Source organism: Manihot esculenta, chromosome 10 (assembly GCF_001659605.2).
Source record: "Manihot esculenta cultivar AM560-2 chromosome 10, M.esculenta_v8, whole genome shotgun sequence".
Lineage (NCBI taxonomy): Eukaryota > Viridiplantae > Streptophyta > Magnoliopsida > Malpighiales > Euphorbiaceae > Manihot > Manihot esculenta.
In genome coordinates this window covers 30,522,027-30,594,115 of record NC_035170.2, presented here as the reverse complement: position 1 = coordinate 30,594,115, position 72,089 = coordinate 30,522,027, and the positions used below count along the sequence as shown (strand labels likewise).

Here is a 72,089-nt window from a genome sequence, read left to right as displayed (position 1 = left end):
CGTCTCTGTCTGGGAGTTTCGGCCGCCGAAGGTGCCGCCGAACATGCATGAGTTTCGCCTCTGTCTGGGAGTTTCGGCCGCCGAAGGTGCCGCCGAACCTGCCTGACTTTCGGCTCTGGAGGGACTTTCGGCCGCCGAACCTGCCGCCGAAAGTGCCCTGTCCAGCCTTCTTTTACATGTTTTGCATGATTGTTTCATGATGTTTCAGGGGGTTTTTGGGGAGTAGTTTAGAGTTATGTTCATGTTTGGTTGGTCCCTCATTTGAGTCCACCTGTGTAGGTTCGGACCCGAGGAACCGAGGACCCCAGCAGTGAGTTCAGCTGCTTCTGAGTCAGTAGAGCTTCAGCTAGAGGTGAGTAGAATAACTCTTATGCTTTTAAATAATAAACCCGTTTTAGCATGATTCACGCATCATGAATGCCATGAGATATTTTAGGTTGTTTGCATTAGAAATCACGAATATGTTGCATTGCATAATATGTTGATGATGTGGATGAATGTTGAATGATCCTTTAGTCCTCGTATGTTATGATATGATGATGATACGGTACGAAAGACCAGTGAGGCCCATTCTACGCCCCTGGCACTATGTAAGAGAAAGACCAGTGAGGCCCATTCTACGCCCCTGGCATTATGGAATGTTATGTCATGCTATGTTATGATTATGTAAGAGAAAGACCAGTGAGGCCCATTCTACGCCCCTGGCACAGTTGGAACATGTAGAGGACTATTGGTGACAAATTCATCCTTGATGTGATTAGCTGTGATGTGATGCATTTCATGTTATCATATGTTTCAAATGTTTTATTATTCTGCTCACTGGGCTCTAGTAGCTCACCCCTTTTCCCTAATCCCCCAGGATTGCAGGTACGGGCTAGACAGAGAAGTCAAGAAGAGTAAAGTCTTGTAATTGTAATAGTTAGAAAGTGGACATGATAAATTGTAAGATGATGTAAAAGTTATGAATAGTTATGTCATGTATATGTTGATTATGAGATTGAGGTTTAGAAGTTGTGCTTGACCCTATGGATATTGTAATCCCTTTTGATACATGATCTTAATGTTTATTGATGACTATGTTTAGCCAACTCAACACATGTTATGCCACCCATTGGGGGCATTGATGAGATCCCACAGAGGGGTTAAGTTTATGATTATGGCTATGTTCAGTGCATGCACAGGTTGAGTTTGGTGTATGAGAAAATGAATGAAAGAAAAGTTTTAATTTTTATATATGTTGTTGATCATGTATGGGATTAAGCAGGTTCACAGGATGTATGTTTGGCTTGCTACGGGTCCCGGCGGCCTTAAGTCGACCCGGATCCTAGCGCCGGTAGCGGTCCGATTTTCGGGTCGTTACAGAATGGTATCAGAGCCCTAGGTTCATATGGTCGGACCTAGAGTGTCGGGCTCATAGATGTTATAGAAGGTCAAGCACAATAGGAAGGTCATGTCCACTAGGATAGGATGTGGAGTCCTGTCTTACATGATGATGTGAAATGCCATGATGATATGCATGTGCATTAATGATATGCTATGATGTGTGATGCGGGTTCATGTGTGCCCACATGAACCATATGATGCTAATGTTTATGTGATGTGTACTGTTTTTCAGAAAACAGGATGAGAGGAACTCGTCGATCAGCAAGATTGACTGGAGTACCACCTGAGGATGAGGGCACGAGCGCCCGTCCTCCAGCATTGCCTAGGGCAATGTCTAGTAGGTCTAACAGAGAAAGAGCAGTAAGAGACCCTAGAAGGTCTTTGGATCTGGGTAGAAGCAGATCAGTCAGAGGAACAGTTCAGGGAGGAGCGTCAGAGGACATGGGGGATGATATGGATGTAGAGCAGAGGAGGGATGGCAGTTTGGGAGTTAGCATGTCAGAAGAGGGAATGGGAGAATCCCAAGGAGGCACTCAGGCCTCGGGATTTGTTCAGCCACCTTACTACCCACCCTTCTCACAAGATCCCGGGTATTCGATGGGAGGTACATCGGATTACCCTAGCTTCACCCCTTATCCCACACAGATGCCATACCCACCCTACTACCCACCATATTCACAATACCCAATGTATCCACCCCCACCTTACTATCCAAATCCAGCAAACCCTACCTCAGAAAATGTTGCACCACCTCCTCCTCCAGCAGAACCAGCAGCCCCAGCTACTCAACCTCCTAGACCTAGCTCAGCCAGTGGGAGCAAGGTCAAGATGACAGACTACATGAAGTTGGGTGCTCCCCAGTATGAAAAAGGGGATGACCCATTTGTGTATCTTGAAAGGGTTAAGGTGATCACAGATGAGATTGGGGCTGATGATAGTAGAGCCATACAGATGGCTGGGTTCACACTTAAGTGCAAGAAGGCACGAGAGTGGTTCAAGAATTATGTGAACCCGAGAGTGGACAGCATGTCTTGGGAAGAGTTCGCAAACGAGTTTGCAGGATGGGCTTTCCCAGATAGTTCAAGGGAGCTGAAGATGATAGAGTTTGAGCAGTTGAGGCAGACTGATGAGATGAGTGTAGAGGAGTTCACAGACAGATTCTTGGAGCTGTTGCCTTTTGCAGGGCAAAATCTTGACTCGGATCAGAAAAGGTCAAGGAGGTATATCATGAAACTCCACTCCAGATATTCCTCCTTGATCCAGTCAGCAGATAGGGAGAGCTTCCATGCCATAGTGGATATGGCCCGGAAAATGGAGGCCAGTGCCATCGTTCAGGGGACAGTTAAGCAATCAGTGGCACAGCCTTCTGGTTCTAAGACCCCAGGCTCTTCTTCTTTTAGTGCAGCAGCTTCAGGCAGCAAGAGGTGGAGCAGTACCACCAAGAAGTCGAGGAAGAATAAGTTTTGGAACAAGGTCAAGTCCAGTCTGGGACTGGGGAGTGGCGCGAGTTCTGGTGCGGATAATGCAGTATGCAAGAAGTGTGGGAGACCGCACAAGGGAGTATGTCTGGTTGGGACGACAGCCTGCTTCAGATGTGGGCAGGAGGGACACATGGCTCGGGAGTGTCCTAGGGCAGCTTTTGGAGCACAGTCTCAGCAGACGGCTTCAGGTAGTGTAGCGCAGCCAGCAGCTCCAGCCACGACTCAGGCCAGTGGCAGAGGTAGAGGGAGAGGGTCAGCCTCTTCTTCAGCGGGTTTCAGAGGTGAAGGTCCATCAGCTCCAGCACGGATCTTCACAATGACTCAGCAGGAGGCAGATGCATCTAACACCGTGGTGGCAGGTAATTTAGTCATTGGTTGTTCAGATGTGTATGCCTTGATGGACCCTGGTGCATCTCATTCTTTTATTGCTCCGAGAGCCGTTCAGAGGTTGGGGTTGATGATCTCTGAGTTAGAGTGTCCTCTCTGGGTCAGTGGACCCAAGTGTGACCCATCAGTGGCAGAGTCAGTCTGCCAGTGCAGTCCAGTCTTTGTTGAGGGAAGATGCCTTTCCGCCGACCTTGTGGTTCTAGACTTGACAGATTTTGACGTCATTCTAGGGATGGACTGGTTATCTACCCATAGTGCTACCTTGGACTGCAGGGACAAGGTAGTCAGGTTCAGAGGTCAGGATGGGTCAGAGGTTGTCTTCAGGGGAGACAGGAGGGGTACACCTAGAGGTCTGATATCAGCTCTTCAGGCTCGTAGGTTGCTTAGGAAGGGATGTCAGGGGTATTTGGCTCATGTGAGAGAGCTTAGCAGTCAGGTTAGAGAGCCCGCCTCGGTGCCAGTGGTTAGAGAGTTTCTAGATGTCTTCCCAGACGAGCTGCCAGGTTTACCACCTGCTAGGGAGATAGAGTTCGAGATAGAATTGATGCCTGGAACCCGACCGATCTCTATCCCTCCCTACAGGATGGCTCCAGCTGAGTTGAAGGAATTGAAAGAACAGTTGCAAGAGCTGGTAGAAAAGGGCTTCATCCGACCGAGCACTTCACCTTGGGGTGCACCAGTTTTGTTTGTGAGAAAGAAGGATGGATCCCTTAGACTTTGTATCGACTACAGGCAGTTGAACAAAGTCACTACCAAGAATAAGTACCCATTGCCAAGGATCGACGATCTATTTGACCAGCTAGCTGGAGCAGGTTGTTTCTCCAAAATAGATCTGAGATCGGGGTACCATCAGTTGAGGATCAGAGAAGATGATGTGCCAAAGACAGCTTTCAGGACCAGATATGGGCATTTTGAGTTCCTTGTAATGCCGTTCGGGTTAACCAACGCCCCTGCAGCATTCATGGATCTCATGAACAGAGTGTTTAGCCAGTACCTGGATCACTTCGTTATTGTCTTCATAGATGATATCTTAGTGTATTCCAGGAATGCAGAGGAGCATGCCCATCATCTGCGGTTGGTTTTGCAGACCTTGAGGGAACATGGCTTGTATGCCAAGTTCTCTAAGTGTGAGTTCTGGCTGAGGAGCATTTCGTTCTTGGGGCATGTAGTGTCAGAAAATGGAATAGAGGTGGACCCCAAGAAGACAGAAACTGTGGCTAACTGGCCTAGACCCACTTCAGTGACAGAGATCAGAAGTTTCTTGGGTTTGGCAGGTTACTACAGGAGGTTCGTTCAGGACTTCTCGAAATAGCAGCTCCTCTGACCAGGTTGACCAGGAAGAATCAGAAGTTTGTGTGGACCGACCAGTGCGAAGAGAGTTTTGAAGAGCTTAAGAAGAGGTTGACTTCAGCACCAGTGTTAGCTCTGCCATCTAGTGATGAGGACTTTACAGTCTTTTGTGATGCGTCCCGTGTGGGACTGGGTTGTGTACTAATGCAGAATGAGAGGGTGATTGCTTATGCTTCCAGGCAGCTGAAGAAGCATGAGTTGAATTACCCCACACATGACCTTGAGATGGCAGCAGTAATCTTTGCACTCAAGATGTGGAGGCACTACCTCTATGGGGTAAAATGTGAGATCTTTACAGATCATAAGAGCCTGCAGCACATCCTGAGTCAAAGAGATTTGAACTTGAGACAGAGGAGATGGGTAGAGCTGCTGAGTGACTACGATTGCAAGATTCAGTATCATCCGGGTAAGGCGAATGTTGTGGCAGACGCCCTAAGCCGGAAGTCACTAGGCAGTTTATCCCACATATCGGCAGAGAGGAGGCCAGTGGTGAAGGAGTTTTACAAGCTCGTTGAGGAAGGTCTACAGTTGGAGTTGTCTGGTACAGGTGCTTTGGTAGCCCAGATGAGAGTGGCACCCGTGTTTCTGGAGCAGGTGGCTCAGAAACAGCATGAGGACCCAGAGTTAGTGAAGATTGCCAGGACTGTTCAGTCAGGCAAAGATAGTGAGTTCAGATTCGACAGCAAAGGGATCCTCCGCTATGGGAGCAGACTATGTGTACCAGATGACATAGGGCTAAAAGGAGACATTATGAGAGAGGCTCATAATGCAAGATACAGCGTTCACCCCGGAGCCACCAAGATGTATCAAGATTTGAAGAAAGTTTATTGGTGGCCAGCGATGAAGAAAGAAGTGGCACAGTTTGTGTCAGCCTGCGAAGTGTGTCAGAGGGTGAAGCTGGAACATCAGAAGCCGGCTGGAATGCTTAACCCGCTACCTATTCCAGAGTGGAAATGGGAGAATATAGCTATGGACTTCGTAGTGGGGTTACCGGCGACGTCCAACAGATTGGACTCCATATGGGTGATTGTGGACAGACTCACCAAATCTGCTCACTTCATCCCTGTCAGGAGTGGCTATTCTGTGGACAAGTTGGCGCAGGTGTATGTTGATGAGATCGTCAGGCTGCATGGGGTTCCTGTTTCAATAGTGTCTGATAGAGGGCCCCAGTTCACCTCCAGGTTTTGGCGGAGTCTGCAAAATGCCATGGGTACTAGGTTGGATTTCAGTACTGCCTTCCACCCCCAGACTGATGGACAGTCAGAAAGGACCATCCAGACTATCGAGGATATGCTTAGAATGTGTGTGCTGGACTTTGGCGGTTCTTGGAGGCAGCATCTACCTTTGGTGGAGTTTGCCTACAATAACAGCCATCATGCTAGCATCGGGATGGCTCCATATGAAGCTTTATATGGAAGGAAGTGCAGGTCACCTGTTTGCTGGGAAGAAGTTGGAGAAAAGGCCTTGGCAGGGCCTGAGCTAGTAGAGATTACCAGCAGGGTGGTACCCATAATCAGAGAAAGGATCAAGACTGCTGCAAGCAGACAGAAGAGTTATGCAGACATCCGCAGAAGACAGGTAGAGTTTCAGGAGGGGGATCTGGTATTGCTCAAGGTGTCTCCAATGAAAGGAGTGGTTCGCTTTGGGAAGAAAGGTAAACTAGCCCCACGATACATCGGACCCTTCGAAGTCTTGCAAAAGATTGGGAATGTGTCGTACAAGCTGGATTTACCTGCTTCAATGGAAAGAATCCATCCGGTTTTCCATGTTTCCATGTTGAGGAAGTTTGTGTCAGATCCGAGCAAGGTTCTTAGTGAGCCTGATGTGGAGATCCAAGAGGATCTCACCTATGTTGAGCAGCCAGTACGGATCATAGACACCCAGATCAGAAAGCTAAGAAACAAGGAAATCCCGATGGTGAAAGTCTTGTGGAACCACCACAATATGGAAGAGTGCACCTGGGAGACACGGGAGTCCATGCTCCAGCAATACCCTTATCTTTTCTAAGGTAAGTTCCTTGTGAGTTTTATGTGCTTTGTATGTATGTTATGTGTATGCCATGCTATGTGCTAGTTGAGGAACATTCGGGGACGAATGTTCTTAAGGGGGGGAGAATGTAATACCCGGCTAGACTCCGGTATCGGAATTCCTACCGTCCGGTGGAATCTCGGATGTCGGAGACCTCTAGAAGGGTAAAACCATGTTTTCATGAAATGTTTTAATGTTTTTGATGATATTAAGTAAAGAGGAAATGAGTTTTTGAATAAAAACACCCTTGGAGGAAAGCTCAGGTTCGGCCGCCGAAACTCAAAGTTCGGCCGCCGAACATGCATGCATTTCGGGTGTGCTTTAGGCCCCCGAAGGCATAAGTGAGGGAAGCCCAGGTTCGGCCGCCGAACCTCAAGTTCGGCCGCCGAACATGGCATGCATGCGGAGGCACGTTCGGCCCCCGAACGTGGCCTGGCCAGCCACTATAAAAGGGTCCCTTAGCCGAAAACGGGCGAGCTTTTTCCCCATTTTCGGCCAAGGTGAGCTCTCCGCCGTCCCTCACCAATCTTTGATGTTTTTCCTCTAGATCTTTCAAGATTTTCATCTGTTTTAACTTTGTTTTGAAGATTTGAGCTTTTGAGCAAAGTTTTGGAGCTTGGAGGTTCAAGAACCCACTCTCTCCCACCTCCGAGTTTTAGGTCGTCTCTCTCTCGATCTTCAAGAGGTAAGAGCCGATCTTAAGCTCATTGCATGTTTAAAGTTAGTTTTATGAAGATCTTTGGGGTAGAATGCATGTTTAGCTTATAGTTAGGTTTTTGAGTTTATGTTATGTTTTGAGCAATGTATGTTGGATTTGTGTTGCTTGATGTGTTGTAGTTGGGGTTTAAGGTAGTTTGAGACCCCTAGGAGCTTGTATGCATGTTTTGGTTGAGCTAAATGCATAATGGCATGAGTTTGAGGCATTTGTGCATGTTTGAACCAAGTTTCTGCCCTTCGGGAGAAACCAGGTTCGGCAGCCGAAAGGACTTTCGGCCGCCGAACCCTCTTGTGGAGGCAGCCTTCGGCTGCCGAAGCTTGCCCCCGAAAGGAGACTTTCGTCTCTGTCTGGGAGTTTCGGCCGCCGAAAGTGCCGCCGAACATGCATGAGTTTCGCCTCTGTCTGGGAGTTTCGGCCGCCGAAGGTGCCGCCGAACCTGCCTGACTTTCGGCTCTGGAGGGACTTTCGGCCGCCGAACCTGCCGCCGAAAGTGCCCTGTCCAGCCTTCTTTTACATGTTTTGCATGATTGTTTCATGATGTTTCAGGGGGTTTTTGGGGAGTAGTTTAGAGTTATGTTCATGTTTGGTTGGTCCCTCATTTGAGTCCACCTGTGTAGGTTCGGACCCGAGGAACCGAGGACCCCAGCAGTGAGTTCAGCTGCTTCTGAGTCAGTAGAGCTTCAGCTAGAGGTGAGTAGAATAACTCTTATGCTTTTAAATAATAAACCCGTTTTAGCATGATTCACGCATCATGAATGCCATGAGATATTTTAGGTTGTTTGCATTAGAAATCACGAATATGTTGCATTGCATAATATGTTGATGATGTGGATGAATGTTGAATGATCCTTTAGTCCTCGTATGTTATGATATGATGATGATACGGTACGAAAGACCAGTGAGGCCCATTCTACGCCCCTGGCACTATGTAAGAGAAAGACCAGTGAGGCCCATTCTACGCCCCTGGCATTATGGAATGTTATGTCATGCTATGTTATGATTATGTAAGAGAAAGACCAGTGAGGCCCATTCTACGCCCCTGGCACAGTTGGAACATGTAGAGGACTATTGGTGACAAATTCATCCTTGATGTGATTAGCTGTGATGTGATGCATTTCATGTTATCATATGTTTCAAATGTTTTATTATTCTGCTCACTGGGCTCTAGTAGCTCACCCCTTTTCCCTAATCCCCCAGGATTGCAGGTATGGGCTAGACAGAGAAGTCAAGAAGAGTAAAGTCTTGTAATTGTAATAGTTAGAAAGTGGACATGATAAATTGTAAGATGATGTAAAAGTTATGAATAGTTATGTCATGTATATGTTGATTATGAGATTGAGGTTTAGAAGTTGTGCTTGACCCTATGGTTTTGTAATCCCTTTTGATACATGATCTTAATGTTTATTGATGTCTATGTTTAGCCAACTCAACACATATTATGCCACCCATTGGGGGCATTGATGAGATCCCACAGAGGGGTTAAGTTTATGATTATGGCTATGTTCAGTGCATGCACTGGTTGAGTTTGGTGTATGAGAAAATGAATGAAAGAAAAGTTTTAATTTTTTTATATATGTTGTTGATCATGTATGGGATTAAGCAGGTTCACAGGATGTATGTTTGGCTTGCTACGGGTCCCGGCGGCCTTAAGTCGACCCGGATCGTAGCGCCGGTAGCGGTCCGATTTTCGGGTCGTTACATTTGGGCAGATCATCTGGTGCTGTTTCAGGTGATCTGGGCAGATCACTGTCTGTCCTGTTTGTCTGCTCCAGTGATTTGGTCAGTGATTTGGGCAAATCACCTGCAACCAGCTGTGAACAGTACTCCATCTGGTCTGTCTTGGTGCTGCTGCTATCTGTCTCTTCAAATCTGCACAAGTCAGCATTGAGTGTGTCCTCTAGATCTAAGTCAAAAATTTCTTAACTTAAATCATCAATTATATCAAGGCCATAAACAGGAGAAACATCATTGGGGAATTTCATGGCATCATAAACATTAAACTTGATAACTTCCCCTTCAAACTCCATGGTCAATGTGCCATCATGCACATCAATTTTTGTTCTGGCTGTGCTCAAGAATGGTCTCCCAAGCAGGATGTCAGAGGTGATTTTGCCCTTATCCTCCTCCATGTCAATCACATAAAAATTTGCTGGGAAGTCTAGTTGGTCAACTTGTACCAACACATCTTCTAGCACTCCCTTGGGATAGACGACGGATCGGTCAGCCAATTGGATCACAATGTTGGTGCCCTTGAGTGTGCCTGCATTCAACAAGTTAAAGATGGAAAGGGGCATGATATTGATTGAAGCCCCAAGGTCACACATGGCCTTCTTTATCCCAACGTTGCCTATTTTGCCTAAAACAACGAACATTCCTCTATCCTTGCATTTGGTTGGAAGTTTTCTTTGAATGACAGCTGAGACACACTCCCCCACACTTACCTTTTCACGTTCAGCAAGTTTCCTTCGGTTGGTGCATAGCTCTTTGAGAAACTTGGCATACCTTAGAATTTGCTTCACAGCATCTAATAGGGGAATGTTGATTTCTACCTTGCGGAGTGTCTCAAGTATTTCTTTCTCCTCTTTCTCCTTTTGGGACCTTGCAAATCTCTTTGGGAAGGGAGGAGGTACCTTAAAATTTTCCATTGGTCTGCTTAGAGCTAGACTCTGTCTGGATTATTGATTTGGGCAGATCGAATTCTGCCTTGTCTGGCGATTTGGGTAGATCACTGCTGGGCAGCTCAGTCTGCCTAGCGATTGGGTCAGTGATTTGGGCAGATCGACTGCCCTGATCACTTTCTGGTAGATTTTCTTCCATGGCCTGTTTTTGCAATTTTTCAGCTCTACTGTCTTTCAACTCTTTTCCACTCCTCAATGTGATGGTATTAGCATTCTGCCTCTGATTAGATTCTGCATGGTCTGTTTCCAAAATTTCAGCAGGTTCTGGTTCAGTTGGGGTACTTCCAGCAGTTGTTGGTTTATGGACAGCAGCAGGGGATGCAACAGGTACTTCGGCTGGTGCTGATTTGCGGGCAGCAGTGGTTGTGGTAGTTTGACAGCAGTTGCTGTCTCTGTTTTCAGTAACTTGGACAATAGCAAATTCTGTTTTTTGGACAATAGTAGAGGAAGCAGGCTATGCTGTTTCAGTGGTGTATGTTGCTGGTTCAGCAAGTGCAATAACTTCTGGTTCAGTTGTGTCAATTTCTGAGGTTGCTAGTGTCTGGACAACAACAAGGAATGCAATAGTGGTTGATTCAGCACTTGCTGATTTTTGGACAGCAGGTTCAGCAATTGCTGGTGTAATTGTGGAAGTTTCAGCAGGTGGACAGTAATTGTTGTCTCTATTTGCAGTAGTTTGGACAGCAGCAAAGTCTGGATTTTTGACAGTAGTTGCTGTCTCTTGGATGGCAGAAGCTTCAACAAGTGTTGTTTGGACAGCAGCTGGTTCAGTTTCAAGTGCAGTGGTGATTTGTGCAGCAGACTCAACAGCTCATTATGTTTCTTGGGAACTTTCGTCATCGTCCCATAGATCTTGAAGCTCTTCCTCTCTTCTTAATATGTGCGCGTTCACTGAGTTGACCGCTTGATCCACTTGCTGTTGGAGAATTTTCCCAGAAATTTCCAATTTCCTTATCATCTCTTCAAGTTCCATATTGGAGTTTTGAGGTGTTGCTTGGGCTTGATAGTTTTGGTAGTAGTTAGCCCTTGCATAGTCATAATTTGGGTGGTCCCTTCAACATGGATTGTAGGTATCAAGGTAAGGATCATGTCTTGGCTGGCTATTGAATCCTCCAAAGGCATGTACTTGCTGGTAATCCTCATAAAGTGTAGGACATCGATCAGTTGGGTGTCCTACATATGTGCAAATCTCACATGGTCTGATTCGCTGAAGTTGTTGAACTTGTTGAGCTTGACCTATACCATAATTTCTCACAATAGAGGTTAGTTCAGAAATTTGAGAAGAGAGAAAAGACATACTTACCGTAGCCATGCTTGTAAGGTCTTGGCAGTGCGTCCAATTTCTGGACCGTAAAGAAGAGCTTCTTTATGATTAGACCTGGTCATAAAGAGAAAATACGTTAGTTTAAATCAAATCCCCGGCAACGGCGCCAATTTTTAATAGCGGTTGTCGAAACCGTAAAAAATAAACCTATTATCAATCAACAAATAAATTTGCAGATAGTGGCAATAGGGTCGAACCACAGGGATTTGACACCAAATATATTCCTAATAATGACTAAGGCAAGTAAATAACAAAAATAAAAAGGGGGTTTTATTTTGAAGATGTACTAAAGCTAATTAACAATAGAAAGCAAATAATTTCAAGATGAGTAAATCAATAAGAGAAAAGCTTCTAGTTGAAGTATGGATCTATTTCAGATTGTTTAGAATTGATCATTGATTCTTTAACACTCCTATTTATTTCAATAAATTAGTTTAGGATGTGGAAGACGCTTCTCACAATCCAAATTTCTCCTTAGTTCTAGTTTGATTAAGAAACGTTCTAAGCAAGCACTAGTTAACAAGTTGCCAAGGAACGTCCTTGGGGCTTTTAGCATCGAACAACTGTTAACTGCATTAAGACTTAGAGAAACCTAATTCTAACCTTGCCAACCGCGTGGTCAAGTTTAGATTATGCAACTTGATTAAATGTGTGTTTAAATAATCTAAGCAATTACGGACCTAAATTATTCAAACAATTGTTACTCAAGCAATTAAAAGCAATAGGCCTAAATTGATTCTAAAAGCAAAGCAACAATTATAGAAAGATCAAATTGCATAAATATTGAAAATAAATAGAAGTTTAACAATGGAGATTTAAATCTCCCAATTCATCACAAATCTGAATTTTCCAACTTCAACTAGAAAGGAATTGTTTTAGCCACTCATGGTGGGCTAAAATACACAAAAGAAAGAAGAAAAGAAAGAAGGAGACAATCTGCTGTTGTAACGACCCGGAAACCGGTACCCCTCTGTAACGGTCCGAACCATCACTGGCACTAGGATCCAAATCGGCTTAAGGCCGCCGGGACCCGTAGTAAGCCGACTATACTCTCTGTGTACCTGATAAATCCCATACATGATATAAAACGACTTAACAATCCTGTAAAACTCTGTAGGCTTAACTACTGCTACTCAGATATGTCAATCTGAAAGGGCCCTCAGGGCTTATACCAGGGACTACCATCTGCTGTGGTTCAAGGGATTGAAACCCTTTTCATCTGTAACACAATCCACTGGTATCTCATCAAAGCCATACATTAGGCCTACTCACACATTTCTCATCAAGAAACGTAAAACAGGATTCATGTACAAAGGGATAGATCATACAGCACACTATAGCAATAACACTAGGGAAAGCACTAGTCTATCCAGTATATGACAGTACATATCAATACATTACAATTACTCTTTTAATTACATCATGTCCACTATTCTATTACAAACATACATTCATGCATATCCTTCCTCTTTACTCTTGCTGACTTTGACTTCTCACAGCTAATCTCAGAACCTGCAAAACTGGGGTTAAGGGAGTGGGATGAGCTACTACAGCCCAGTGAGGAGGAACAATAAAACAATTCATTCATTACATGCTCTCATGAAATGCATCACATCACAAACATATCATCTCACGGATGAACATGTCACCTATAGCCCTCTACTATATGTCATAATATGTCCTGCTATGCCAAGGAGACTAGGTCATCACCTGGACTTCTCTAACATGTCCCACTGTGCCAAGGAGACTAGGTCATCACCTGGACTTTTCTTACCTGATCTGACAGCCCGGCTGTCTAACTCATAGTACCAGGAGCGACCTGGACTATCCAGGGGCGACCTGGTATGGCTATCTCATGCCATATCTCATCTGATCTCATAGTATCTCAGCTAATATCAAGGGCTAGGGATCATTCAATGTTCATCCACACAAATATCATCGTATGCAATGCAGCATATTCGTGAGTTCTAATGCAACACAACCTAATATAAAACATGGCATCTTATGATGCATGGATCATGCTAAGATATGTCATTTCTCAAGTTAAAACATTAAGTTAGTTCCACTCACCTGTAGCCTCTGCTTGGCTAACTCTGGGCTAACTAGCTCTGGACCAACTCTAACTCTGAAGCAGCTACTACTGCTAAATACCTCGTTTTCTCGGGTCCAATCCTACAATGGAGGACTTAAATGAGGTACCAAACATACTCTATACAACTGATAAACATCTCTTATACACCTTCCCAAAACCCCTCTAAAACACCTCAAAACATGCATGCAAAACAAGCAAAGGAAGGCTGGACAGGGCACCTTCGGCAGCACCTTCGGCGGCCGAATGTCTCCTCCAGAGACGAAAGTCAGGCATGTTCGGCGGCCTAACTTGGACTTTCGGCGGCCGAACCTGAGTTCATCCAGAACTCAGTTTCGTGCACAAGGACGCCTGCCAGTCCCTCTATCACCTGCGCAACCCTCAATACATGCATTTAACCCCTCGAAAACATGCATAAACACTTTAACAAGCATAAAGGAGCTTAAAACAACTTAAACTCCAACAAAACAAGCTCACAAGGCACACATCAAACATAAAGGATTCATCAACCCTATATGCCCATCTCATGCAAACTCATGCCTAGTTCCCTTTTCCCTTTACAAAACTCATATAAAACATCATAAAAACCATGGATCAACACTTACCTCTTGAAGAACAAAGGCTAGTATGATTCAAACGCAAAGATATGGAGAAACCAAGCTTCACAAGCATCAAACTCCAAAACCTTGGTTAAAGCTCATAGCTTTTCAAAACAAGGGTAAAACTCATTAAAACCTTGAAAGAGTTGAAGAAAAAACCATGAAAACACTTCAGGGAGATCAAGAACTTACCTAGGCCAGAAGGAGAGAAGAAGTCTCCCCCTTTTTCTGCCACTCGGTGCCCTTATAGATGAGCAACCGCCTCAGGTTCGGCGGCCAAACCTGCATGCGAAACCATGCAACGTTCGGCGGCCAAACCTTGCCTTCGGGGGCCGAAACTAGGGGACTTTCGGCGGCCGAACTTTAACTTTCGGGGGCCGAACCTGCATTCTGCCTCCTTGGCCTTTTCTCTTTCAAACTCAATCATTTTCACTCTAAACCTTTAAAATACTTGAAAATATGTTAGAAAACCTTTCTCTTACCCTTCTAGAAACCTCTGACATCCTTGAATTCCACCAGACGGTAGAAATTCCGATGTCTGAATCTGCCGGGTATTACATTCTTCCCCCCTTTACGAACATTCGTCCTCGAATGTTCACACAATAAACACACATGTAAATAAGAAAGTAAGGAAAGCCTAACACCTTCCTCTGCAAAGAGATACAGAGATTACTGACGGAAACCCTCTCGGGTTCTCTATACTTCCTAACTCTGTTGACCCTTCACTGCTTAATCTGTGTTCACACTTTACACTGCTTGCTAACGTTTCTTTCTCTTTGACTCTTCTTCGCTGTCTTCATACTCTTCTGTCCTTGCCTCTAGCTTTACCTGTCTATCTATTTTAGATTCAAACAGACATGCCCCAAAACCGAACTCGTCTGATAGAACTTGGCCTCGATGCCGTGTTCTCGTAAATTCTACACTACGTCATAGATAATGGGCATGCTTCTCTTTGGACTATCTTTAGTGCTTTCGTTCTCTAGCTTTCGAGCTATCTGTTTCTATAGGATAAACTGATAAACGACTTCTGACTGAGGGCAGCTAACATCTTATCTGCCTCACTCAGTAATATCTGTCTTGTATACTCAGAGTCGCTGAGCAGATTATTGTACCCTTTACTTCTGGTATAGACTCTTTACTACAACTTTGATCTCAGCTCTATTCAATTGCTTTTCTCTACCTCTCAGCACATAGTGTCCGAATCTCAGATCTATCATCATCAATTCGACATAAGAACACCTGTCCTTGCATCAACTGCTCACAGTCGTTACAAAATCTCAAGGTTTCATCCTTCGTTTCTCACACCAACACTGGAACATTTCAGGGTGAGGTACTAGGTCGGATAGAACCTTTATCTACCAAGCTTTTCTATACTACTTTGACTATGCTCTCTCTGTAGGTGCCATCCTGTAGGGTAGAAGGAAAGAAATAGGTCCGCGTCCAGACACCATTTCTATTCCACACTCTGACTCCCTGACAGATGGTAAACCTGACAGCTTGTCTGGGTACAAACATCTAGAACTCATTCACAACGGGCATGGAGACTGATTCCTTGACCTGACTACTACACATGCGCACAAGAGCTAGAACCCTTTGACAACCTTTCCTGTGTAAACGATGAGCCTAATGGGCTGACATTAACTTCTAGGCACCCCTATACTGTCCCTCTAACGGACTGCCTCAGATCCATCTTAGCCTCTGAACTCTGAACTCTCCTACCTTGTCTCTGCAGACACAGGTAGTACTATGAGTAGTTAGCCAATCCGCCCTAGATTGACATCACCAGTCAACTCTAGAACCATAAGGTCAGCTGGATTGCATCTACTCACCACAAACTCTAAGCTGAACTGACTGACGCTGCCGCAGATGGATCATACTCGGGTCCACTAACCCAGAGAAAACACTCGAAGCCCAGAAGTCATCAAACCCCCCTCTATCTAAGGCTCTCAAGACAACAGGGAAAGAAACATCAGGGTCCACGGTAACCTACACATCTGAACACCCTCACGTGAACGTATCTGACGTCACCGTGTTCGATGTGTGAGCCTCCTAAGTCAGGATGAAGATCCAAGCGAAAGCTAACGAATCTTCCCTCAGGAATCTACTGAAGAAAAGACTGACTCTTTTCTCTGCCTCACCTACTACCTAATCCCAGATTAAACTGAAAGCTCCTCCTAAACTTACACGTATTCTTCCTCTTTTCTTTTTCTGTTCTCTTCTAGTTTACTTACTCTTCTCTTTTCCTTCATCTGCTCTCTTTCACTTCCTGTTATGCTGTTCTTACTCTCTTATATCTTATTTTGTTCTCTGACTTATTGATTATCCGTGAGGGCTGCACTCGGAGATGAGAGATCATTCTCCCTATACCTGGATAAAATCCAAGGCCAGAGCATCTCATAGCAACACTCTCAAGCAGCTTTCCAGGCTTACTAACTCTAGTTACTTACTCGTTTGGCTTTTTCTATCTCCCTCACTCTACTGGTGTCATCCTGCAGAGAAGACGAAGAATGGTTCTGGGTTTAGACATCAGTCCTATATCCCATTCTCGTCTCTTAGCAGGTGGTAAACCTGACGGCTTATTTGGAACAACATCTCAAACTTTTCTATGGCTGCGGGCACGCAACCTGGTTCCCCTCCTAATCTGACGAACTGCTATACTCTCTGACAGAAGCACGAAACCTCTGCAACCTCTCTTAACTAGTTTACGAGCTTAGAGGGCTGATATTACATTTCAGGCATCTCTACACTGTCCCCTCAACATACCACTTGTGAGCCACCCTGATCTCTAAGCCTGACGACTCTGTCTCTGCTATCTCAAGCAAGACTATGAGTAGCTAGCCCATCCACCCCTAGAATGATGTCAATCAATCACTCTAGAACCACTAGGTCAGTTGGAAGGCACCTACTCACAACTAACACTGAACTAGCACTGAACTCAACTGGCAGACTACCTCTGCCGCTGATGGATCACACTTGGGTGTAGTGACTCAAAGAGGACATTCTAATCCCAGAAGTTATCAAACCCCTACTCTCTATAGCTCTCGAAGCACTAAGGAAAATTAAATATCAGAGTCTCTAAGAGTAGACACATCAAAACATATGGAAGTGAAAAGTACCTGTTACCGCCCTGTCCGATGTGTCAGCCTCCTGCTGCGTCAAAGCGAAGATCCGTGCTGGTACTGACGGACCTTCACCTGGGGAACCTATGGAAGAAGGAGTGATCTCGCTCCCTCTGCCTCTGCCCAACGCCAAGGCTAAAGCTCCTGGCTGAGTCACTCTGTCTGAGGCTGTCTGCTGGGACTGTGTTATCAAAGTCGCGGTGGAACACTCACGTGCTATGTGCCCCTCCTGTCCGCACCTGAAACATGCTGTTGTCCCTACTAAACAGACTCCCTTGTGCATCCTACCGCACCTCGTACATCTAGAACTTTTCCAACCAGAACTCGAGCCATCGCCAAAACCCATACTAGACTTGAACCTAGTCCAGAACTCTTTTTTCTTTGACCCTTTCAAGCCTCGGACTTTCATTTTCCTCTTTGCAGCAACCTCACCCAAAGAAAAACTATCCATATTCTCTGGGTATCTATCTATACTCATGTTTTTTGTCTGCTTTAACTGCTCAACTTCACTCGCCTTATGCTCCCTTGACCTATCTAATGCCCATCCTGCAAACTCTGTAGCAAACTGCTCCCAGGATAAGCTTTCTACCCTCGGGTTTACATATTGGGTGAACCATTCCCTCGCTTTTTCACATTTCAATGTGACCCCTGCCATCTGAATGGCTCTACTCTCACTGGCTCCCAACTCATCAGTTATCATCTTAACCGTTCTAAGATACTCAACAGGGTCATCACCAGTCTCAAATCTGGGAACATCCAACCTCAAATAGTCTGTCATGTGCACCATATTTCCTCCAGGTGAATTAGGCCTAGGTATTTGGACAACTGGGGCTACTGGTTCTACTGGTGGTGGAGGAGGTGCAACATTTCCTGGATTAAGGTTAACTGACCCTGGATAACCAAAGAAAGGTGGAAACATAGCATACTGTGGATGTAACGGTGGATATGGCGGGTAAAAAGAAGGATAAGGCATAAAGGTAGGATATGGGTTATAACTAGGGAAACCCGCTGTACCACCCATCGGATACCCTGACCCCCACGGGTAGGGCGGATACTGAGGTGGAACGAATCTCGAGGCCTGAGTGCCTCCTTGGGACTCACCCACATCTCCTCCTAACCTACTCATGCCAAAGCTACCATCTCTGCTCTGCTCATCCTCCTCTACGACTCTCATAAACCCTGACATACCACTCTGAACAACTCCCCTTCTACTCTCATCAACAGACCTTCTAGGGTCCCTTGATGTACCTTCTCTGCTTAAACTATCTGACATTGCCCTTTGCAGAACAGGGAGATGAGCATCCATGCTCTCATTTTCTGGCGGAGCTCCTGTCAATCTAGCAGATCGACTAGTTCCTCTCATTCTGTTTCTGAAAAGCACAGCATCACACAAAACATCAAATGATCCATGTGAGAACACATGAATCCTCAACACATAGAGCTAACATATCAATAATGCACATGCATCTTATCATGGCATTTCACATCAGCATGCAAAACAGGACTACACATCTTATTCTAGTGGACATGATTTTACCTATTGTGCTTCCCTTCCTATACCAGACAACACCTCTTTCCGATGTGGGATATCTCTAATCCTTGAACAAAGTTGCTCAACACACCGTACTCTTGAGGCCCTAAGCTCTGATACCAATCTGTAACGACCCGGAAACCGGTACCCCTCTGTAACGGCCCGAACCATCACTGGCACTAGGATCCAGATCGGCTTAAGGCCGCCGGGACCCGTAGTAAGCCGACTATACTCTTTGTGTACCTGATAAATCCCATACATGATATAAAACGACTTAACAATCCTGTAAAACTCTGTAGGCTTAACTACTGCTACTCAGATATGTCAATCTGAAAGGGCCCTCAGGGCCTATACCAGGGACTACCATCTGCTGTGGTTCAAGGGATTGAAACCCTTTTCATCTGTAACACAATCCACTGGTATCTCATCAAAGCCATACATTAGGCCTACTCACACATTTCTCATCAAGAAACGTAAAACAGGATTCATGTACAAAGGGATAGATCATACAGCACACTATAGCAATAACACTAGGGAAAGCACTAGTCTATCCAGTATATGACAGTACATATCAATACATTACAATTACTCTTTTAATTACATCATGTCCACTATTCTATTACAAACATACATTCATGCATATCCTTCCTCTTTACTCTTGCTGACTTTGACTTCTCACAGCTAATCTCAGAACCTGCAAAACTGGGGTTAAGGGAGTGGGATGAGCTACTACAGCCCAGTGAGGAGGAACAATAAAACAATTCATTCATTACATGCTCTCATGAAATGCATCACATCACAAACATATCATCTCACGGATGAACATGTCACCTATAGCCCTCTACTATATGTCATAATATGTCCTGCTATGCCAAGGAGACTAGGTCATCACCTGGACTTCTCTAACATGTCCCACTGTGCCAAGGAGACTAGGTCATCACCTGGACTTTTCTTACCTGATCTGACAGCCCGGCTGTCTAACTCATAGTACCAGGAGCGACCTGGACTATCCAGGGGCGACCTGGTATGGCTATCTCATGCCATATCTCATCTGATCTCATAGTATCTCAGCTAATATCAAGGGCTAGGGATCATTCAATGTTCATCCACACAAATATCATCGTATGCAATGCAGCATATTCGTGAGTTCTAATGCAACACAACCTAATATAAAACATGGCATCTTATGATGCATGGATCATGCTAAGATATGTCATTTCTCAAGTTAAAACATTAAGTTAGTTCCACTCACCTGTAGCCTCTGCTTGGCTAACTCTGGGCTAACTAGCTCTGGACCAACTCTAACTCTGAAGCAGCTACTACTGCTAAATACCTCGTTTTCTCGGGTCCAATCCTACAATGGAGGACTTAAATGAGGTACCAAACATACTCTATACAACTGATAAACATCTCTTATACACCTTCCCAAAACCCCTCTAAAACACCTCAAAACATGCATGCAAAACAAGCAAAGGAAGGCTGGACAGGGCACCTTCGGCAGCACCTTCGGCGGCCGAATGTCTCCTCCAGAGACGAAAGTCAGGCATGTTCGGCGGCCTAACTTGGACTTTCGGCGGCCGAACCTGAGTTCATCCAGAACTCAGTTTCGTGCACAAGGACGCCTGCCAGTCCCTCTATCACCTGCGCAACCCTCAATACATGCATTTAACCCCTCGAAAACATGCATAAACACTTTAACAAGCATAAAGGAGCTTAAAACAACTTAAACTCCAACAAAACAAGCTCACAAGGCACACATCAAACATAAAGGATTCATCAACCCTATATGCCCATCTCATGCAAACTCATGCCTAGTTCCCTTTTCCCTTTACAAAACTCATATAAAACATCATAAAAACCATGGATCAACACTTACCTCTTGAAGAACAAAGGCTAGTATGATTCAAACGCAAAGATATGGAGAAACCAAGCTTCACAAGCATCAAACTCCAAAACCTTGGTTAAAGCTCATAGCTTTTCAAAACAAGGGTAAAACTCATTAAAACCTTGAAAGAGTTGAAGAAAAAACCATGAAAACACTTCAGGGAGATCAAGAACTTACCTAGGCCAGAAGGAGAGAAGAAGTCTCCCCCTTTTTCTGCCACTCGGTGCCCTTATAGATGAGCAACCGCCTCAGGTTCGGCGGCCAAACCTGCATGCGAAACCATGCAACGTTCGGCGGCCAAACATTGCCTTCGGGGGCCGAAACTAGGGGACTTTCGGCGGCCGAACTTTAACTTTCGAGGGCCGAACCTGCATTCTGCCTCCTTGGCCTTTTCTCTTTCAAACTCAATCATTTTCACTCTAAACCTTTAAAATACTTGAAAATATGTTAGAAAACCTTTCTCTTACCCTTCTAGAAACCTCTGACATCCTTGAATTCCACCAGACGGTAGAAATTCCGATGTCTGAATCTGCCGGGTATTACAGCTGTGCTTTCTGTAGAATTTCTGCTGTGTAGAGAAGATGCTGAGATGATGTCTTGCTGGTTTGGATGCTGCCCTTTTATAGCTGGAGAATCCCAATTCCAATTTGATTAGGGTTTTGAAATCTTAATTTGATTTAGTCTTCTTTGTAGTCTTTGATTCCTCTTTGGATTTTGTATTTGATTGAGAATGGAACTCTCTAAGTGAAGGGCGTGGCTCTTGGGACTGATCTTGTGGTGTTTGAAGTGGATTTGGACTTCTCCACCTTTGAATTTCTGTTTTTTGCACTTTTCCCGCTTCTGCTGTATTTTCTGCTGTCAACGTGATTGGGGCGGTGATTTAGGCAGATCGCTGCCCTAATCGCTTTCTGTGAGTTAGTCCAGTTTTTGGCTTTCTGTCTCTACGAGTGATTTGGGCGGTGATTTGGGCAAATCGTCATGCCCAAATCATTTCTGCGTGTTGCCTCCGGGTTTCTGTTCCTGCGGATGACTTGGCCAATTCATTGACCCAATCAGTCTCTTGTGAGATAGTTCAGGTTTCTGCTTTAGCTTGATCTGGGCAGTGATTTGGCCAAGTTACTGACCCAATCACTTTTCTGTCATTTTCTGCACTTTTTCTCCAGTTTTCCAATTTCTTCCTTTTTCTACAAAAACATAACAAAAACATAAATTAAGCTAGAAAAATGTGTAATTAAACAGTAATAAATATATTAAAAATGTGGCTAAATTATGCTTGATCAAGTGTATCAAATGAAAATATTATCTTATTGAATCAAACTATTGGTGGATGGACTTATTTCAAGTTTGTTTGGCATTAATATTAAATTTAATATTGAAAATTATTTTTTAAAATATATTTATTAAAAAAAATTAAAAATTAATCTAAAATTCAATTCCATACATTTTAATTATAAGAACACCAAAATAACTTTTTCATATTCCATTACAATTAAATGTCAATACTATTGTAATCCAAGGTTTACCAAGAAACTAAACCCTGAAACGGCAATGGTTCCTCCAATGCACGACAATTTTTCTTGCCAAAGATAATATTTCTTCAACGGTTCTGTCCACAAGCAAGAAGTATGCATGGCTCCAAGATCTTCTGATTGCCAAAACAAGAAAGGGTACTATAACCCCTGTTGCAAATCCCAATCCAATGCTCAAGTAAAGCCACTGGTCAATGAAGCCATTGTTACTGTCATCCTCATCAGCTCTCCTTCTTCCATTGTCCAACTCATTGCCTCTACAATTGACATCAAGTGGAGCTCCACATAGAGCAGGATTTCCAGCAAAAGATGGTGCATCAAAAGTTGTTATGTGCCCTTGGAAAGGGATTTCACCAGATAAATTATTGTTTGATAAGTTCAAGTACCCCAAATAGGATAATGAAGAAATGCTGGGAGGGATTGGACCTGAGAGCTTATTGCTTGAGAGATCAAGAGATAGCAACTGGTTCAATTCTGAAATGCTTTCAGGAATTTCACCAGTTAAATGGTTACCTGACAAGTTCAAAACAGCTAGACCTGCAAGTTTCATCAGTTCTTTAGGAATCTGTCCATGCAAATTGTTTCCAGAAAGATCTAGACTTGTCAGAATGGAGAGGATATTGTTAAATGTTTGATGCTGGTTTTTTATGTTGGCACTGTAGCTTTCTTCATAGTAGTGCCTGAAGCTCATTCCATAAAATAGATAATGATTTATCCGCTGAATCTGAACCATTGCTCTGAGATTGACAAAGCTTGATGGAATAGTTCCATTCAACTCATTTTCTGCCAGGTCAAGGATTTGCAGTGAGCTTAAATCTGAAAGCTCTGAGGGAATTTCTCCAGACAAGGCATTTGACCTCAAGATAAGTATTCTAAGATTCGGGAAAACACTGCCTGTCCATGGTGGAATATTTCCTGTCAACCTGTTGTCTCCAAGGTCCAGAGTTTCCAAACCAGACCAATTATGAAAAAATGATGGGATTTCTCCTGACAATTTGTTGCTGCTGAGGTGAAGTGTTTGAAGCATATTTAGCTGACTCAGGGATCCTGGAATCTTGCCAGAGAATAAGTTTTTTTGAAGATCTAGAACTTCCAGAGAAGAACAATTTCCTAAACTGGATGGAATGCTGCCTGTTAAATTGTTTCTTGAAAGATCAATGACTGCAGCTGACAACATCTCTCCTACAGAGATTGGAATCTCACCAGTGAGTTGGTTTCCTGAAAGAGACAAGAATCTTGTTGTTGCTAAGATTTCGCCTAACCTATTTGGGATAGGACCAGGAAATTGATTATTTGAAAGATCAAGTAAGGATATGGGGAAGCTAGGAAGAGGAATGTGCCCTTCAAAGAGGTTGGAGCTCAAATCCACAACATCAGCAGATAATTTTGATGGGTTTGGTAATTTACCTTGTAATTGGTTGAAGGAAGCATTCAAGTCTTTTAGATTAGCAGACATATCCCAAAACCAATCTGGCACAATTCCTGAAACACTGACATTTGAGAAATGTAGATAAATGATGTTGCTTTGGGATTTAAGCCACACAGGAAATGAGGAATTCAGAATGCATGAACTAATGTAAAGAGACTCCAACTGAAATGGAGGAACCCAAAAGGAAGTGACATTCAAAATGAAAAAGTTTCCAGACAAATCCAAGTCTTTCAATTTGCTTAGCTTTGAGAAATGTGATTCAGAAACTATTCCTGTCTGAGTGATTGTTTGAAACATCCAGTTTAGGGATGTAAACGGGTAGGTACCCGCAAAATTGAGAGTACCCAAATCCGAATCCGATTATATATACAATTCCCGAACCCGTCCCAAACCCGTTTAATATTTTAATTTTACTATCTGAACCCGTTCCGAACCCGTTTAACAATACCCGCACAATATACAAACCAGCAAACCAGCAGTAGGAGGAGAAATGTTCAATGACAAGAAACAACAACTCAACAAATAATTTTTTTAATTCAATTCAATAACAAAACCAAATAAACTATCTAACAGTTAAATGTTTAATGACAAGAACCAGCAATTCAGCAACCCAGCAAATAATGATTTATAATCAAATAATTAGATTAATTGTCCATAAATTTTAAAAATCAATAGTATTACATTAATCAAATAGCAAATAATTAGATTTTTTAACATATCCAAATAATCAGATTAATAGTTCATAAATTATAAAATTCTTTAAGAACATACACATAAAAGATCTTGAAACCTGAAGAGAGTTCTAGTCAAAGCAGATGTCGCCGATTGAGGAGAGAAGGGTTGTCTCTAGCGTCAGTGAAGTGCGGGGGAGAGAAGCCTAAATCGAAAAGAGTAAATTTCACCCGATTGGGGAGAGAGGAGGAGATATGGTCGACGCCGACCGGGCAGAGGGAAGAGTTGTCTTCAACTGGGAAGTCGGAGATGTCGCCGCTGGAGAGAGAGAAGGAGATATTGCTGATTGGGCTGCCGGCAGTCGTCAGTGAAGTGGGGGAGACGCGTGACTGAGAACTATGGGAAGGGAAGCGAGGGAGAGAGAGAGACGTAGACGAAGAGAGGAAAGAGTAAAATGAAAAAATAAATTAGGGATTAGGGTTAGTTTTGTTAGTATAGTTAATCGAGTTCGGGTAACGGGTATCCGATCACCTAATCCCGAACCTTACCCGAATCCGAGATGGCTAAAATTTTTCAAATCCGAATCCGCCCAAATCTGTTTTGTAAAAACCTAAATCCGTTCCCTAATAGGATTTGAGCAGATCGGATACCCGTGAAAACCCGCCCGACTGCCTTCCCTAATCCAGTTCATACAGCTCAGAAAGTTGCTGTAAACTATCAGGGAGAGTACCATTCAGTTCATTTTCAGCAAGCTTGAGCACAACTAGTTTTTTCAATTTGTCTAAAACAGGGATTGGACCTTGAAGTGAGTTGTACTCCAGATCAAGAACAACCAGATTTTTAAGGCTACCAAGCCAATATGGCAATCTTCACTAAACACATGTGGCAATCTTCCAACCTTCAAGCCGCTAAAGCTCAAATCAATGGATACCAGGCTGCTGATGTTGGCAAGCCAGACAGGGAACCTTGAGCTGAATGAGTTAAAGCTGAGGTATATGACTGCAAGTGAAGTAAAGTTAACAGAGACAGGAGATGAAATGGTTCCAGATAAGAGACAAGCATATAAGTGCAACCCAGTTAAATGGGGAAGCTTGTTCAATTGCCCAACCCAGTTTGCGATTGTTCAAGCATATAAGAGACAAGCATATATATTAAAAAAATTGAATAACCATTTAAATGAATTAAATAATTTTTTTTATTTTTTTAAATATTAAAAAATTAATTAAATATTATACATGATATGTATATATATATATATATATATATATATATATATAATTTAACAAGTACCATAATCAATAAATTAATTTAGAATTCTGTTATTACTGTTTAAATGAATTTTTATATTACTTAAATAGAAATTGAAGTGATTTTATGTTAGGGAGTTAAACTTATGCAATTTACTGCATATATTTCAATTATAAATTATATAATAATTAAATATTTTAGATTAATTTTTAATAATATTTAAAATATTTTTTTTAATTTTTAAATCACAAATCTAAATAAAGTTAAATTTATTTTAAGCATATAAATGATATGATTGAAATAAAATTGTGCTCCAGTTAATTATCTGGTTTAGCGCCATTAAATTGAAAAGAAGAGCGAGTATAATATAATGCTTTGAATTTAAATAGTAATTATGTAAGAATTCCATGTTTTGATTTCTTTATTTATTTGCCTTTACATTGAGGCCAAATTAAATTTTAGATATATTTTTTTTCATTCTTCATCTATTTTTAATAAAAAAGAATGGAATAACTATTTCGTTGATAAAAAAATAAAAATATTTTAATAATTTTTTAAAAATATAGACCGACTTATTAATAATTGCAATATTCAATAACTAAATAGTAAATTTCTAATCTGTTTTTAAAACTCCACAATTTAATTCTTATATTGTGATTTACTAAATTGAATGTCAAAATATAATATTTGTCTATCCTTAAATTATAATGAAATTAACATTTACATCTTTTAATTTTTTAAATATAAATTTTTTAAGGTATTGAATTGTCAATAAATATTAAAATTAAAGAGAATAAATTGTCAATAAAAATGAAATTTTAAAAATTAAACTATTATAATTTAATAGTAAATTTTAGTAGAAGGACTATTTTGTTAACATAATTAAATTCGAGTACTAAATTACTTTTCATTAAACGAGCAAGGACTAAGCTGCATATTTTGTCAAAACTCAGGGATGTTATTGTAAATTGCCTTTTATTAATGATTAACAGATAAAAATACAATATTAACTTATAATAATTTAATACCTTATTAAAAAAATAATATTAATATCTAAAAATTAAATAATGGCCTCCCTTTTAAAATATATGTACATAAAAGACGACCTCAAAAAGTTGACTTCATTGCTAAATAGTACATGTTGTCTTTCATACTCAACAGAGCTCGAGCATTCAATTGTTCTAACAAATCCTCAAGCACAGGTGGGATTGAGCTCCATCGAAGAGAGAAGAAATGGCTAATTCCATTACTGAACGTGTTAAGTATATGTGGGAACACTGGAATATCAGAGTTGTTGTTCAATTCAGCCTTGCATTGCAGATCCTTCTCATAGGGCTAGCTCCCTCCAGGAAGTGGACTTCAAATAAGATTGTGAATTTGTTAGTATGGTCAAGTTACTTGCTTGCAGATGCAACAGCAAACTTTGCAGTGGGACTCATCTTCAATGGCAAGAGCAGTCCTCCTGATGATGTATCCCCTGCTGAGAACAGTCAACTTTTGGCTTTCTGGGCTCCTTTTTTATTGCTGCATCTTGGTGGTCCTGACACCATCACTGCATTTGCTCTTGAGGACAACCAGTTGTGGCTTAGGCATCTGCTTGCGTTCATTGTTCAGGTTGCTACTACTGGTTATGTTTTCTTTCGAAATCTTCGCAAGAACAAGGTGATTATCCCAACAGCTCTCTTGTTTCTTGCTGGGACTATTAAATATTTAGAGCGGACTTATTCTTTGTATCTTGCTAGCAAGGATAAATTCAGAGCTTCTATGCTCAGAAAACCAGATCCTGGAATCAATTTTGCCAAGTTTGCAGAGGCAGTAGCTTCAAAGAAACCAGAGGAACGCCCAGAGGTGAAAACAGAGAACCCAGAGGAAATCCCAGAGGTGAAAACAGAGAACCAAAGAGAAGCTACTGATTTTTGCCTCCACAATAGAAAATTAGAGGATCTTGATGTGCTTCAGGAGGCTCATAAGTACTTCAAAATCTTCAAAGGACTCATTGTTGATATCATTTACAGCTTCCAGGAGCGCGATAAGAGTCGATACGTCTTCAATAGCATATCTGCAGAAGATGCTTTCAAAGTAATAGCAGCAGAGCTCAATTTTCTCTATGATGTTCTGTACACAAAGGTGGTCGTTGTGCATTCCATGTTGGGTATGATTTTACGCTTCATTTCTTGTAGTTCAGTCTTGGCAGCCCTTGCAACCTTTCATTTTTATGTGAAGAAGCATGGCTTTGATCCGTTTGATGTCAAGGTCACTTATGCCCTGCTGCTTGGCGCCATAGGACTCGATGGAGTATCCATCCTCATGGCCATTTTCTCTAACTGGACAATAGTGGCTGTTCTGGAGAGCTTGCCGAGTCCTGAAGATAGATCTCACTCGGTGTTGCGTCTCTTCAGCAAATTCCTCATTCACTGGGTGTTGCGTGTCTTCCGCAATTTCCTCATTCTAAAGAGACCAAAGATGTATGTTTGTGAACCAGACAAACATACAACTCTGCGTACATGCATTCCTTTTCGCAGCTGGTCTGAATCTGTCCCAGGCTACAACTTGATAAGATATTGTCTCAAACAACGTCCAAGGAAAATCCACAATGTGATGCACAGCATCCAGAGAGTCATCTGCTATCTGGGTATTGGTAAAATTGCTAGTCAATGCATAAACATTAGTTCTAGAAAGGTCATTCAGTTTTTGTGCATTGATAAAGTCATTCAATTTTTGTGCATTGATAAAGTTATCCAATGCCTGAATAGTTTGAAGAGAGGACTCATTGATCTTGTGGGTCTCAAAGATTTTCTGGATGAGTTAAAGTATGCGTCCAGCAAACCGCTGACTCCGGAGCTTTGGGCATTTATATTCGGTGAGCTGCAAATGAAATCTCGTTTGATTGAAGATCCGGAAACTGCAAGGAAAATATGTTCAGCCAGAGGTGAATGGGTTCTCCAAAGTCATGGTTTAGACAAAAACGGAAGTGACTTAATGGATTATGTTGTTGATGTCAGATACGATGAGAGTGTCTTGATGTGGCACATTGCTACTGAGCTCTTGTGTAATGATAAAAAGGGAATTGACAATTGCAGCAATGAAAGAGAATTCAGTAAGATTCTGTCAGATTACATGCTGTATCTTCTAATTATGCAGCCAACTATGATGGCAGCAGTGGCTGGAATCAGTAAGCTAAGGTTTGAAGATACATGTGCTGATGCTAAAAGATTTTTCAAAAAAAGAGGCATAAGATCAAATAATCTGAAGAAAGCATGCAGATTGATTCTTGAAGTGAACACAGAGTTTAAGCCTGCAGAATTGAAGAGAGATGGAAGCTTATCTGTATTGTTCACAGCAAGTATGCTGGCGAAAGAGCTGAGAAAATTGAGAGAGCAGAAATGGAAAATACTGAGCCAAGTGTGGGTGGAGATGCTGTCGTATGCTGCAAGTCATTGCAATGCAACTTCTCATGCCGTGCAATTAAGCAAGGGTGGAGAGCTTGTTACTTTTGTTTGGCTACTGATGTCTCAGTTTGGAGTGGGAAACCAATTCCAGAGTAATTACAGCTTATTATTGCAAGGGTGAAATTCATTGTCAGAAAGTTGTATTGGATTAAGGCACTAGAGTTTTATTTTTCTTCTTCCTCACTTGTCTTCTTTTCTTTTCTTTTCTTTTCTTTTCTTTTCTATGTTCCCAAGTCTTTGGCAATTTTCATATATTAAATCTAAAAGTTTGATTGGACTAGAAATGATTGACTCGTCCCTCAGACATTTAATTTCGGAAAATAACTTGAAAAATATTTTATGGAAATTTTTTTAAATAATTAATATTTTATTATTTAATTTTAATTTAAAAAATAAAATATATTACCAAATTTATATATAAATAACTTAATAAGATTTTTAAAATAAAAAAATGACTTTTTTTTAAAATATATTTTGTTAATTAATTTTTCTGAATGTTCGAGATGTTAAAAAATTAAAAAAATATTTACTGTGAAATAAATAAACCTAATATTTAGATTTTATTAGGATTTTTCTGTTAAGAAATATTAACTATATTTAATTTTTTATAATAAATTACTGCATAATTCTTTATTTACATTTTCATTCTTTAAATAATTATACTATGATTTTATTCTAAATCCAAGAGAAAAGAGATATATAGAGAAAGAAGAGAAATAAATAGAGCGAGATCATGTTCCTTATATCAAAAAAATAATATTATAAATAGGGAAATTTACTTTTTAGTCCCTGAGGTTTAACGTAATTAACACTTCTGTCCCTCTATTTTGGCCACCCAACACTTAAGTCTCTCACTTTCTTTTCCGTCCAAATTCGTAGTGCTTCTGTCCATTTAAACCGTTTGGTCAAAGAGTCAAAGGTGAGATGTGATAATTTTTTTCAAAAATACCCTTCTTTCAATGTGAAATTTCAGAAGAAGAAGAAGAAAGAAGAAGAAGAATATTATAATAAATATTATATTAAAAACAATATTCATAATATTATAATAAAAATAATATTATAATTATAATTAAAAATAATGATATATTATTTTTATTCTAAATTTTTATTATAATATTCATCATATATTAATAATAATGAAAAATAATAAATTGTATTTAATATATATTAATCATTATTTTATATAAAAATAAAATTATAAATATATAAAAAATTATAAATTTATGTAAGACATAATTATAAAAAGTTAATTGTGCATTTATCAATTTGTTATTATTCATATAAAAAAGACAGAAAATATATAGTATTAATTTATTAATAATATTAATTATAATTTTTTTACATTTTATTTATTACTAAAAATAAAAATAAGATATATATATTAAGATTTTTATTTTATTGTGATTAATATATTATATTAAAAAATTATAAAAAATTAAAAATTACATAATAAAAAATTAAAAGTCACAATATTTTTAAATTGATATAGTTATGTTAAGTGCCCTTCTTAAATTTATAATTTATATATTTGTATTTAAATGATGAATTTAATATTTTTATTTTTATTTTTAAATTATATTTTTATATTTAATAATATTATTAATTAATATATTCATAATAAATAAAATTTATAATATTTATTATTATAATTTATATATAACCTTTTAATTTTTTATCAGTATATGACTTTTAAATTTTTTATAATTTTTTAATATAACATATTAATTATAATAAAATAAAAATTTTAATAGTTATATTTTATTTTTATTTTTATTTTGAATAATAAATAAATTATACAAAAATTATAATCAATATTATTAATTAATTGATATTATATGTATTCCATCTGAATAGTAGCAAAAATATATAAGAGATTGTAAGTGCATAATTAATCTTATATAATCATATCATGCATAAATTTATATTTTTTATATATTTTTAATTATTTTTATCAATATAAAATAATAAAATTTATTATTTTATACATTTATAAAATTTATATATTAAATGCAATTTATTATTTTTATCATCATTATTAATATATGATTTTTTTAATTCCTACTTTAATATAATAAATATAATTTATTATACTGATTATTACTAACTTTTTGATTTTTTATTACTTTTTAATATAATACATTATTGATAATTATTATAAAAGTTTTATTATATTTTATTATTAGAAATTATTGTATTTTTTATTTTAATAATAAATATAGTATTAAATATATATTTATAAAAATTGAATAACTATTATATAAAAAATATTTAGATAATAAAAATAAATTACTGTAAAAAAATTTTCACTATTGATTTGATAATTTTTTGAAATCATATTTTATATAATTTAATTAACTAATACTATATATTTTTATTTTTTTAATATAAATAATTATATAGAATAAATATATATAATCGATTAAAATTATTATAAAAAATATTAATTGTGATAAAAGTATAAATAATTAAAAAAATTAATAAAATTAAGTGCATAAAATGTTATCAAATTAAAATTTTATTTAATTCAAATAATTTATAAAAAATAAATTAACAAAAATAATTATAGATATAAAAAAAATAAAATTATGTTTGTAATACTCTAAATCAAATATTATAAACTTTCAACAAATTATTAAAGTTTAATTTTAATTTTCTTATTTTTTATAAATACATAATCTCTATATACTTTCATACAACTTATCACTCGAATCAATCGTTTTGGATAGTTGGAAATTATATGAAAAAATAAATTAATAACTTTAAAATAAATTATATGAAAAAATAAATTATAACTTTAAAATAATTAATAAAAAATTAATACATATCTATTTTCCTAAAATTATAATCCATCGGTTTAATTATATTTTTATTATTAATAAATAATAAAAAATTTTATATATATAATTAGACTCTATAATTAATATATTTATATTTTTAATTTTATTTCTATATAGAATAATAATTAATGTATATGTACTTTAATATTTTTTTAATCACTATTAATATATGATATTTTAATTTCTTATTACTTTTTATTATAATAAATATTATTGTTAATATATACAATAAATATAATTTATTTTTTTAATCGCTATTAATATATTATCTTTTTATTTTTTATTATTTTTTAATATAATAACTATAATTTTTATTATATTAATTATCACCTTTTATATCCTACTACTTTTTAATATAATAAATATAATTTTTATTATATTAATTATCACCTTTTATATCCTACTACTTTTTAATATATTATATTATTAATATTATAATAAAAATTTTATTATATTTTATTATTTAAAAAAATTTATTACCTTTTTATTTTAATAATAAATAGAATGTTAAAAATATATTTATAAAATTAAATAAACATTATTAAAAAATATTTGAATAATAAAAAAGTTATTTTTACCGCATAATAATAATTTTATAATAAAAGACCATATAAAAAATTTTTACTATCTTTCGATATTATTGTTTATTTATTTTATAATTTTATAAAATTATAACTCATATAATTTTATTACAAATGCTAAATAATTATATAAAATAAAAATATAAAATAATTTAAATTATTATAAAAAATTTTAACTATGATAAAAATATAAAATCATCAAAAAGTTAATAAAATTAACTATATAAAATATTATCGAATTAAAATTTTATTCAATTCAAATAACTATAAAAAGTTAATAAATATAAATAATTAAATATAATAAAAATAAAAATATTATTATAAATCAAGTGATATAAATATTAAAGAATCCAATTATTAAATCTAAATTACTAGAATTTATTATATTAATGTTTATAATAGTTTTAATGTTTTCACGTTCTACAAAGATAATTTATTATCTATTTTATATAAAATTTATTAGTACAATATCTATCTCATATATTTTTTTATAAAACTTCTCTTCTCATTTACAAATCGCTTGTATTTTGAAATATTTTATTATTATTAATTTTTTTAGCATCTAGTAATATCGTAATTTTTGACGATTAATTCAATTATATTGACTAAATTAAAATTGAATGATAAATTATCTAAATATTTTGAAGATATCATCATTTTTTTTTAATCGTGATTTTATATTATTACAAAATATTGTTCTCCAAGATATACCATATCCTACCACTCAAAAAATTGATATATCATAATAAAACAGATAAATTCCCTCTCCACAGCCACTGCCGCCACTGCTGTCACCTCTATTAGATTTTAATAAATTTTATTTTTTTAAGAATATAGTTGACACGGAACAACTAGCCTTGGATTTTACGGCAGACTTGGACCGGAGCTAACTTTTATATTTTAATTATTATTTTTGGATATTTTGAATATTTTTATAATTTTGCATATTAGAATTTTAGACTCCTATTAGGATTAGAATTATTTTTGTATATTAGGATTTTAGACTCCTATTAGGATTATGATTATTTTTGCATATTAGGATTTTAGACTCCTATTAGGATTAGGATTAACTTGCATATTAGGATTTTATTTCAACTCCTATTAGGATTAGGATTTTCTTTGCATATTAGAATTTTATTTCTATTATAAATAACCTCCCTTAACTATTAGAAATTCACCTTTCAATCTTTAAGAAATTTCAATAAGACTTTTCGTCTTTTAGCCTATCTTTTCTCTCATTTCGTCTTAGCCAAACGATATTAGTTAAAACTCCTGACGGAGTCTAAATAGTCCTGTATCAGATTGGTATCAGAGCGAAGTTCGACCATGGAAGATAACCAAGAGGCGCGACTTGCTGCGATTGAGGCATTCTTGGCAGAATTGAGGGAGATGATAGGATAGCTGACCCTGCAGCAGGGAATCCACCAACCCACCGCCGCCGCACACCCCCAACCAATCGCCAATCCTATGGCTGCCAACCCTGTGGCCGCCAATCCAGTGGCTGCTATTCCTGTAGCCGCCAATCCTGTGGTCGTCAATCCTAAGCCTGCAAATCCCCAACAGAACTATCAGGAAGGTTACAGGATCAAGGTAGACCTTCAAAACTTTTCTGGTTCGTTAGATGTTGAATCTGTTCTTGATTAGCTGGCAGAGGTTGAACGCTTCTTTGAAATTATGAACGTGAAAGAGGAGCGCAAGGTTCCAATTGTGGCCTATAAGTTGAAAGGGGGTGCAGCAGCCTGGTGGAATTCGATTCAAAACGAACGCTATCGGAGGAGGCTGGAGCCCATACGAAACTGGATGCTGATGAAGCAGATGTTTGAACAACGGTTCCTGCCTAGCGATCACGCTCAGGTTTTATATAACCGGTATCATAACTGTGTACAAGGGAACCGAAGGGTGGATGAGTATACCGATGAGTTTTTAAGGCTGCAGGCGAGATGTGAAAACTGTGAGAACGAGGCCCAACAGGTTGCTCATTATCAGAGGGGGCTGAATCACGAAATTCGTTGTATGATGGGAGTAGCAGCGATTTTCACCTTGGCGGACGCTATTGAGATGGCAAAAAGGGCAAAAGAGCGTGTTGATTGGCAGCCACGACAGCAGCAGTACAACCGGAATTTTAATTACAGAAATTTTGGTTCAACAGGGACGCAACAATATAGAGGCAACTACAGTGGGCAACCTTCTAAGGTTGTAAATTATGGCAACCCTCCGAATACCATGGAAGAAAGGAGAGAGAGTAAAGGCAAGGCAGTCACTACTACAACAAACAAAGGAGGCAGGATCAATCCTTATCAGAAGCCAATGGGAGACATATGTTACCGGTGCAGACAATCTGGTCATCGATCGAATAATTGTCCAGAACGTAGAGGAATTAATACTGATCGCCGACAGGTTAATATAGTTGAGAAGGTGGCTGAAACTGACGAGGAAGAGGATGACGATGATGGATCTATTGCTGGTTCTGAAGATGGAGAGGTCACCTATGTGGTGAAAAAGATCTTATGCTCAACAAAACAGGAGGATGAGACACAAAGGAGGAAGATTTTCCAGGCAAAGTGTCGAGTAGGAGAGGCAATCTGCAGGCTAATTATAGATAGCTGCAGTTGTGAAAATTTGATAGCTAAGCAATTGGTGGAAAAATTATAGTTGCCTACACAGCCTCACCCTTCACCATACAAAGTCGGATGGATTAAGGAAGGTCCGACAATTGAGGTCAACAAAATCTGCAGCGTGCCTATCTCGATCGGTAAATCTTATACTGAACTTGTTAATTGTGATGTTGTGGATATGGATTGCTGTGGAATTTTGCTAGGTCGCCCTTGGCAGTTCGATGTTGATGCTTTGCATAAAGGGAAGGAGAATTCATACATGTTTACGTGGAATCAAAAGAAGATTACTATCTTGCCTTTCGGTTCTGCGAAACATTCTAAAGTGGAAGAGAAGAATGTTGTTGCTATTTCTACGGGAGTGCAAAAGCTATCAGGCGCAGTTGAGAAATCTGGGGGCACACTGACTTTACGGGTGAGAGAAAAAAGTACAATGGAGGATGCACCATCTTTACCACCACCCGTCAAAGAGCTGTTGAAGGAGTTTTATACGATAGTGGAGGAATCATCAAAGCTTCCACCTCCACGGGATATCCAACATCAGATTGATTTCATTCCTGGATCAAAATTACCGAATCTGTCTCATTACAAGATGAGTCCAAAGGAGAGTGAAAACCTCTAAGACCAGGTGGAATTTGCTTACAACAGTATTGCAGCAAGCAACTTGGCAAAGCAGCACGAGGATATTTTCAAACAGGTACAACAATACCTTACAGAAGCCGATGACAAATATAAAGCTACAGCTGATAAATATAGGCGTTTCAAGTCTTTCAATGTCGGTGACCAAGTTATGGTGTATTTACGTAAGGAGCGTGGTGGAGGACAGAAAAAGCTTAACGCCAAGAAGATTGATCCATTCCGGATCATTCAGAAGATCAATGACAATGCCTATATTCTTGACCTCCCACATGAAATGAAAATTTCCAAGACGTTAATGTGGCGGACCTATTTCAGTACTACCTTGCTGATGACAACTCGAGGACGAGTTCTTTACAAGTGGAAGGGAATGATACGGAACAACTAGTCTTGGATTTTACGGCAGACTTGGACCGGGGCTAACTTTTATATTTTAATTATTATTTTTGGATATTTTAAGTATTTTTATAATTTTTCATATTAGGATTTTAGACTCCTATTAGGATTAGGATTATTTTTGCATATTAGGATTTTAGACTCCTATTAGGATTAGGATTAACTTGCATATTAGGATTTTATTTCGACTCCTATTAGGATTAGGATTTTCTTTGCATAATAGGATTTTATTTATATTATAAATAGTCTCATTTGGCTATTAGAAATTCACCTTTCAATTTTTAAGAAATTTCAATAAGACTTTTCGTCTTTTAGCCTATCTTTTCTCTTATTTCGTTTTAGCCAAACGACGATATTGATTAAAACTTCTGACGGAGTCTAAATAGTCCTGTATCAATAGCTGATTAAATAAAATTTATTTTTGATATTAATAATATATAATAACAATTACTAAAATTTTTATTTTTTTTTTACAGTTGAGTTATTACTATTTTTTTTCTAAATTCTCTCGGCGGACAGAGTTAATTTATAAAAAAAAAATATATTATTTTATAAAATAATATTATGTACAAAATAATAATGTACAAAATTTTAATACCCACACGTAAAATCTGCATAACGTGTGGGTATACGCCTGGTATACAATAAAGTTAATGATATAATTAAATGTCAGATTAACCATCATTATACTTGTTTTTTCTAAAAGGAAAACTCAATTATTTGGTCTCAGAAACCTCTGTTCCTCTCCAATTAGTCCAAGGACTTTCTGCTTTGCATTTCTGAACTCTGTTCTTCGTAAGCACAACTCTGCACATAGTATTGAAATGTCTCTCCAAGAGTTAGAAAACTGGCATCTTAAAATTTTATTTCTCGTTTAGGTGGTGGACATTAAACAACAGAGGACTGGTTCAGAGTTCTTACCTTCTTAATCTTTGCAAGAAGGAGAAAGCTGAGCTGCATAACAGGAGGACCAAAGAGGTGAATGATAAAAGTTCCTGGCATGAAAAAATTGAAAAGTCATCCTTTCATGTGGCTATTGGTTATAGGATTTAGATTGAAAGGTTATTCAGAACCAGTAAAAGAATTGAATTCAAACCATTTCGATGAACTGTAGCAATAAAAGCATTAATTAATTTTAAACAACCATACGTACACAATAATTTCCGAATATGCCAACTTGATCTCCTCAATGAGGAATGAAGTAGTGAACGGCCCAGGTTCAAATCCAGTACCCTGATGATTCCCTTTTCAAAATTTTCTTTGAATTTTTGCGCTTAGCCTTACCCACGTGCTTCTTTTTCATCACTATTGTTGTCAGAGTCCATCAACTTATTTTGCAACCTCTTTGCCTCGAGCAAGAGACCATCTCTTTTCTTGTTGGCTTCGTGGAAAAGTACCCACAAAAGGCACTCGATTCTTAGTGCTTGAGAAAATTTTTCATGGTCTCTCTGCACGAAATTGACTGAGCTTAATTGGTGCAAAATGGTTAGTGCAAGAAAAGTAAGCTTCACCGAGTCAGTGAAGTTACCTCCGTGACATTAACAACGATTTTGCCGGACTGCTTCCCATTGTCATCCGGCAAATCACGGAGAAAATTCATGACATAGATGCCACAATCCCATCTAGGTGCAAAGGAAAATCATTCGCTCCTAAGTTGAACAATATAATTCACAATAGTATGAGATCACAAAGTTTGGTAGTAGTATACCCATTAGGCTGCCGAGGAGCATTCTTTTGGATTACTTCTTCGAAAGTTGGGAAGAAGGGCTTCGTCTTAATACCTGGTACACAATTGTCCAGGCCTTCGAGCTAAAAGAACATGGGAGAAACAAATAAATAATATACCTGTACCAGAGATTATATTTAAGAAGAAAATGCTAACAACTTACCAACACTGGCAGGATTTCCTCATCTGTCAGAGAGTAACCTTCATCGCTCCACATCGGATCAAACCATAAGCATGTTTGATTCGGGACTTTCAACACAGCCAGCAGAAAGTGCCGGCGACCATAGTGATGGATGGGGATGTAAATCTGCAAAAGGAACACACAGAGAGATTGTACAAGACACTAAAATTGTAAAAGAAAAAAAAAAGAAAAATTATCCACTAGTTGTTATGAATGATTTGTTATTTTCTACCTTTTCACAAGCCTCGAGATCACTTGTCACTGCAAACTTTTGTACGTGGTCATCGTAATATACCTTGAAGGATGAAACTTCCTTGTAGCTTTCGTATGTGATGCATGGAAAGAACCAATTCGTGCCGTTCCTTTCTCGCACTTCCTCCTTTCTCACAGCCTCCACCACCGTGTCAACGACCTGTATAATCATATAAGGGTACGTGAGGATTAAAATTTAATCATTTACACGCAAGAAAGTAGATTATATATTGCAATCATATCAAATAACGTACATTGTTCTCAAGCCATTGTCTAGGCTTCCCATATTCAATCCTTGATCTAAAAAGGATGCAATTATCTCCTTCAAAAAGGGTCTCACTGTTATAACAAAATCTGTTACTTCCTTTCTTGAAAAGTAGCACACAGAGAATATATAATCAAGGAAAGCTAGACATACACAAATGGTTAACGGATGTACTTACTTATCATTGTTCTCATAGATGATGTACTTAATTACTGCTGGCTGATCGTCGTTATAGGAGAGCTTTTTTTCAATTCATGTATAATAAAAAAAATATTTATTAAATCACGTAGAATCCGAAAATATTTTCGGATTCTGTGTGTCAAACGAGTATGTTCGACACTATGACTGTCGAACACGCTTGTTCGACACTCATAGTGTCGAACACGCTTGTTCGACACTCATAGTGTCGAACAAGGTACGGAAGCATGTTGTTCGACACTATTAATGTCGAACAACATGCACAAGCCATGCACAGGCCATTCACGTCCAAGCCGTCAAGTTGTCCGTCAAATTGCTGGACATGTTCGGCACTAATAGTGCCGAACATGTTCTTCCTCTAACAGTTTTATATAAAAATAATATTTTATTAATTTTTTAATTTTTTATAAATTTAAAAATTAATTAATAAATTTTTTAAAATTATAAAAATTAAATTAAAAAAATTTAAAAATATTTTTTAATTTCAAATGCTTTTATTTTTATTTATTAAAATTTAGCCTTTAAACAATTAAATTTTTTTAAAAATATAAAAAATAAATTAAAAATATTTTAAAAATATTTTTTGATCTGCTTAAATTTTCTGCAGTCCACTGCTTCATATTTTCTAATAAAAATATTATTTTTTTAATTTTTTATAAATTTAAAAATTAATTAATAAATTTTTTAAAATTATAAAATTAAATTAAAAAAATTTTAAATATATTTTTTAATCTGCTTAAATTTTCAATATATATAATAATAAAAATTATAAATTGGCATATAAAAATAAAATTATAAATTATATATTATATATTTTTAAATTAATATATAAAAATAAAATTATAAATTATAATTTTGCACGTGTTTATAATTTTTAGTATTATATATATTGAAAATTTAAGCATAATATTTTTTATTCTAAAATTTAATTGTTTAAAGGCTAAATTTTAATAAATAAAAATGAAAGGCATTTCCAAAAAAAAATTTAATTTTTTTAATTTAATTTTTAAATTTATAATAAATTTAAAAATTAATATTTTTATTAAGCCGTCAAAAAATATTTTTATGAAGCAATGGATTGCAGAAAATTTAAGCCGTCAAAAAATATTTTTAAAATATTTTTAATTTATTTTTTATATTTTTAAAAAAGTTTAATTGTTTAAAGGCAAAATTTTAATAAATAAAAATGAAAAGTATTTGAAATTAAAAAATATTTTTAAATTTTTTAAATTTAATTTTTATAATTTTAAAAAATTTATTAATTAATTTTTAAATTTATAAAAAATTAAAAAATTAATAAAATATTATTTTTATATAAAACTGTTAGAGGACAGACATGTTCGGCAATTTGATGGACGCCTTGACGGCTTGACAGCTTGGACGTGAATGAGCTGTGCATGGCTTGTGCATGTTGTTCGACACTAATAGTGTCGAACAACATGTTTCCGTACTTTGTTTGACACTATGAGTGTCGAACAAGCGTGTTCGACAGTCATAGTGTCGAACATGCTCGTTTGACACACAGAATCCGAAAATATTTTCGGATTCTGCGTGATTTAATAAATATTTTTTTTATTATACATGAATTGAAAAAAAGGTCGTTATAGGACTTCTGATCGAGCTGCGGATACCCCGGAACTGACTTAAGTTGATTGGATTCTGTGCTGAAGACGAGTGAGATTCGGCAGCCAGTCTTCTGGTAGAGATTCGAGATCCTCAACTATCAACGTCTTTAATTTGGAGAGAGGACTTGCAGGAACGATAGAAGAATCCTCCTGATCCCATAAATATTTGCGATCCCATTGAACCTTTTGCCCATCAATTTGAATATTTGGGATGTGAGAAATTATACGCCAATCGGAGCACTTTCTAGTTCCATACTTTTCCTTCAATTGAGAACATCCTTTAATATCTAAAGCTCGTAAAGTGAGCTGACGCATTTCAAGAGGTAAACTGGCTAACCGTGGGCAATCCTTGAGATGTAATTCTTCAAGAGAAGTGAGGATCAGTAGCAACTCTTGAGGAAAAGCTTTGAGATCTTCAATTGACACAACCCACAATGCCTTCAATTTGGAGAGCCCAAGCATTGACGATGATGAAGATGATGAAGAAGAAGTTGATGGCACTGCCTGAACAATCGACATCTTAATCATCTGCTGCAAGTGTTGTACTAAGCTGCAGTTTTCCAACAGTAGCTTTTCATCGAGGTTTGGAAATAGCGGCATGCAAGTCAGCTGAGGGCACTCACTAATTTCTAGCTTAGAAAGTCTAGTAAAGTGAGGGAGCTCTGCTGTTATTTTCATGGTTAAATCATCCCCTTTCTTCCACCAACTCTTCAGGCTAGGACAATCCAAGATATACAGTTCCTTCAGGGATGGGAAGAAGGTCGATTCATTTCCTCCGCCTCCTGCTCCAGGGAAATTATCCCCCTCATGATATATGAACTCAAGTTTAGGAAATCCATCAATCCTTAAATATTGAAAATATTGAAGCGAGGGGATTCGATCCAAACGGGGAAGACGGTCACAATTTCCACAATCTTGTATACAAATATTAACTAAATTTGTGAGGGAAGAAAGCCAATCAGGGAATTTCGTGCCTCCATAATCACACACCTTCAACTTCTTCAGGTTTTCGTGTGGCCGAAGCCTCTCCAAGCACCTTTCATCATAGTTGACATCTACATTGTCGTTGTCATCATCATCATCATCTCGATTCCAGCACAGACTCAATGACTGAAGAAGTGGCTTCTCCATTAAATTAGCTGACTCAAATTCTGATTCATATTTCACACACTTGAGATTTCTTATTTCTATCCTTCCTCTCAAGTTTAGCCGATTCAATTCAACCAAGCCCCCAACATGATTAGAGACAGAACTATCTTTGGCAACTGGAAACCAAGTTAACATTTGAAGGGAAGTTAATTTTCCAAGCCCACACGGCATGTGCGTCAAACTCCAACATCTCTCACAATCAAGATGCCTGAGATTGACTAGCTTGGTAATATCTTTTGGTAGCTCTCTAAGCTCTTCACAATTGGAAAGTTTCAGCACTTGCAAAAGTTGAAGTCTAGAAATAGAATTTGGAAGTGCCTTGATTTTATCATTTCTGGAAAGGTCAAGATACCTCAGATATTTCATCTTCTGAATGCAAGTTGGCACCTTCTCAATTCCAGAATTATGTAAATCAAACACCCGTAAATTCCTAAAGTTGGAAAAGGAAGTTTCATTATTGGGCATTTTCTGTCTTCCTTCATTACTTGGCCAAACTTCTTGACATGGCAAAAGAAATGTCCGCAACTGTTTGGCAGATGGAATCCCAAAATAGCTAGGATCAAAGTGGAAACCAAGTGACAGATGATGTGTTTTCTCATCAATATCTATCATATTCCGATTCCCAGCCATACTGCTATCACGCATCAAATTGTTTATCTTGTTGGAAGAAAGATTGTTTATCTTGTTGGAAGAAAGATCCCGACAGTAAGTGCATAAAATATTCAAGGCCAATGTCTTCAAGACATTTGTTTGAGTCTGATGATTCAATATACCCTCGTCCTTTCCACCAGTAAATCAACATAATATATTTTAATTTAAAGATTAAAATTAATATTTTAAAAAAATATTAATTTTATACAAAAATTATTAATGAAATAATTTTTTATATACAATATTAATTGCATTTATATTGTAATTAAGTGTAAAATGAATTTAAATATAATAAAACTATTAATAGAATTTGTGATGAACTGTGAAATAATTAATCAATAATTTATATTAAAATATTGATGATCTGAGATCCAATAGAATAGGGTTTTACAAGGGTTTTGTATTACTGAATAAGGCCTCCTCTTTTATGAGGAGGGGACTCCTCTTTTATACATTGTCTTGCTTGCTGGTGACGTGTAAAGGTCTCTCCAGGATTGGGCCACGCGTCTCTGCCATGCGGATTCGGAGGTACTAGGGTATCAGCCGCCTGCTCCATGCGTAACGGCCTCTGATTCTTCTCGTGCGTACGTTCGAGCGGATCTGCCAGGCTGTCTGGTGAATATTTTTCTGGATCCTGGGCTAGGCCGAGAGTTGGGCCGGACGCTAAGCCTGAGTGGAGAGGGCCTGCTTCGTGTGGGCCGGGCCGGTCGGATGAAGAAGATGGGTCGAACCCGGCATTGAGGGTTGGATGAGTCAGGCTTGTTATGTATGTCAGGTGTGTGGGCCTCTACGTCATGGGTCTTGGGCTGTGGTCAAGCCCCTGGCCCGGGGTGAAGGAATCCAGCGGTCATCAATTGCCCCTTCACCTTCTCGGCAGTTATTGCTCTAACTGCCGAGGGGGTGAATACCAAGAACTAGTATGATCGCGTCTGTTCGGGTTCAGGTGCCTTAATAACATCCTTTCATCTTTCAGTCGTTGTGCAGCTTCTGAATTCTATCTGCTCTTTTCTCTTTCTGTCTTTTTTTTCTATTCTTCTTGTCCTCTGCCGCCTTTGCTTTTTTTTTGTCATCATTATCTGGACATCTCCTTTCTTTCCTTTCCTGTGAATATCTTTTAAGAATCTGACATTGCTGGCTTAGAGTCTAGTGTAGCTCTGCCCCGTACTAAGTCCACAGGCTCCGAGTATATATCAGCGCCAGCTTTTCTTCATTCTTGAGCCTTCTGTTGAAATGAGAAATTCTTATTTTATCTGTGGCAGGTCTATTCGACGCCTTCTTCAAACAGATTGCCTTGTGCCTCAGAGGTTTGTTTTGATTTTGCTCTTATCATCTTAAGGGAGAACTGTTTCTGACTTGTCTCTGTTTTAAAACTTTTTGCAGTTCCTGAAATAAAAATGGGTCAGCTCAAAATTCTTGAAAATTTGATGTTACCTCTAAGGCGTCTGGATGGTGCATTGAAGATCCTTCTGGTATGGCAGCCGAAGGGTGGGACCATTCGGGAAGCTGCTGAAACTGCTTTACCCAGGTCGTCTGGCCGGCCTCCTCCTCTGCTTGTTGCCCAGGCTCCAAAGAAGTTCTGGGCTATTGAGGGGTTCGCTCTAACTTCACCTTTTTCCGCAGAGAAAAAGGGAATTTCCTCGATGCCCCTGTTGTCCTCTTTTGATATAAATGGGAGTGGCGCCGGCGCTCAGCTTGTTGTTCTTTTTGATGTGAAGTACCAGTATTATTATTCCCTTTGGTGTGAAGTACCAGTATTACGTGAGACTGGGATCTGCTGCACTCAGTCAGGTCTCCAGCGATTTCTTCGAATGTGTACTTCGCGATCTCTTCGGGGCCATAGCCCGAAGACTTATGTTTTTCATGTGTGGTGCACGGCCGGCATACAATATCTGAGCTTGTTCGAATGTACCGTGCATCACATTTGGGTAACCGGACGTTTGCCCAGGGGGACAGTGAGAAATGCTTATGGGAATCAACTTGTTCAGTTCCCCTATAATAGCGGGACAGATCTTGGCCTTTTCTGAAAAACTCACATTCCGAGCTACGAGAAGTCCTCCGAGCTGAAGAATAGAATAGTAGGGTAGGTGATAATCGTAGATGATGAAGTATCCGGATATGTAAATCCTTTAAGGATAGTCTTTCATCCCGTAGTATAGGCCTTTGTAATGTGCTGTAATGTACTTTTCTTTTAATGAAGTTCTTGTTCTGCTCTCATGCTTAAGCTGTTCTTCTTTTATCATGTGTGAAATACTTTAGATTGCTCGCCTTATAATTTTAACCAACTGAGCTCTGTCCTGCTTTTTCCCGAGCTGATCTAACCTATCTGCGAGCTCTGATGAGTTGAACTCCGGATCCACTTAGCCAACTGGGCTTTCAAGTTTCCGAACTGGACTGTCTGACCGACCTGTGAGCTCGGTCTTTACTTCGATGAATTGAGCTTTGAGTCTCCTTCATCCGACCGGGCTCTCAGGTCATGTTGTCCGAGCTGGACTGACCGACCCGAGAGTTCTGTCTTTGCTTAGTGAAATGAGCTCTGAGTTTCCTTTAGCTGGCCGAGCTCTCAAGTCATGCTGTCCGAGCTGGACTAATCCGACCTCTGAGCTCGGCTTCTGATGAGTTGAACTCTAAGCTCTCAGCTCTGTATGATTCCGAGGTGCTCTTGGCGCCTCTTTCCGATCTCACATCCTTTGTTTAATAACGATAAATCAAATCTTATAACTTTTTAAGTGATGAGCAAGTCTGACCTTTATCATGCTCCCATTTGCTTGTACTTTTGAGTCTTTTCATGACTTGCCCCTCTGTTTCCTCGGCATTTACCATAGGGATGGTAAAGTAGTAGGCTAAGTTGCTCTGACTGATGAGTTGGGCCTGTATTATGTGGATGGCGAATGGGCTTTTAAATGATGGGCTGTCATCGTATACTTGGCCCTTGATAGATGTAGATAAGCCCAGCGATCATCCTTTTGCCCCTTTACCGTCTCGCCGGTTATTACCTAACCGTTGAGAGGGTAAACTTCGAGAACAATTAATGATCGCGCCGCTCCAAGACAAAACTGTTCAGATCAACGCCCTGCCTCATAATTGCCCTTCTTTTCGAATTCCTTCTGTCTTTTGAAGAACTAGCTCTTGTCTGCTCTCTGTCTTCCTGCAACTCCTTGTACGGTTTTTCATCCCATCGTGTTCTCAGGTACGCTTCCTTGTTCTTCCATGGCAAGTTCAAAGCTTCCTGATGTTTTTGACCTTGAGTCGCATATTACACCTTCCAACATAACTAATCACATTTCCCGGAGGCTTTTAGATACTCCGTTGTATCTTATTCGAGCACCTCTTCCAAATGAGAGGATAGTTCTTCCTTACCCTCGCCCTCCTGGTTTGGTGGATCCCCAAGAGGTTCGTAGCATAGTGTTTTTCCTGAAGCAGAGAGAATTTGGTCTACCGTTTCCTTTTACCCCTTTCTTTGTTGAGGTCTTTGAATACTTTGGGGTAACTCCTCGAATGTTATCCCCAAATTCCATTTTATTCATGTCCTGTTTCGAGTCTATCTGTCTGGGTTGGGGTTTCGCACCTACGGCCTGTCTGTTTGTCACTTTTTTCCGCCTGGTTAGGGCGAAGCAAAACTTCTATTACTTTTCCCCCCGTAATGGGCTGTCTCTTCTTACGGGCTACAAGGATTCTATAAAGGGATGGGTAGAGAATTTCCTTGTGGCGGAGTTAAAACTAGGGTCCTGCCGATCGTGGGATGTGGACCTAAGGTGGGGGGAGATCTTTCCGGGCTGCAACGATCTGCCCGAATTGAGTCTTATTGAGCAGGTCGGGCTGCTTCGAATGACTTCCGTTGAGAGGAAGTATGATGTCGAGAAGTGTATGTTTGCGTCCAACCTTAGGGATATCCGGGACACGGGTATAGTGCTTTGTTCAGCTATTCTGTTTCTTCTTTGCTCATAATATCAGGAAGTATGCTGACTCTTTATAACTTCTTGTTTCTTGCAGCTTCTGAGGTTAGAATGGATGGCATCAAATTCCCCAAGAATTTTGACCTGTCTCGGGAGAACATGCATGCAATTTTTGACGCCTTTGGGGATGGGCGTTCTGTAACTGAGATTGCTGCAGAGCTGGCTCAGGCCGCTTCCTCCAAGAAGGTCAGCCGACCTCCCGTCAAAGCTTCTTCTCGAACTTCCAAGCCGAGCTCTCGCAGCATCAAATCAGCTCGGCCATCTAGCCATGGTGGGTCGAGCTCAACCTCGACGCCTGCTGAAGGGTCTAGATCCATTCCAGCCTCCTCAGAGGTCGTGAGGGAAACTTCCTTAGCTATTGTGGAGCAGACCCAAGCTACTGAACAAGTGGGGCAGGGTGCCGCCCATTCTACTGAGGGGGTGTTAGGGGGGAAATTTAAGTCCCCTGTTGAAGACAAGGAGACCTCTGGGACAGGGATGGAGATCATCCTCCTAGAGGATTAAAGCCCAGAGGTTTCTGGTGAAGGTGCCCCTGCCCCTGTGAGGACTGAGCCTGAGGGATCTGAGGGTGTCCCCTCAAAGACCGGGGGCAAGCGTCCGACCCCTTCTGGAACGCCTGTCCCATCTCCTGCTCGGAAGAAATCCAGGACTGCTGCGGGTCCTTCCCCACCTCTTTCTCCCATTGGGAAGGGGAAGGGTGTTTCTGTTGTTCCTTCGTCGTCCCCTACTGACAACATTCTGGACCTGTCAAGCATTTCCTCTGAGTCTCCGGCCTCTACTGTTGCCGCACTTCTCCGGGAGCGGATGTTCGGCGGGATAACAGAGGCTTCGGATCCTTGTCTTCTGGCCCTGACTGGTCACTTGGCCAGTTCTACCAAGGAGCAGGTGTCCTTCCAATCTCGCTCTCGTGAGGAGCTCGGATCCACGATTGGAGAAATGCTTCTGATGGTAAGTTATTTTTTTCACTTCTCTTTGAGTTTGCTTTGTTTCTTTTCTTGACAATTGTTCTTCCGTACTAGGTGTTAGGCCTGGTTATGGAGGTGGATGCCCGTGACCTCTCTCTCCGGGAGTCCGTGGACCGCCGGATCGAGGAAGCGCGTCGCGATGAAAACCTGACTGCCACCAGCGACGCGAGGGGCCACCTGGCAGCCGCCCGGGAGCAGATCCAGTCTCTCCGAGTGGAGTTGCATTCTGCGCTGGAGGCCTCTAAAAGAGCTGAGGACAGAGCGGCTGAGGCGGCAGAACATAGCAAATCCCTGGAATCAGAGCTGTCTCGTACTCGCAGGGTTCTCCAGGAGTCCGATGGGAGGGCAGCTGAGGTGGAAGCTCGTTGTGTAGAGGTTGTAAAGCAGCTGTCCTCTATGACAGCGGCCCTTCAGGAGAGGGATGAGGCTGTAAGCCAAAAAGCTGAGGTCCAGCGCCAATATGAGGCCTTAAAGGCCGATTTTGAAGGGCTTTAAGCTCACCTGAATGAGGTGAGGGCTCAGAGGGAAAGTGCCCTAGCCCGGGTGGAGGTCCTGGAGCAGGAATTGGGCACAAGTTCTGAACGTATCAAAGATCTGTCTTCATCGGCTGAAGAGTTCAACCTTCGCCAACAACAGCTAAAAAATGAAGTCAGGGCTTTGGAACGTAAATGTTTAGCCCTGCTCGAGGTGGTAAAGTATGCCGAAAGGAAGGCTCAGCTAAAGCGTGAACAGTGTATAGCGGAGTATCAGGAGTCTGATGAGCTGAAGGTTAAAATTGAACAGGCCTGTGAAGCTCATCTTCAGGACTACAAAGACTCTTCTGAATTTAAGGAATTTGTGGCTGAGGCTTGTGAAGAACATCTTGATGAGTATAAAGCTTCTGGTGAAATGAAATAGGCTATCATTGATAAGGCCTACCGCATGTATGTAACTGGCTACAATCGCGGTTTAAGAGAAGCTAGACAGGCTCCTGATATTCCTTTGGCCAAGCTTCGTAGGCGCGAAGTGGACTCAGATGGCGAGTCAGTGCTATACGGGGAGGATGATTTCCCTTTGCCCCGAGGAGATTCTCGGAGGAACATAGACCGGCTAGCTGAGTCTTCGTCAGGGGAATCCGAGATAGGGTCGGAGGAGGATGATCCTGATTCTGAGAAAGACGGCCTCCACCTTGGGTCAGAAGTTGCCCCTACTATTAATGTTGAGAGCTCTGGCCCAAGGGCCACCGAGCTTCCTTCGGAGGTGGCTGTAAATAGAGATAATGCAGGCGAGGGTGTTCTTACTGATGTAAGTCCTTTAAGGACTATTTATCCTCCTGCCTCGCCGGAGAGATAAATTGTAATAGTCATTAATGAAATATTAGTTTCCTTCTTGTTTTTCATATTTCTTGACATTTATCTCTACTCTTCGTATTTGTGATGTAAACTACATATTTTCATTCATAAGCTCTGAATTAATCTTAAGTTGCGAGCTCAGCTTTTAGCTGATAGTCTGAGAGATCAAATCTCGTACCTTTTTAATGGCAACTATCATGTCAGTTTTTGGCTTTTAGTCCTTCGTTCTTGGTTGTGACTTCGTATATTTGTTCCAGATAAACTGATTTAGGCTTTGATTATAGCCTTTTTATCCTCCTAAGGATTTCTTTATTTATGAGTCTTTCTATGGAGGGAGCTCGGCCTTTCTCGTTGGCCTTCGTATCTTGATCCTTTAAGGATATGAGTCTATCCGAGCTGAGAGCTCGGTCTTGGGCCTTTGTGAATATCGGTCCGAGCTGGGAGCTCGACCTTGAGTTTTTTTTTTTTTTTTTTTAACAGCTCTGGGCTCTTCTCTTTCCGAGGTCGGAATTGGATTTTATAAGTTGTTCCTGTGGAGAAATTTTTCATTTCGGGAGGCTCTTAAGTCCTTCACCGACCTATTTTTGATTCTAGGAGATCTTACGGGATCCTGGTTTTCTTTGAATTTCCGGGATGACCTCGGGGCCTCGCCGGTTGTTTTTTGTTTCCAGGAGATCTTACGGGATCCTGTTTTTCTTTGAATTTCCGGGACGACCTCGGGGCCTCGCCGGTTGTTTTTGACTTCAGGAGATCTTACGGGATCCTGTTTTTCTTTGAATTTCCGGGACGACCTCGGGGCCTCGCCGGTTGTTTTTTGTTTCCAGGAGATCTTACGGGATCCTGTTTTTCTTTGAATTTCTGGGACGACCTCGGGGCCTCGCCGGTTGTTTTTTGTTTCCAGGAGATCTTACGGGATCCTGTTTTTCTTTGAATTTCTGGGACGACCTCGGGGCCTCGCCGGTTGTTTTTTGTTTCCAGGAGATCTTACGGGATCCTGTTTTTCTTTGAATTTCCGGGACGACCTCGGGGTCTCGCCGGTTGTTTGTACAAAATTCAGGCTCATTGGCCTTACTGTTGCTTCGTCATCTCAGCTGGTTTTGTGCCTAACTGAGGCCTTGTTTCATGTAGAACGTTATTCATAAAGATAATCACATTGTATAAACAATTTTTATTTTCTCATGTCTGTCAAAATACAACGTTTTTCTTTACTAATATTTCAAGGAAAATACCTTTTTAGGTGCTGGATGTTCCAAGCGTGGGGCTCGGGGTTTCCTTGCATATCTTCGATTCGGTATACCCCGGGCTTAACCACTTTTGTCACCTTGAATGGACCTTCCCAGGTCGGTGCTAGCTTGCCTGCGGCTGCTCTTTTTCCTGTAGCTTCCAGGTTTCTTAAAGTCAGGTCTCCCACCTTCAAGCTTCTTTCTCTGACCTTTTGATTGTAATATCTTGCCGCTCGTTGTTGATAAGCAGCAGCTCGGACTTGGGCTTCTTCCCTAACTTCTTCAAGAGCATCTAGGTTGCTCCTTAATTTGTCCCCATTAGCGTTCTCACTAACGAATTGAACTCGATGAGTGGGGATCTGCAACTCAACTGGGACTACAACCTCTGTGCCATAAGCAAGTGCAAACGGGGTTTCTTGAGTGGGCGCTCTGGGAGTGGTTCGAAGTGCCCATAGAGTGCTATTGAGTTCTTCTGCCCAATTCTCCTTTGCGCCATCCAGCCGTTTCTTTAATCCTTGAAGGATAGCTCTATTAGTGACTTCCGTTTGGCCATTAGTCTGAGGATGAGCCACGGAGAAGAACTTATGCCATATGCCCATGTTCGTCGTGAAGGCTCTGAAAGTGCTGCAGTCAAATTGTCTGCCGTTGTCTGAGATAAGTACTCTTGGTATGCCAAATCTGCAGATGATATGTCCCCATACGAAATCTATCATCTTGCGAGCTGTGATTGTGGCTATTGCTTCTGCCTCTGGCCATTTCGAGAAATATTCCACAGCCACCACTACGAATTTCCTTTACCCCGTAGTCTTGGGGAAAGGTCCCAGGATGTCAATTCCCCATTGTGAGAAAGGCCATGGACTGGATATGCTTGCTTGAGGAGTGGCAGGGGTCCTGATGGCATTAGCAAATCTCTGACATACGTCACACCTCCGGACAAACTCTTCTGCTTCTTTTTTAACAGTGGGCCAGTAGTATCCTTGCCTGAATATTTTGTTAGCTAATGTCCCTGCTCCCTCGTGAGTCCCACATAGGCCTCTATGTATTTCCTCCATTACCTTTGCAGCTTCTTCCGGACTCACACACCGGAGCCATGGGCTGGACTTCCCTTTTCTGGTTTCTCTTCTTTCCTCGACGGTTCATCCGTCCTCCAGTTCCTCCAACAATCATATTAATAGTCCCACTGGACCCATCATTCACTGGTCCAGCTCCAGTTCTCCTGGGCATCTGGGCTGCCGGACCGGGTTGAGGCCTCTGCCCCTCCGGTTTCTTCACAAAATTTTTGAGATGCCCCCTTTTTATCAATCTTTCAATCTCCGCGATTAACTGAAAACAGTTATTTGTATTGTGGCCATGCGTCCGGTGGTACTGACAATACTTGTTAGGATTCCTTTGATCTGCTTCCGACTTCAAAGGTTTAGGCCACTGGAGAAACTCCTTATCCTGGACAGCCATGAGCACCTCGGCTCTGGACGCATTTAATGGAGTCGGTTTCTCCGGGACCCAAGGAGGGAGCACTCTTGGTTCGAGAACCTGAGGAGGAGGAGGCCTTTGATCCCTTCTTTCCCAGGCCTGCTTGTACGGCTCAGGCCTCTTTCCACGCTTCTTCTCGTGTTTCTCCGACCTCCCCTCCTCCGGGGCTTTCTCTTTTCCTTCCACCCCTTTGGCAAATCTACTCGTTACTAAGGCGTCATCCTGCCTTATATACTTTTCCGCCCTCTTCATCAACTCGGCCAGTGAGGTCGGAGGTTTCCTGCTCAGAGAACCAAAGAACTCGGCAGAGGTTGTTCCCTTTTGCATGGCCTCTACCGCCCTTCCTTCGTCAAGCTCGGGAATCTGCAGGGCCTCCGTATTGAAACGGGCGACATACTCTCTGAGGGATTCACCAGCTTTTTGTCTCACTGTTTCCAGATAGCTCGTCTTCCTATCTGCTGGCACCCCGGCTACGAACCGGCTAATGAAGCGGGTGGCCAGATCTCCGAAACTTTTAATGCTTCCGGCCTCCAGGCTGTTGAACCATGCCCTCGCTGGTCCCGAGAGCGTTGTTGGGAACACCTTGCACATCAGAGCATCTGACAGAGTTTGCAACTCCATGAAGGTCTTATAGTTCATGACATGCTCTCTCGGGTTACCAGCCCCATTATAGGCCGCCATCGGCGGCATCATAAACTTTTTGGGAACGGTCTCCTGCTGCATTAACTTTGAGAAGGGAGAAGAAGTAGGCAAGGAGGTTTGACTCTGATCTTTCTTACCTAGCTCGGCTAAGAGCTGCTCCTTCAACCTTTTCAGCTTTTGGTTCATTTTCTCGTCTTCCAGGCTGGATCTTTTGCCCAAACTACATTCTTCCTCCTCTGTTTCAGTTCCCATTTCCCTGGTTGTTTCGGCAGAATAGTCGTTCACCTCTTCATTTTCTATCAACTCTCTTGCCCTTCTCCCATGAATTCGGGCCTCCGGTTCTTCCTCTTCTCCGGCATCGTGGTTGTTAGTTTGGAGGCGGGCAGAGGTAGGTTGGGGTTCATCGGTTCTGGGTTCCTCTACTACTGGGAGTGCGTTTACTGGGGTGCTAAGTCCCCTTTGTTGCATTATCTGCCCCAACCAGTGAGCAGTGGTTTGTAACTGGAGAGCCATGGTTTGAATGTCTTGGTTAGACAGGGTCATGGTGGGAGTATTCCCTGCCAGACTTGGCGAGGGATTAAGAGAAATAGGTGTTTGGTTATTCAACGTTGTAGGGCTAGAAAAGGAGAACTGCTGCCCATCTTGGGCAGAGCTCAGGTCATTTGGAATATTAAGGTTACTTTCTTGGTGGTTTGCCATCGTGGATCTCAGTGGGTTTTGAAAGTGAAAACTCCGGTGATGAAAAGATCTCCTTCGTTTTCCACAGACGGTGCCAATTGATGATCTGAGATCCAATAGAATAGGGTTTTACAAGGGTTTTGTATTACTGAATAAGGCCTCCTCTTTTATGAGGAGGGGACTCCTCTTTTATACATTGTCTTGCTTGCTGGTGACGTGTAAAGGTCTCTCCAGGATTGGGCCACGCGTCTCTGCCATGCGGATTCGAAGGTACTAGGGTATCAGCCGCCTGCTCCATGCGTAACGGCCTCTGATTCTTCTCGTGCGTACGTTCGAGCGGATCTGCCAGGTTGTCTGGTGAATATTTTTCTGGATCCTGGGCTAGGCCGAGAGTTGGGCCGGACGCTAAGCCTGAGTGGAGAGGGCCTGCTTCGTGTGGGCCGGGCCGGTCGGATGAAGAAGATGGGTCGAGCCCGGCATTGAGGGTTGGATGAGCCAGGCTTGTTATGTATGTCAGGTGTGTGGGCCTCTACGTCATGGGCCTTGGGCTGTGGTCAAGCCCCTGGCCCGGGGTGAAGGAATCCAGCGGTCATCAAATATATATTTATAAATACTAATAATAAGGTCATGAAGTGAAAAATATATGAAAATGGTTATGATTTAATTATATTAGTTTATTTACTATTTATAAAATTTTATCTTTTAAATATGTATTTATTTTATATTTTTCATTTTATAATTTTTATTTACTTTATTTTTTTATATATATTAAAAAATAATTTTTATTAATTTTTCAATTACATTCATTTTAAAAATATAAAATTTTATTAAAATATAAAGAAATATATGAATATTCATTTAAAAAATAATAATTAATAATAAATAAAATAAAATTAAATAGATTTATAATATTCAATTTATATATTATTATAAGTTAAATAAATAAGTAAATAATAATTTTGAAATAATAAAAAAATAAAAAGTTAATATTAAGGTGAATCGACTAAAAAATTTAATATTTGTACATATTTATATTTTAATTTAATTTTTTTAATTTTAATTTAATTGGTCTAATTTTTAAATTTTGATATAATTTTAATGAATCCGTGAATTTTTAAATTTAGTAATTTATATTATAATTTAATAGTATTATTTTTTTTATATAAATTAATAATCAAACGGCTTAAAAAAATTTAATAATGTATTTTAATTTAAATATTTAAATTTTGAATAAATTTTAATATAATTTTAGTTAATTTTTAAAAATTAAAATATAAGAATTCATATAAAATATTAAATATAATATTTTATTATTTTTTAAATATAAATTAATTTTATATAAAAAAAAATATTAACTCATATTTACTTATAATTAAATTAAAAATTTTAAATTTTAAATTTTTTATTAATATTATTTATACACGCCATATATAAATATAATAAAATAATTTTTAATACTTTGTCATAAAAAGACACTTCTCTTTATCCATTCAAGTTTTTATTTTAAATATAATATTAATAAAATTTATAAATTTTAAATAATTTTATCAAATTTAAAAAATTTTTAAATTAAATTATTAATAGCAAAATGTTTTAAATTTTAATTAATATATATATTACATTCTTTTATTAATAAAGTCTACACAGCTAACATGTGTGGAAATTTTCATTGAATTTATTTGAGAGAGAAATGTTAGCAGTTGGGAAAATGAATGGTTGTAAGTAAGTCAAGGTCTATATTCAGCTTTTGCTTTGTAAAGGGGAATCATTCGAAAAGTCGTACAATGAATTATTTGAGAGAGAGAAGCTCTACTACTCACTTTTCGAGACACATGATACGTACTGTATATAGGTATATTAAATTTTAAAATTATTTATAATTTAATTTTTAAATATCATTATTATTAATAAATTATTTTTAAAAATATATTAAAACAATTTTACCTTTTATTTTTATTAACAAAATAATTTTATCGTTTATTTATATCATTAAAAATATAATGAAAAATCAAATTAACTTTTCTTTCTCCTTCAATTCTTCTTCGCTTTTTATGGACTTTTTTTTTTTTTTTTTTTTTTTTTTTTTTTTTAAAAAAAACTCCTTCCCTATCAATTCTTCCTCTCTTTCTTCTTCGCATTTTTTTTTCTTTTTTTATATAAAATATTTATTATTTGAATTCAATTTATATAAATAATTAATTTAATAAAAAAAATATATTTTATAGTATATTTTAATTTAAAAATTAAAATTAATATTTTAAAAGAATATTAATTTTTATAAAAAATTATTAATGAAATAATTATTTTATAAAATAATTTCATTATTTAATTTTTCAGTTCTTTTAATATTTTTCAATTTAAAATATTTACATTTTATTTTTAAAATTTTAACTTCAACTCTACATTTAATTTTTTAAAATTATTTACTCATTATTTAATTTAATTTATATATTATTTTTATTATTAAGTAATTATTTTTTATTTATCTTATTTAATATTAATCTATTTAAATAATTAAAATTATATAAAAATAAATTTTAATAAATTAAAATATTTAATTTTTATAAAAAATTAAATTCTAATAACAAATTATATATTAAATTATTATATTATTTTAATAACATTATTTTTTATAAATTTACATTATAGTAAAAACATATTTTTTTTATAATAAATATAATTAAAAATTATAAAACAGTCCGACCCAAATTAATTTAAAAAATTTATAAATTTACTTTTATACTAGCTATTATATAATATTTAAAATTACCCTAATTTACCAATTGAAATGTTTCCCACATTAAAAGTATAGAAAGTAATTAAATATTATATTTTTTTTATTAAATTTTGTGATATTTTCGTCAAATTGAATATAATTATTAAAAAATTAATTTAAATTATTTAATAATTTTTTTATTAAATTTTATAATATTTTTATTGAAATTGAATTAAATATAATTATTAAAATATTAATTTAAATTATTTAATAGTGGTTGGAAAAATTGAAGTATACACACCTATCATGTGTGGAAAATTTTGATTGAATTTATTTGAGAGAGAAAAATGTTAGCCGTTGGGAAAAATATTATTTAATAGGACAATGAAGAAATGCTGGGAGGGATTGGACCTGAGAGCTTATTGCTTGAGAGATCAAGAGATAGCAACTGGTTCAATTCTGAAATGCTTTCAGGAATTTCACCAGTTAAATGGTTACCTGACAAGTTCAAAACAGCTAGACCTGCAAGTTTCATCAGTTCTTCAGGAATCTGTCCATGCAAATTGTTTCCAGAAAGGTCTAGACTTGTCAGAATGGAGAGGATCTTGTTAAATGTTTGATGCTGGTTTTTTATGTTGGCGCTGTAGCTTTCTCCATAGTAGTGCCTGAAGCTCATTCCATAAAATAGGTAATGATTTATCCGCTGAATCTGAACCATTGCTCTGAGATTGACAAAGCTTGATGGAATATTTCCATTCAATTCATTTTCTGCCAGGTCAAGGATTTGCAGTGAGCTTAAATCTGAAAGCTCTGAGGGAATTTCTCCAGACAAGGCATTTGATCTCAAGCTAAGTATTCTAAGATTCGGGAAAACACTGCCTGTCCATGGTGGAATATTTCCTGTCAACCTGTTGTCTCCAAGGTCCAGAGTTTCCAAACTAGACCAATTATGAAAAAATGATGGGATTTCTCCTGACAATTTGTTGCTGCTGAGGTGAAGTGTTTGAAGCATATTTAGCTGACTCAGTGATCCTGGAACCTTGCCAGACAAGAAGTTTTTTTGAAGATCTAGAACTTCCAGAGAAGGGCAATTTCCTAAACTGGATGGAATGCTGCCTGTTAAATTGTTTCTTGAAAGATCAATGACTGCAGCTGACAACATCTCTCGTATAGAGATTGGAATCTCACCAGTGAGTTGGTTCCCTGAAAGAGACAAGAATCTTGTTGTTGCTAAGATTTCGCCTAACCTATTTGGGATAGGACCAGAAAATTGATTATTTGAAAGATCAAGTAAGGATATGGGGAATCTAGGAAGAGGAATGTGCCCTTCAAAGAGGTTGGAGCTCAAATCCATAACATCAGCAGATAATTTTGATGGGTATGGTAATTTACCTTGTAATTGGTTGAAGGAAGCATTCAAGTCTTTTAGATTAGGAGACATATCCCAAAACCAATCTGGCACAATTCCTGAAACACTGACATTTGAGAAATGTAGATAAATGATGTTGCTTTGGGATTTAAGCCACACAGGAAATGAAGAATTCAGAAGGCATGAACTAATGTAAAGAGACTCCAACTGAAATGGAGGAACCCAAAAGGAAGTGACATTCAAAATGAAAAAGTTTCCAGACAAATCCAAGTCTTTCAATTTGCTTAGCTTTGAGAAATGTGATTCAGAAACTATTCCTGTCAAGTGATTGTTTGAAACATCCAGTTCATACAGCTCAGAAAGTTGCTGTAAACTATCAGGGAGAGTACCATTCAGTTCATTTTCAGCAAGCTTGAGCACAACTAGTTTTTTCAAATTGTCTAAAACAGGGATTGGACCTTGAAGTGAGTTGTACTCCAGATCAAGAACAACCAGACTTTTAAGGCTACCAAGCCAATATGGCAGTTGACCGACCAACTGGTTTGAACTCAGCACTAAGATCTGCAAGCTGGGGAAAGGAATTTCAAAAGGGCAGTTTACTGATTCTCCCTGGAAATCAGGTATATTTCCTGTAAGGTTATTAAACCTCAAGGAAAGAAATTTCAGGTTGCAAAGTTTGCCAATTGAACTTGGAATCCTTCCCTGTATATTATTCCAATAAAGACTGAGATGAGTAAGAGATGTCATGTTTCCAAGGGAGGCAGGGAGTTCTCCGTATAAACGATTCAATGTCAAATCAAGAACTTCTATCTTCTTCCAGCTTCCCCTCAAAATTTCAGAACAACGTGCTTTTTTGAAAGTATTCACAAGTCTCAGGAATCGCAAATTGGGTAATTCACTAAACACATGTGGCAATCTTCCAACATTCAAGCCGCTAAAGCTCAAATCAATGGATACCAGGCTGCTGATGTTGGCAAGCCAGACAGGGAACCTTGAGTTGAAGGGGTTAAAGCTGAGGTCTATGACTGCAAGTGAAGTAAAGTTAACAGAGATAGGAGATGAAATGGTTCCAGATAAGAGACAAGCATATAAGTGCAACCCAGTTAAATGGGGAAGCTTGTTCAATTGCCCAACCCAGTTTGATCCAATCCTTGATAAGTTAACTCCACTCATTGCCAAATATTTGAGGGAGACAAGACCTGTCACCCAATCAAGATTTTCAGCACGTAGAACATGTAAATCATAATTAGTAGCTTGTGAGATTCCCCATATTTGGAGGAATTACACCACGAAACCCAGCATTTGATAGGTTCAGATATTCCAAGTTCTTCCAAGAGTCAAAAAAACTCGGAATGGGGATGTCGCTGAATGAGTTGAAACTCAAGTCCAGATGTCTCAAGGACTTGAGTGCTGCTAGTGAAGGTCTAAGCTCCCCACTCAGGTTCCAGAATCCATACCTGTCACTTGCAGAAGAATCAGAAGGAAGTGGGTAGTCGAGATCCGGTTTACCAACTTTTGGTGGATGTGGGTTGTGGAGATCTACTGTAATAACAGCTCCTGTCTCGCCATCACAAACTATTCCATGCCATTGGCAGCAGTTGGTTCCTTGCCATGATGAGAGCCGGTTTCCAGGATCAAGAAGACCATTTCTGAAATCAAGAAGAGCTTCTCTATCAGATTCCAGGCAATCCACCATCTGGGCATGGATATTACAAGCAAATTCTCTTATTACCAGGCATGTAAAATATAATACAACTTTCAGAAGTGAAAAATTATCCATGAAATTTCAGTTGCTGAGATTTTGAAATCCTTCAGAATACTTTTTGTGGAACCTTAATCTAGAACTTCATTAGCATGAAAGATCATTACTTTTCTTCATAAAATACTTGCAATAGAGACAGATTGCTATAATATTCAATCATATTAGTCAAATGAAATTGACATGTTTGACACATTCTTGTTCATTGTAAACATAAATAATGGCCAAAAGGTCAGGTAATTAGCTTGGCTTCTGTGGAAGTTATGACGTGGTTTTAATTTCTTGATAAGACAATGAGAAACTTCTAATGGGTTACATCATTTCTCTTTCAGCTGAGGCAAATGGCATAGTTGGCCAAGCTAAAATGAAAACTAAAATAACCCTTCACATTATTTTTGTGTTTTATTAATGTAAACTGTTGACAAATTGATGCTGAAAAAGTGTTTTTCGTTTTCCTCTTTATTTCATTTTTTTTAAACAATCTTACGTAATCTTCTTTTTTCAAGTTATTTTTAACCGAATGATTTAAGAGAATAATTTTGTAATAATGTAGAGATATTTTAATTTAGTATTTTAAAGATAAAAATTAATTAATTAATTTTAACAAAACACACAAACTTTATAATAGTTCACTCTGAAAAATCAAATTAGCAGACCACCTATTCATTGATAAAAAAAATTACAAAAAATTATAAATAATTTTTTTTAATTATTATTTTATGTTATATTATATTATAATAATATGGTGAAAAAATGATTTTTGTGTTAGTTTTGTAACTTGATACTCTCATTTTTTCCTCGTTCTTAAACTTAACTTCTTCTTTCCCCTTTCTTTTTCCCATGGAAGATGTTCTACGTCAATTGACTATCAATAAAGAAAAAAATATTGTTGTCTTTATTAAGAACTCTACATATATTATAGGAGGCATTTCGTTAATGTGGAAGAATCATGTGTCTGTTTCTGTGGTCGGCTTTTTTTCAAATTTTATTGATTCGGTTGTTTTGAAAGATAATATTTAATGGAGATTTACTAGTTATTATATATTTCCAGAATTGCAACCATAACGTCAGTCTTGGAATCTCATTCGAGTTTTATCTTGTAGAAACTCTTTTCCGTAGTTTTGTTCGGGAAACTTTAATGATTTATACTTGAGAGATGAAAAAGAAGGATGAGTATTTTTGTCAAATTATCTTATGTAGGAATATCTTTGCCAAATTATTTTATACATGGATTCTATTTTGAATAATTATAAATTTTTATTAGACATTTCTAATAGATAAGTTCGTCGTAATACTACTATACCTACTAATATTTTACCCAAATAATTTATTAGGTATAATCTTTCTCTCTATTTGGGATAATATCTTTCTTTTTTGATGAAATTTTATTAATATAATTAATAGATTTATTTTTAAAAAAATGATGTAGTATTTTTTTACTAGGTTAATGAAAATTTATCGGGTAAGTATAATTTATAAAAAATTAAAAGTATAAATTTAAATTAGTTATTTTTAAAATACAGGATAAAATTATAAAAAAATATAAAATATAAAAAAATTTTTACAATTAACCTTTTAATAAATTATTTTATAATTTTATTGTTCTATTCAAATATTATGGTTTATCTCCCAATCAGGTGAACCTTAAATGACGTTCGCTTTTTAACTAATGGAGACGCGAAGAAAGCTACGAAATCTGTTGTTGTTCTTTTGACTAAAATGTTATTAAATTAAAAGAATATAAGAATAAAACATTTCTTTATATGTCTATTGTATTTTTAAATGAAAAACTAAATTTTGATAATTAAAAAAAATGTTAAATATATTCTGCAATAATTTTAAGAGTAGCGTTTAATTTTTTTAATTTAATTAAAATATTAATATTTAAAAATTAAAGGAGCAGACCATAAAAAGTTATTTTTATAAGTAAATATTTAACTTTACTGTGGATTAAGCTCATCAATATTGAAGTAATCTCTAAAGTTGAAAACTCTGAAATTTAAATTTCAGAGTCAATTATAGAAAGATATTACACTTTACATTTAAGTCACAATATATCTTGATTTAATAAAATATTATTTTAATATTAAAAAATTAAAAATTTTTATTATTAAACAAAAAGGATAATAATATATTAACTTTATTTAATAATATATTATTAGTTATTTTAATATGCATTTTTTTTTATTTTTTGAGTAGGGGATAAGAAAAGAGATTCAAATTAAATTTCAATATATATATATATTTCTAACTATAAAATGAGAAATGATATATTTAAAATCTTTTTAATTATATTTTTATTATTAATAAATATTATATATATATATATATATATATAATTAATGTATATGTAATAAATATAATTTATTATTTAATCACTATTAATGTTTGATTTTTTAATTTTTTAAAACTTTTTAATATAATAAATATAATTTTTAATAAATATAATTTATTATTTTTTTAATCACTATAAATATATAACTTTTTAATTTTTTACTATTTTCTAATATAATAAATATAATTTTTATTATATTTATTATCATTATTATATGATTTTTTTATGTTTACTATTTTTTAATATATTATATTATTAATATTACAATAAAAATAAAATTTTTATTATTAAAAAAATTTTATTGTGTTTTTTATTTTAATAATAAATAAATTATTAAAATATATTTATAAAAATTGAGTAAATACCATATAAAAATATATTTAACAATTAAAAAAATTACTTTTATTATATAGCAATAGTTCTATAAAAAAAGATAATATAAAAAGTTTTTATTATTTGACACTATTATTATTTATGTAGATAATTGATTAAAATTATTATAAAAAATATTAATTGTGATAAAAATATAAAATAATAAAAGAATTAATAGAATTAATCATATAATATTATCAAACTAAAATTTTATTAACTTAAATAATTATAAAAAATTAATAAATATAAATAATTAAAGTATAATAAAAAGTAAAATTATAATTCTAATATTTTAAATCAATTGTTATAAATATTAATTAAATTACTATATTTTATTATATTAATAACTGTAACTTCTAAAAAAATTAACCTTCATTATGTATTTTATATAAAATCTATTATAAATATTAATTAAATTGTTATAATTTATTATATTAATGACTATTATTAGTGTGTAACTTTTTAATTTTTTATTATTATTAATATGTGATTTTAATATAATATATTAATCACAACAAAATAAAATTTTTAACATATATATTTTATTTTTATTTTTAATAATAAATAAATTAAAAATATATATAATTAATATTATTAATTAATTGATACTATATATTTTTTATATTTTATGCGAATAATAATAAATATATGAGAGATTTTTAAGTGTACAATTGACCTAATATAATTATGTCATATGACATAAAATTTATAATTTTTTAATTTATTTATAATTTTATTTTTATATAAAATACTAATTAATATATATTAAATACAATTTATTACTTTTATAATAATTATTAATATATCACTTTTTGATTTTCTATTTTTTATCTAATAAGTACAATTTATTATATCGATTGTTATTAATTTTTTAATTTTCTACAATTTTTTAATATAATATATTATTGATATTGTAATAACAATTTTATTATATTTTATTATTAAAAAATTATTATATTTTTAGTTTAATAATAAATAGAATATTAAAAATATATTTATAGAAATTTAATTATCATATAAAAATATTTTAATAATAAAAATAAATACTGTAAAAAAATAAGTATATATATATATATATATATATGTAAGTCATGTAAAAAACTTTTATTATTTCATTATAGTATTAATTTATTGATTTGATAATTTTTATAATCTAATTAATAAATAATATATATTCTTATTCCTTCAAATATGAATAATTATATAAAATAAATATATATAATCGATTAAAATTATTATAAAAAATATTAATTATAATAAAATACAAAACAATTAATAGAAGTAATTAATAGAATTAATGGCATAAAATATCATTAAATTAAAATTTTATTCAATTCAAATAATTTATATAAAAAATAAATAAATAAAAATAATTAAAATATAATAAAAAAATAAAATAGTATTTAAGTATTATAAATTTTAAACAATCATATTATTAAATATAAATTATTATAATTTATTATATTAATTATTGTGATAATTTTGAACTCTTTACTTTCTCTAAAAATGTAAAATTCATATATTTATTTTATATAAAACTCATTAGCATAATTTTCATCACATAATTATATTTCTTTTATTTTTAATTAGCTCATACTTTAAATTTTTTTTTATTCTTTTATTCGCGATTGGAGTTTTAGTAAATTTTATTTTTTAAAAAATACATAATTTTTTGTAGTAAAATCTGTTATTAATATTAATAATATATAATAATAAATATTTAAATTTTAAATTTTTAAATAATATATGATAGTAAATATTTTAATTTTTAATTTTCTTTACAATTAAATTTATTGATATATTGATTAATATTTAAATTTTTACTCTAGAAATCATGCACAATTGCATTTTTAATTCTTCGTTATTTTTTTAAATTTTGTAGCAATAAATTAAATAATAATTTTTTTTATATTATTTTGAATCTCAACATATAAAATAAAATATTATGATCTGTTCTCTTTATCAATAGTTTTACCTTCAAAATCTGAATATAAAGGAGAAAATATTTTATTTTTTTAATAAATAAAGTAAATTTATAAAAAATATATTATTTTATAAAATATTTTTATACTATATTATATGATAATAATATAATATAATTTAATATCCACATAATATATGGACAAACAACTAATTACTTATAATTTTAGTTATTAAATTAAATCAGATTAAATTCGTAATAATTATTTAAAATTTTTAAAAAATAATTTTTTATAATTTACTATTTTAATCTTTAAAAATTAATAATTTAATTTTGTTAAAATATTAAATATTATCTTGCCTGATTAGACTATTAAAAAATAAATAATAAAAAAAATTACACGGGAAAGACAAGCCTTTCTTATCGGTAGGGTCCAAACCTGAAAATAAGTTATATCAAGAAAACCTGAAGTTACGCCACTTTTGTCAAAGGGAAATCGGAGAAAAACTTTTTGGCTTTATGAGACATACAAGAAAAATTAGATTCTATTAACAAGATTAACAGTAAATTCTCCAATTAAAATTAAAATTAAATGAAAATGAATGTGAAAATTTCCAATGTTATGCTGCAGAAATTGAGTAATTAAACAGTATTATAGATGGTATAATTATAATGCTCAGCTGCTGTTTGAGAAATTGTTTATGGAATTGCGGCAGCTGTATCGTTTCATTTTCGTAGATTTGAAAAAAATTGAATTGTATAAAATAGTTAGAATGAAATTATTAAATAATTTAAATTAATCATTTTGAATTAAGTGAAAAGTGAATTTAAAAGTTATTTAGACCAATTTGGACACTGCTGTTTCAATTGGTATTAGAACCATCAGAAGGAGACAGATAAATTGTGCGGAACTAATGGATATGCGAGAAAATGGTTATTTGTGAGAGACGAGATGGAGCTGGTACTAGTGAACCACAGTACCCAAGGGTTGTATTGAATTCAGTTGTGACGAAGACATCGCAAAATTTAGCGGTCGGTCTTGGATCCTGTTTTGATTAGCAATTGTATTGAATTCAGTTGCGATGAGAACGTCGCAAAATTTAGCGGTACCGAATGTGATGGTCAAGGACCGAGTGTCTCGATCAGCTGTCTATTTACGGAATCGAATATAACAGTCAGCTGCCTGCTTGCAGAATTACAGCAGCTGTCGTATATCGGTAAAATTGTATATAATATATAACACGAAATTATTAAACAATTTGTGGTAATCATTTTGGGTCAAGTGGAAAGTAGATCCAAAAGTTATTTGGATGAGTTTTGGCCGTTTGAATAATAAACTTGAAAAAATATTATTTAAATTAAATTATGGAAATGCAATAAACTAAATTATTGAAATTGCAGTAATTGAAGTTGGAAGTGAAGAACACGCTATGGCCTCCATCTTACATTAATCCAAAGAAATTCCAAAGTCAAGAAACCATCTATCTATCTATCTGTAGAACTGTTTGTAGTTGGCTACACAGAATTGAAAAAAGTTTCCAATTTTTCCCTTTAAATACCATGAGATCATGAAACTTACCTCATGCAGTTTTCCTAGAAAACTTTCTTGAGAATCCCTCTGAATTCTCTGCTACTAAACAGATATTGAGTGTTTGATCTATGGAAACCTTTCCCTTTCTTTGGATTATCTGTCTGTTATGTGGAGAATTATTATGTGGTGGACTTGCTCAGTCAGTGAACTGCAATGCAGCTGATAGAGAAGCTCTTCTTGATCTCAAAAGGGGCCTGAATGATTCTTGGAATCGGCTCTCTTCATGGCATGGAACCAATTGCTGTGGATGGTCAGGAATAGCTTGTCACAACACAACTGGTGCTGTTCTCGCAGTTGCTCTCCCAAATTCATCAGGTCTTCAGCCATTAGGCGGAGAGATTAGACCTTCTTTGGCGAAACTCAAGTCCTTGAAACATCTGGATTTAAGTGGGAACAATTTTCATGGTAAAATTCCTCATTTCCTGTCCGATTTGCAGAACTTGCAGTATCTAAACTTGTCATTTGCTGGGTTTAGTGGTGCAATTCCTCCAAATCTTGGAAATCTCTCTACCTTGCAGTTTCTTGATGTCTCTTCAGTTAGTTTAACTGTTGATAATCTTGAATGGGTGAGTGGTCTTCTCTCGCTAAAATATTTGAGCATGAATTATCTAAACCTTTCAAGCTTGGGAGGAGCATGGATTGAGCCATTAAACAAGCTTCCACTTTTATCCGAGTTGCACTTGGAATTCTGTGTTTTATCAGGTTTCATCTATTCTCTTCCTTCTGTTAATTTCACTTCACTTAAAGTCATGAAACTTCAGTGCAGCTTCTTCCATGCCAAGTTACCAACTTGGTTTACAAACATTAGCAGCCTTGTATCTGTTGACATTGGAAATAGTTGGTTGACTGGAAGGATTCCGCTTGGTTTTGGTGAATTGCCAAATTTGCAGTCATTGAAGCTTAATTATAATATGGAACTCTCAGCAAGCTGCTTCCAACTATTTGCAAGAAGCTGGAAAAAGATAAGAGTTCTTGATTTCTCCATCATTAATTTACATGGTAGGCTTCCTGCTCTTCTTGGAAATTTGACATCTCTCATTCATTTGGATTTACACATCAATAATATTGAAGGTGGGATACCAAGCTCCATTGGTAAGCTTTCTAAATTAAAGTACATTAACTTGTCATCAAATAAACTGATAGGAAGCTTACCAAATTCAATTGGCCAACTCAAGAATCTTGTTGAACTCCGATTGAACAGTAACTTGCTTCAAGGTTCCATCCCTTATTCTATTGGAAATTTACAACATTTGACTATCCTCAAGCTTTCATCAAACAACATAAATGGCTCTCTGCCAGATAGTATTGGACTGCTCTCTGAGTTGTCTACTCTTGATGTTTCACTTAATAAGCTGACAGGTATAATCTCAGAAGCTCATTTTCATAGGTTGGAGAACTTGGAGCAAATTATTTTATCAGATAATTCAGTCATTTTAAATGTCAGCTCCCACTGGGTCCCTCCTTTCCAAGTCATTTTCTTGCAGATGAGTTCATGCCATGTAGGTCCTTCCTTCCCTTATTGGCTTAGATCTCAGAAAAAGATCGAACTTTTAGATTTCTCAAGGGCTGGTGTTTCAGGTTCTATCCCAAATTGGTTCTGGAACATGACTAGCATTCTAAGCTTTCTGAACTTTTCTTTCAATAGTTTAGAGGGTCATATACCAAATACATTCAAACTGATTCCGTATGCAATTGTTGATTTGAGCTTCAACCAATTCACAGGACCTGTTCCTCTTCCAAATGCCTTGTCACTAGATCTCTCTCATAACCAGTTTTATGGTAGTATGCCAGAAAATATCAGTCAAGTCATGTCATCCTTGCAAATTCTTTCACTTTCTAGTAACCAGTTGACTGGTGGAATCCCAGCCTCAATCGTAAAGTTGTCACTCAATGTCTTGGATCTCTCAAAAAACAATTTGGCAGGAAGCATTCCTCCAAACATAGGAAATTGTTCTTCCCTCACTGTTCTAGACCTTCAAAAGAACAACTTGTCTGGTGGGATTCCAAATTCTATAGGTCAGCTAAATGGGCTTCAAACACTTCACTTGAGCAACAACAAATTCTCTGGAGAAATTCCATCATCTCTTCAGAATTTATCAAAGTTGGAAACTTTGGACTTGGGGAGCAACATGTTGACAGGAAAATTACCCTTTTGGGTTGGAGAAGCTTTTCCGCTTCTCAGAATACTTAGTCTCAGGGCAAATAAACTTTCAGGAGAACTTCCCTTGACGCTTTCAAATTCGAGTTCGCTGCAAATATTGGACCTGGCAGAAAACCAATTAAATGGTTCCATTCCTGCTAACCTGGGAAATCTTAAGGCCATGGCTCAACAGCAGAAGGTTAACCATTATTTGCTTTATGGAATGGATGAAAATCACAACTACCAAGAGAACATGCATGTGACCATAAATGGCCTCGGATTAACGTACACCAGGACTCTTTCCTTGCTAACCAGCTTAGATCTGTCTGGAAACAATTTAAGCGGAGAACTTCCTGAAGAAATAACAAGATTAGTTGGTTTGGCGGTTTTGAACTTATCAAGAAACCACATCAGTGGCCAGATTCCTGATAGCATTTCAGAATTGCATCAGCTGTTATCTCTTGATCTCTCAGGCAATAGGCTTTCAGGTCCTATTCCCCAAAGCATAACTTCATTGACATTTCTGGGGAATTTGAATGTGTCAAACAATAACTTGTCAGGTAAAATACCTTCTGCAAATCAGATGTTAACTTTTAATGCATCCTCTTTTGCTGGGAACCCTGGACTATGTGGAGATCCTCTTGCAGTGAAGTGTGGCAATGGTTCAAACAATGGAGATGACAATTACCCAGATGCTGGAAGGAAAGCTGATCAAGATGATAATGGCAATGGGTTTGCAGATAATTGGTTTTACATGAGCATTGGGGTGGGATTTGCAGTAGGTTTATTGCTTCCTTATTTAGTATTTGCAATGAAAAGGTCTTGGGGTGGAGTCTATTTTGCATTTGTGGATGGAACTGCCTATAGATTGTCAAGTGAGAAAATGAAAGCAGCTATGAGGAGAAGAACAGGCTGATTTCGCTTTCTTTTTCTTTTTCTTTTTCTTTTGTAAGTGTCGGATGTAAAATAGCTAGAATTCGGAGAAAGAGACAGTCGAGAATAAACTTTTGTTATCACAAGTATGCTTTTTTCTTTTAAATCTGTGTGAAAAGATACTCAAATTTAATTAAAATACTACTCAAATTTTAATTCTAATTTTAAATATAAATCACTATTTTAATTTTAATTTTAATTTTAATTAAAATACTACTCTAATTTTAAAAATAAATATAATTAATCATTAAATTATATTAATTAATTAATTATAATATATACTTTTTATTTTTAATTTCACTAATAAATTTTAAAAATATATATTGACTAAATTTTTTAAAAATATATATCGTCTCATTGACTAAATTTTTTAGATTCGCCTATGCTCCAAAAATCTAAAATTTTTAGATTTTCTTCAAGAATTAATTAATAAACAAAATGCTTATCGTGCATTATGGGAAGAACATTATATATAATTAAGGTCAAATTCTCTTTTTCTTCTTTAAATTAATTAACTCTAAACCAATGCTTGTTTAAATATTATATTAAATATGTAATTATTACCTTATGAAATAAATAATTCCATCAATTCGTAATAATTTTTTCGATTTTTTCTATTCATTATAAATTTAGCCGATTAATCATATTCATTATAAATTTAGCCGGTTCATGGCAGGTTTCACATTTCAGATAAAATACGGAATATTAAAATTTATATAATAATTAGCAAAAATTTAAATATAAAAATAATTTAAATTAATTTGAACCGAATTGTTTTAATAGATTCAATGTATGTAATATAAATGAAAAGAAAGAAACAGAAACTTGACCTGTGTTTATTTTCTAAAAAGCATTATCATTTTTTCAAAAGTAGCTTGTCATTGGGTTTATTATTTTTTATTAATTTATTATATGCATTAACTTTTTTCATTCAGAATTTGAAAAATAAGATAAAAGGGCGTGGATAATGGGTGCAGAAAGGAAGCTTTGCCTTTAGCATTTCCAATCTAAGCTAACTGTTGCTGCTGAGGTTTAATCTAAGCTTTGAACATTTACCCATCACTTTCTAGTCAATTAAAGATTTGGAAACTGTGAAAATAAATTTCCCTTTAAATTTCCTCAAAGTGATTCTCTCTGCATCAGTTTTCATAGGAAACTTTCTTCTAAAACTCCCATTTAATAATATTCATGGAGACCTTCACATTTCTTTTAATATTCTTCCTTTTTACAGGAGAATTAGCATCTGGTGGAACTGCTCAACTGGTGCACTGCAATGCAGCTGATAAAGAAGTTCTTCTTGACTTCAAAATGGGTCTTCAAGATCCAGTGAACCAGCTTTCCTCATGGCAGGGAAGCAATTGCTGTCAGTGGCTGGGAATAGCCTGTGACAATGCCACTGGAGCTGTAATTTCCATTAATCTCTCCAGCCTTGATTTGGTTGGTGAGATTAGTCCCTCAATCACAAAACTCAAGTCCTTGACACGTCTGGTTTTATCACGGAACAATATCAAAGGTGAGATTCCAAGCTTCATTGGAAATTTACAGCATTTAGCTTATCTTGGACTGAACTCTAATAAGCTAAATGGTACTCTCCCAGACAGCTTAGGACTGCTCTCCGAGTTGTACTTCCTTGATGTTTCTGACAATGAATTGACAGGTGTTGTCTCAGAAGCACATTTTCTGATGTTAACTAAACTGAAGTACTTGTTCTTGTCTGAAAACTCTTTCATTTTCAATATCAGTTCCAACTGGGTCCCTCCATTCCAGATTCATCAACTGGATTTTGGGTCATGCCACTTAGGTACTTCCTTTCCCATTTGGCTTAGATCTCAAAGAGATATGGAAGTTTTAAGACTCTCAAACTGTAGCATTTCAGGCTCCATTCCGACCTGGTTTTGGGGCATATCTGGCTCTATCGGTCTTTTAGATTTTTCTTCCAATCATTTAGAGGGCCGTTTACCAAATCCGTTGAATGTAAGTTTCGTTCCTGATGTTGTTGATTTGAGCAATAACCACTTGAAAGGACCCATTCCTCTTCCAGATGCCTTAGCAATAGATCTTTCCAATAATCAATTCTCTGGTCATATTCCAAACAATATTGGTCAAATCATGCCACATTTGATATTCCTTTCCCTATCTGGCAACCGGCTGACTGGTGCAATCCCAGACTCAATTGGAGTTCACCTTGAAGTTTTGGATCTTTCAAGAAATAATTTGACAGGAAGCATTCCTTCAGGCATAGGGAATTGTTATGATCTCAAAGTTCTAGACCTTCAACACAACAATTTGTCTGGAGGGATTCCTAGTTCAATGGCTGAGTTGCATGTTCTTCAAACACTTCACTTAGGCAAGAACAGATTATCAGGAGAGATCCATTCTCTTCAGAATTTTTCATATTTGGAAACCTTACACGTGTCAAACAACAGGTTCACAGGAAAATTAAATAAGATTATAATATTTTATTTATATATTATTATAGTTAAAAAAATAGATAATAATTTTGAAATAATATAAAAAAAATAAATAAAATTATAAAATAAAGAGTAATTTTAAAAAAATATTTTAAATATTATTAAAAATCAATTTTAAGAAAATTATTTTGTTATTTTAATATTTTTATATTTAAATAATATTTTTTTAAAAATATTTTTTTTCAACAGTAGATGAAATAATAATGTCAAACAGACTTTTACAATTTAATTCTTTATGTGCAATTATCTTTTAATAAAAAAAATTATTTGGAAGTATTTTAGAGCTTCTTTCTGGGTGGGCCGGGTCCATTATTGGGTTTTCCTCACTGTGTTTTCCACTCTCAAATTAGTGAATTTTTTTTTTAAGCATGAAATTTTAAATTTCAGATAAAAGAAAAAAAAATAAATTCATGTATATTTCTAAAAATTTTACTATTTATGTAATTGGATAATTTGTTTTGTATAACTTTTATTTTGTAAAATTTTTCAGCTCCTTAAAAAATTAATTAAATATTATACATGATATTTATATATATAATTTAACTAACTATCATAATCAATAAATTAATCTAAAATTCTGTTATTACTTATCAAATGAATTTTTATATTACCAAAATATTTACGGAGTTAAAACTTATGCAATTTACTGCATACATTTCGATTATAAATTATATAATAATTAAATATTTTAGATTAATTTTTAACCATATTTAAAATAATTTTTTTAATCTTTAAATCAAAACTCCAAACGAAACTAAACTTATTTTATGCATATAAACGGAATTGTACTGCAATTGATTCTATGTGAGAAAAAAATTGTGAGGTGATTGACGTTTACTGCAGCAACTCGAACACTCAAGTTAATAAATTAAAGAGAAAAGCATGTATAATATAATGTTTTGAACTTAAAAAGTAATTATATAAAAATTGTATATGTTTTTGTATTGTCGGAGTTGGTTCACATCTCTGGAAATTCCACTAGTAAACCCCAAGGAATATAAAATTTCGTAATTATAAATGTAATGAGATCTACTGTATTGCGTTCTCTGACAGCAACTCTTTGTGTAGTCTCACTCTGTAGTTGAGATAATCTTGATATTCTTTTTTTGGATGAAACCAAATATCATTTAATCGAACTCTTATCATGTAACTCTATCACATATATAATAGTCTTATCTCAGTGTATCAAATGAAAATATTATCTTATTGAATCAAACTATTGGTGGATGGACTTATTTCAAGTTTGTTTGGGATTGATATTAAATTTAATATTGAAAATTATTTTTTTTAAATATATTAATTAAAAAAATTAAAAATTAATCTAAAATTCAATTCCATACATTTTAATTATAAGAACACCAAAATAACTTTTTCATATTCCATTACAATTAAATGTCAATACTATTGTAATCCAAGGTTTACTAAGAAACTAAACCCTGAAACGGCGATGGTTCCTCCAATGCACGACAACTTTTCTTGCCAAAGATAATATTTCTTCAACGGTTCTGTCCACAAGCAAGAAGTATGCATGGCTCCAAGATCTTCTGATTGCCAAAACAAGAAAGGGTACTATAACCCCTGCTGCAAATCCCAATCCAATGCTCAAGTAAAGCCACTGGTCAATGAAGCCATTGTTACTGTCATCCTCATCAGCTCTCCTTCTTCCATTATCCAACTCATTGCCTGTACAATTGACATCAAGTGGAGCTCCACATAGAGCAGGATTTCCAGCAAAAGATGGTGCATCAAAAGTTGTTATGTGCCCTTGGAAAGGGATTTCACCAGATAAATTATTGTTTGATAAGTTCAAGTACCCCAAATAGGACAATGAAGAAATGCTGGGAGGGATTGGACCTGAGAGCTTATTGCTTGAGAGATCAAGAGATAGCAACTGGTTCAATTCTGAAATGCTTTCAGGAATTTCACCAGTTAAGTGGTTACCTGACAAGTTCAAAACAGCTAGACCTGCAAGTTTCATCAGTTCTTCAGGAATCTGTCCATGCAAATTGTTTCCAGAAAGGTCTAGACTTGTCAGAATGGAGAGGATCTTGTTAAATGTTTGATGCTGGTTTTTTATGTTGGCACTGTAGCTTTCTTCATAGTAGTGCCTGAAGCTCATTCCATAAAATAGGTAATGATTTATCCGCTGAATCTGAACCATTGCTCTGAGATTGACAAAGCTTGATGGAATAGTTCCATTCAATTCATTTTC

At 36.6% G+C, this 72,089-nt stretch overlaps 7 protein-coding genes and 1 pseudogene across 7 annotated transcripts in view; 3 read left to right on the top strand and 5 right to left on the bottom strand.

Moving 5' to 3' along the window:
- Positions 1 to 22,102: 22,102 nt before the first annotated feature.
- LOC110624356 (receptor-like protein EIX2) lies at positions 22,103 to 23,827 on the bottom strand. The gene has a single exon (XM_021769450.1). The coding sequence runs from the start codon at positions 23,825 to 23,827 to the stop codon at positions 22,103 to 22,105; it is 1,725 nt and encodes a 574-aa protein (XP_021625142.1).
- Positions 23,828 to 26,683: 2,856 nt separating this feature from the next.
- Positions 26,684 to 29,020, top strand: LOC110624354. The gene has a single exon (XM_021769449.1). It carries the CDS (start codon positions 26,684 to 26,686, stop codon positions 29,018 to 29,020), a length of 2,337 nt encoding a protein of 778 aa, XP_021625141.1.
- A 7,510-nt stretch (positions 29,021 to 36,530) lies between these two features.
- Positions 36,531 to 38,812, bottom strand: LOC110624353 (putative ubiquitin-like-specific protease 1B). Its single transcript, XM_021769448.2, has 9 exons — positions 38,711 to 38,812; positions 38,564 to 38,625; positions 38,375 to 38,459; positions 38,101 to 38,280; positions 37,851 to 37,994; positions 37,670 to 37,770; positions 37,490 to 37,583; positions 37,217 to 37,409; positions 36,531 to 36,827 (listed from the first exon to the last, which is right to left on the bottom strand). The coding sequence occupies exons 1-8, from the start codon at positions 38,810 to 38,812 to the stop codon at positions 37,242 to 37,244; spliced, it is 936 nt and encodes a 311-aa protein (XP_021625140.1). The 3' UTR covers positions 36,531 to 36,827; positions 37,217 to 37,241.
- A 1,414-nt stretch (positions 38,813 to 40,226) lies between these two features.
- Positions 40,227 to 41,987, bottom strand: LOC110624352 (putative disease resistance protein RGA3). The gene has a single exon (XM_021769447.2). It carries the CDS (start codon positions 41,985 to 41,987, stop codon positions 40,227 to 40,229), a length of 1,761 nt encoding a protein of 586 aa, XP_021625139.2.
- A 13,372-nt stretch (positions 41,988 to 55,359) lies between these two features.
- LOC122724852 lies at positions 55,360 to 58,265 on the bottom strand (annotated as a pseudogene).
- A 6,125-nt stretch (positions 58,266 to 64,390) lies between these two features.
- On the top strand, positions 64,391 to 67,450 carry LOC110624103 (receptor-like protein EIX2). Its single transcript, XM_021769189.2, has one exon. The coding sequence runs from the start codon at positions 64,402 to 64,404 to the stop codon at positions 67,387 to 67,389; it is 2,988 nt and encodes a 995-aa protein (XP_021624881.1). The 5' UTR covers positions 64,391 to 64,401; the 3' UTR covers positions 67,390 to 67,450.
- Positions 67,451 to 68,594: 1,144 nt separating this feature from the next.
- LOC122724851 (LRR receptor-like serine/threonine-protein kinase ER1) lies at positions 68,595 to 69,853 on the top strand. The gene is made up of 2 exons (XM_043960745.1): positions 68,595 to 69,731; positions 69,833 to 69,853. The coding sequence occupies exons 1-2, from the start codon at positions 68,595 to 68,597 to the stop codon at positions 69,851 to 69,853; spliced, it is 1,158 nt and encodes a 385-aa protein (XP_043816680.1).
- A 1,356-nt stretch (positions 69,854 to 71,209) lies between these two features.
- Positions 71,210 to 72,089, bottom strand: part of LOC110624350 (receptor-like protein EIX2) — a 3,418-nt gene continuing 2,538 nt past the window's right edge. The window contains exon 1 of the mRNA XM_043960843.1: positions 71,210 to 72,089. This exon is cut by the window's right edge and continues 2,538 nt beyond it. Within this exon, the coding sequence (XP_043816778.1) occupies positions 71,307 to 72,089 (783 nt within the window). The 3' untranslated portion in view covers positions 71,210 to 71,306.

Bases quoted from the DNA above. Each gene is read 5' to 3' on its own strand.
- LOC122724851 (XM_043960745.1), top strand. From the start codon at position 68,595: ATGGAGACCTTCACATTTCTTTTAATATTCTTCCTTTTTACAGGAGAA. The intron at 69,732-69,832 runs GTTCTTCAAACA...GTCAAACAACAG, and splicing joins GTTCAATGGCTGAGTTGCAT to GTTCACAGGAAAATTAAATA.
- LOC110624103 (XM_021769189.2), top strand. From the start codon at position 64,402: ATGGAAACCTTTCCCTTTCTTTGGATTATCTGTCTGTTATGTGGAGAA.
- LOC110624356 (XM_021769450.1), bottom strand. From the start codon at position 23,827: ATGTTTCAAACAATCACTCAGACAGGAATAGTTTCTGAATCACATTTC.
- LOC110624354 (XM_021769449.1), top strand. From the start codon at position 26,684: ATGGCTAATTCCATTACTGAACGTGTTAAGTATATGTGGGAACACTGG.
- LOC110624353 (XM_021769448.2), bottom strand. From the start codon at position 38,812: ATGCTTCCGTACCTTGTTCGACACTATGAGTGTCGAACAAGCGTGTTC. The intron at 38,281-38,374 runs GTACGTTATTTG...ATGATTATACAG, and splicing joins GACAATGGCTTGAGAACAAT to GTCGTTGACACGGTGGTGGA. The intron at 37,410-37,489 runs GTAACTTCACTG...AATTTCGTGCAG, and splicing joins TCGTTGTTAATGTCACGGAG to AGAGACCATGAAAAATTTTC.
- LOC110624352 (XM_021769447.2), bottom strand. From the start codon at position 41,987: ATGGCTGGGAATCGGAATATGATAGATATTGATGAGAAAACACATCAT.